Below are 72,089 nucleotides of genomic sequence, written 5' to 3' on the forward strand. Positions count from 1 at the left end.
CGGAGGCAGAGCAGGGAGGACCGGGGGAAAACAAACAAGGATCAGTTTTGCGAGTCAGCAACAACAGTATACTACATGCAAACAAGAACGGCTGGAAGCGTAGTTTACTGCCTGTGACAGAGACTACGATCTGGCAGCTTGGAGCTGGTAGAGCTCACAATATAGGGATGTCTTGATTTCAGGATGTGAAGCAGCTGGTGATGTCCTGCACTGTCTCCAACACACCTGTGTCCACTCAGGCAATCACACACACACACACACACACACACACACACACACACACACAGGGAGTGAGACAGAGAAACACTGGGGGAGGGCAGGGTCAACCAGTAGATGCACATCCAGGCCATCTGAATCTTCTTGCTCAAACTTGATCAATGCGTGTATGACCTGCCCTGCGTTCCAATACTCATACTACCATACTATTTAGTAGGGAAAAAAATAATTAGTATGTCCCAATACATACTAAACTACATACTTTGTAAGGGCAGCTGCAGTACATACTAAAAGTAAAAAGTATAAGTATGCGATTTGGAACGCAGGACTGGACTGGCAGATCTGTGGTGGCTTCATCAGTGGCACAGTCCAGAAGAGCTAGTATGAAGTCGTGGTCTTGGTCTAGCACGTTGACAGGTCCCTCCAGCTGTTCTTTTTGGCCTCTGAAAAGGCATCACAATTGTGTTGTCCTTTAAGAAGGACCCACATTTGGACTGCCTTGGAAACGTGACAAGGTAGGTGATGGTGGTGGTTACAGTATATCCAGTGCACATAAACTACAAAGGACTAAGTGTAGAATTATGTGTTGCTTAGGATTTACAGTAGTTTAGGTTCATACACACTGTAATATGCTAAATACCAAGGAGATACACATGTCAACTTCACAGTGAGCAAGAAGGCACAGAAAACATTACAAATCACATCTTAGAGGGAAGTAATCAAGTTAAATTAATAAATTTAGCTCCAGGCAGCAATCGGGTGGCCAGAAAAGCAAGGACATTTGGAAAAAGATAGCATTCTGGTCATCGGAGGGCAGTTTTAGTCAGAGGAAGAGGGAGAAGTCAAGGATACAAATGAGTAAGGAGACAATACAGGAAGAAAAAAGGGGAAAGTGATAATGAATTGAGGACAGAGGAATATGAAGCTGCAGGGGACACACACAAAAAAAAAACAAGAAACCAGAGACAGTGAAAAAAAAGAAGTGATGTAGGCAAGGACTATAGGAAAAAAAGGAGAGAGACAAGAAAGGAAAAAAAGCCTGGAGTGAAGGAAAAAAACAAGACACAGGTGATTCCTTAATGAGAAAAAATGAAGGAAGAATGAAGGTAAGGGAAGGAGAAGGGAGAACATGAAGGAAGGAAAAAAGGAGTTACTGCTGTAGGCTACAAACATTTTTCCTGTCTGTTCCTGATGAAGGGCTTTGTTTGACAGTGTGTGTGTTTGAATCCATGAGATAGTCTTCTCAAATTTATGCACAACAATTTTGCAGCTATCAACAGAAATTATAGATCATATTTGAAATAAAGCATGAACATGCTTGTGGGTATTGTTGATTAAATTTTGACTTATGATTTATAAGTTCTATTACTCAAGTATAGAATACACTTTCTGGAGAAGATGTACGCTACTGGATAAGATGCAGTAGTTGTAGAACTAGCAGCAGCAACAGTGGTAGTAGTTAGACAGTAGTGATAGCAGTAGTAGAAATAATTTATTTAGTAGAGGTAGTAGATGTAGTAGCAGTACCAGTAAATTAGTAGTAGAAGTGATCCAGTAGTAGCAGTGGCAGCAGTAGTGGGTGTAGAAAACAGATCAGTAGAAATATTAGCAGCGGTAGAGTAATAGCATCAGTCACCCTTACAAAATATTGAATTTTCCTAAAATGACCCAAAATTTACCAAAAGATTCACAAAATTACAAATTTCTGTATATTTTTTCCGTATATTTTTGTATACAGACTATGTTCTAAGCAAATTATTAATTATTTATTAGTTACTTATTATTATCAGCAATAACACATTACAGGTTCAACAAAACAGGTCAACTTTCAAATTGTCTCCTGAAATGGCAGACATGGAGGGGAGGCTGCAGCCCAAGATTAAAAGAGCGTGGATTTGATGACTTACAGTACGTACCTACCCTTGGCAGCCAGTATAAGCTGGCATGTTCAGCCAATACACCCAAGATAAAGCTGCTTCAAAAATTTGGCAAGCTGAAATTGGCGAACCAATTTTCCATGCCGCTATGTCCATAGAAATATTTTGCATCCTATCAGCAAAGATCAGGCTTGACAACCAGGAGTCCAAAAATGCATGTGTGTGCAACAGACAAACTGCTTGCAATCACTGATGTCTTGGGCATGTGGGTAGAATGGCTGCTTCTTATTTACAACTCTGGCCCAGAGGTCACGGTGGATGAGAGATGTAATAAATGAAGGTGATGTTTAGTACCTCTGCCAGTGAAGTTGGACAGGGGTCATGTTTTCGCCCCATTCAGTTTGTCTGTTTTATTGTTTGTTAGAAGATATCTCAAAGTTAAGAAATTTGGTGTAAGTGTTGCTCATAGGGCACAGAAGAAGTGATTAGTTTTTCATACTGCTTGGTGAAGCTGGGGCATGGCCTCTCAGAAAAAGGCATTTAATTTCCGATTTCACAAAGCATCCTAAAACTTTGTGGAAACATTCCTCATGGGGCAAAGAAAGACACAATTCACTTTTCACACTTACTGGCCAAAGGGGGTGTGGCAGTAGTTGTGATTTACTTTTGGTGAATATCCAGCATGTGGAATTGTCATATCTTGGTGTTTGCATAGTCCTGGCTATAATAGGTGCTTTCTAGTTCTTGATTTTGTGATTCATTGTGTCAGCATATTTTTTGGGTCATATATTGTGACAAATTGATTTGGAAAAAAAAAAAAAAAAATTGTGTATCTACAGGTCACTGTACTTTCTGCCAGTACATGCCCAGCAAACCATGACAATGAAGAATAAAACCAGGTTATGCAAGTTATGCATGGAATACGTCTATATTAGCAAGTCTGCCACGGGTCATACTTGGAACAGTGTGTAAGGAGTAGTATTAATAGTAGTATTTGCAATAGTGGGAGTAATAGCAGCATTATAACTGGCAGTAGTAGTTTAAATGGCAGTAGTAGTTAAAATGTGCTCTTCAGCACAGCATCCACTTGTCCCATGGCAGCCGATGGCTGGTTATTAGAGCCTACCAAAGGTCTGCTAGGGGGTGGGAGTGGGCCATATCTGTCCTTCATGTATTACTGTGTGTTTACTGTGTCTACTTTGAAACAAAGAGACCCCCCATTTCCAGTCAGTGTTTGTTTCCATGAGGTCTTTATCTGGGGATTCTGTGCTGCCACTGAGCACTGCCCAAATATGCGACAGTCAACTGTGTTTATAGAGTTAAGAGTTTGAACTGACCTGTATACAACAGCAAAATAGCATTCAGCATCCCTTGCTGGGCACTTGCTCGATGAGTGCTTTGAATTCTTATCCCACTCTCCGCAGAGCTTGGCTCTGGTTGAGGAAGACTGATGTGGAGCCTGTACATTACGTCGTGTTGTTTTCTGCCTGTAGCTATTTTTCTTGGATTTATGGTACACCACTGCATTCACATGGGAAGGTGAATCGGCTGAGCATAAAACAGGTTGCTTGTTTTTTTCATTTCCTCATGCTAGTCATTTCCTCATGCAAGTAACCATAATTGCAATGTTCTGCCATCTTGCGCACATTATTAATAAAGTTCTTCGTACTCTTGGTCTTCCTGCCATTTTTGATAAACATTGCCAGTTCATAACATTACATTATGTACTCCAAGCATACCACATAATACTAAAGCTACGCTGCAGCAGCCTGGGTTCGAACCCAGCCCAGGCCCTTTGCTGCATGTCATTCCCTCTGTCTGTCCTGTCCTTCTCCACTAAGACTGTCTAATAACATAGATATGCTCAAAATATCTTCAGGAAGAAAAGCTGTCTTAATATCCTTATAAGTCTTCTGCTGCGCTGTCATCAAAGGCAGAGAACTCAAGATGTGGCCTTGTCTCCCATAGTGTAAGTCAGACAATTTACCTGGTACCTCCCCATCTTTTCTTTTCAGACCTGACATTGTCATGAAGCATCTGATCAAAGTGTCAGATCCTTTTTATATATGCTTTGTTCAGGTTTATTGATGTGCTACAAGTGTTATTTCAGGAGGGGATTTGCTATGGAAATGAACAGATAGTCTGAAATACAATGTTCTCAATTAGCCCAGAGGAGCAAAGATCAACTAATGAGAAAATTATTACCATATAAGTTGCTGGCCAGTTGTTTTGTTTTAAGAAGGCTGACATGGAGCTGAACATTACACACTGTGTTTTACTGTATATGAGCTCACAAACTTAACAGGTATTTGACTAACATGAGGGTGAGGAGATGGTGACAACAGTCATTTTTTATTAATTTCATTTTTTTTTTGTATTATCTCTTCCTTTAATTTTATTTGTGTAGTTTCAACAAAGCAACCTGATTTGTCAAAGCTGTACTTGATTGACAGGTGGTAGTATGCCTGCCTATCAACTTATGACCTATTAACTGAATTTAATTAAACATCCAGAGCGCCAAAATAACACACTAAAAAAAGTATTGTGTAAATTGAATTATGATGCCCTTATACTTGTTATAGAATCACAAAAAACATGTAGCATATCTAATGGGTCATAATTACCTCAAATAATCTTTACATTTGTCCACTTTGAGGTTTTTAAGATTTGGTTGATCTTTATGGAGGATTTACTGTTTGAAAATGATAAATGCTGGTAATGTCATGGAGGCCCCACTGTACTAAAAACTGAATATAATATGTAACCAAACTGAAAAGATCCAATGCTTTTTATAGTATCTCAGTAAAGATGCAGCATCCTTTCATGGGTCAAAACATTGTTTTTGGTCAAATGACTTGGCATATCTTTGCTTTATATGACATTACGAAGTAACACAACTTCTTACTTAAACAACTAATTACTTTTATATGCAATAATTGGTAAAACTGGTTATATGTTGACTTAATATCATGTGATTGAACTTAGATGAAAAACATATGAATCATGGGAGCTGAACATGTGATGTCATCAATCACAGACCCTTGTGTCTGTTTAGCTTTTTTATTAATCTTATTTGTTATGATACCCTGATGAATATAAATAAGTAATTGTATAAATATGACCAATAAAGTATAGTCTAAGTGTGCAGCCTGTGAATGTGATTGCTTGCTTATGCAATCCCATCAATGTGTAGGGGGGAAAAAAATAAGGCTCTCTCTGAGGTATATGAATGTGTGCAGTGAAAAAGTAGCTGTAGTATCAAAAGCACAATAACAGTGCTGTACACATACAGTTTATTGCTATTATTTCAAGGCACAGACACTATGATTTATGGTAATGTGAATGCCATATTATACAGGCTAGCATGCACTGATGATGTGCTAGATGGATAATGATGGGGTGGAAATGCACATTATGGATGAATGCTGCTTTGTACGCTGCAGGTGTCTCTGAGGAGAGAGAGTGTGTGTGTGTGTGTGTGTGTGTGTGTGTGTGTGTGTGTGAGTGACTTTGTGTTTGAGTGTTTATGTGTGATTAGGTGTTTGTTTGAGCGTGTGTGTGTGTGTGCGTGTGTGTGTGTGTGTGTGTGTGTGTGTGTGTGTGTGTGTGTGTGTGTGTGCGTGTGTGTGTGTGTGTGTGCGTGTCTGTGGTTGATCAAGTGCTTGCATACATGCGCATACATATTTGCGTGATTTTGCACTTGACTGTGTATGAGTGGTGTGTGTGTGTGTGTGTGTATGTGTGTATTTAGTTGTCAATAGTCTGATGATCCCAACATCCTTGTCTCTTGGTAAATGAGCTGTGAAGATGAATGTTGCTGCTCTTGAAATGCTGCGATGAAGATGATGATCATGATGATGATGCTGATGATGCTGATGATAGGCCCTGCTGTGTGTGTGTGTGTGTGTGTGTGTGTGTGTGTGTGCGTGTGTGTGTGTGTGTGTGTGTGGTTTGGTGGTATCAGATGAAAGAATGGTGGATGGTGAAGGGAGGTGTTGGAATGCTGGGAACACAGGGGTTAGGGTTCGAGTGGAACAAGGCTTCACTGTACCTCATAAAGGAATGTCTGATGTGAAGATTTCCCTGCTTATAGCGCCATCACAGCCCCACACACTCAGTCATTTAATAAACTCCATCTAGATATTCTGATTGGATCTCATGTGTCCTTGTGCTTCAATAATGGAGGAGGAAATTGAGTTATTTCATGAACTGATGAGAGGAAAGCTCTGTGTAATTGATGAGTTTCACCAAACAAATATGAAATTGGTTGCAGTCCTTGCTCCGATTCACTGTTTAATTAAAAACACAGAGCATCATTCATCAAATATTACAGTATTAAACTTGTGTGGAAAGCATGTTTAATAGATAGATACAAAGTGGGTGGTGGGAGGTGGGGGGGTTCAGCTGCAAATTAGACTTTGAATCATTAAGCTGCAGGCACTGAGTCTGTTGCCATGTCACAAGCTCAATTCAGCTCATTTCAATTCAAATACTTACTTTTCAGCGTTTACAAAAACATAAATCACATAGAGATGAGCATGAGTTAAGGCCAGCAAGAGAGTCGATGTGCTGATACAGTGCAACAGGTCTAAGAAAATAACAGTCTGTACAAGAGACCAAACTTGTTACCTGGGCCTTCTGAGTGAATGAGTGAGTTAGTGACATTGATAATTAGGCTCCATACTAAATTTGTAGTGGGAAGATGTTGTTAAAAAGTAAATTAGTCTCTGAACAACTAATTATGCCAGCTCCATGCTTGCCTTACTTTACAGTGAACATATGACAGAGCAAGGTCATAACATAACTCTGTGCTACTTTACTTGCATCACTTAAGTGATCTTATTAGTAAAAGGGATAGTTCACATCTTGAAAACGTTTATATTGTTTCACTTCCCCACAGCTGTTATGCAGAAATTAGGGATGGGAAGATTGACTGTTTCATATCGATACGGGGACATGCGCGGGCGAGATGCAAGTGCATCATTAGAGCAGCGGCAAATACGTACATACAATAAATGCATTTGGGACGAAATGAAGATGTATCGGTTTTTGCGTCTTGGTATGTATAAAATCCCATTCAATTAATTATTTTGATGTTCTATGCGTTTATTTAGAAACATGACCCATCCAGTAATTTGATATTATTGACTAGTATTCCTACGTTACCTTAGGTTACGGAGAGGTTGAAGACTGCTGCTAAGCAGCATGGGTTAAGGGCCGTGTTACAGCAAACTCATGCGAATAACTAACTAACATAACTGGTATACCTAACAGATAAAATTGAAACATAACTGCAAGCCCCAGATCACATGACCTAAATGGTGAACAGACGACCAGCTGACCAACATGTCCTCCTACAGAGCTGCTGTCACTAGCACGGCTGAAACTGTAGCTTACCCTTGAAAAATAAATTCTAGGTTATAGGTGCAAGAGGCTGCATCATTACTCATGCAAATTAAAGTATGTAATTGCAGTGGGGATAAATGGGCCTGTGTTTCTTTCATTGTTGAATTTTGGCTCTTTAAAGCAGCTCCCAGAGGACCTCAGCTCCAATTGCTCTCTCAGGAGAGGACCAGGGCATTGGCCCTCCTCACTACAAGGTTGTCAAAAGCCCTATTCAGAGTTTTACATGTAATCTTACCCTCATCCAAATCTGCCATGTCATAAATTTGTACACACTGCCCACACTTCTCTTTTCCCCCCTGAAAAACAAGTACTGTCCAAATCGACATCTTTTTGACTGTTGGAGAGCATTGGCAATTCCTTTGGGAAAGTCTTTGAAAGTGACTTTCTCCACTCTGAGTGTAGCTTTCCTCAGCTGCTGCCATGCTATATTATTGTCCAAGCACATCAACGTCAGTTGTGGAAGTTACATTTAATGCATGGTAGATTTTTGGTGCAATGACACTATACCCTCCCATCCCTGGACTAATTATACTCCTGTGTGAATTGTCTGTTTGAAGTTTGAAGTTTGAAGTTTGAAGTTTATTTCGGCCAAAAGTAGCAACAAAAATACAGAATGCATACTAGCACATTAAATGAAATTTGACTATCCCATAAGATAAATATACTTGTATAATTCCTAACAAATGAAAGGCCGAAATAGGAATAGGCGGAAGCCAAAGGCTTATTTTAGCCTATCCTTTATCCTATCAAACCAGACTAAATACACACATAATGGCAAAGAGAAAAAAAAAAACAAAAAAACAAAGCAAGGAATAAACAGAGGAAAGGTACAAAGGCATTTACACAGAATTTGGGAAGAGTCCCAACCCTACACAGAATATTTAAGCAGCAACTTGCGTTTTAAGTTACATTTAAATTTCTGTAAGGAGCTACATAGTTTCAGGTCATCGCTAAGGATATTCCACAGTTTAACTCCCAGAATAGAAACACTTCTGCTTTTAATATTCGTCCTAGCCTTACCTACAGTATAAATACAAGATCCTCTTAAATTATAGTTGTCTGTCCTCTTAAATTATAATTGTCTGTCAATATAACAGACAACCCACTTGTATTTTTTTGTGACATTGTCAAGAAAACAGTTTCAACAGGACTTAAACTGGTAAGAAAAGCAGAACAGTGTTGGGCACATAAATAAATATCCACTGCAGAAAAAACAAAATACTAAAATTATTTTGTACATGGTGATTTTATCCTCAAATGTGAAAAACCTAAACCCCATGCCCCACTAGAGCCATTAGGAATGGAGGGAATGCTTCCTTTGAAGTCAGTCAATGCATCCCATGAAAGAATCCAAGCTAATAAATAAATAAATAAATAAATAAATAAATAAATAAATAAAAAATAAAAAATAAAAAATAAAACAAAACAAACAAACAAAAAACTGATGTGTTCAGTTGTCACTGCCTGTAATGCATGATCATTCTCATGTCAGTGTTTTTTGTTGAATTTTAGTTCATACTAAAAAAGGCAAATTTTTGCACATTGCTGCGACACAGGGCCCGCTGTGGAGCTCACACACACATTTGCCAGAGACTACAGAGAGAGACAAAGCCGAACTACAATCACTGACTGCTGTTAAACAGGGAAAAAGGGTGTAGTATAGTCTTTTGCCCACCGGGGGCAGTGCTGAGTATTCGCCAAACAGAGTAAAATATATGGTGGTCAGTGGTCTAAATGCTATAAAATAATCACTATATGATAATATTTATCAGTAACTGAACTCTTACTGCCATTTTTTCACAGCCCAGTGTTTATTATGAAGACATAATTATAAGCTGACGTCAAATCAATGCATTTAATCTGATCATTGTCACTATTGAACAGTTAAAAACACAGAAAATAACAATATATATTTATATGTGTATAATTTAGAGAGCTGATTTCCAGGAAAAGGCCCCTGTTCATTTGACTCTGTTTAGCCCAGTTATAGGACTCTCTATCGCCCCCTTGAGGTGGATTCACATAGTCTTGTGGATGGAATATCTACGGTATTGAAAGTTAGGTTATGAAAAGATTTGGTTAAATGTGAATTTTTTTTAGAAAAAAATTAAAACTTCATTCACAGTAGCAATCTCATTCATATGAGATGGGAATTGAACGTGGGCTGTCAGAGTTGTAGGGAAAATGCTTTAACGATCTGTTGTGTGTCTGTCTGTGTGTCTGCGTGTGTGTGTGGTATTTTAAATTCATGGGTTAGGGAAGAGGCAGGATGACATATAATTGGAGAGTAATGGGTTACAGGCAACAGCATTACATAAATAAATTATTAAATACAAACTAAACTGAACTGTGACCAATTACAGTTCCATTTATTCAGACATTTATATTCCATTCATACAGCCTCCTCCTCAGCTTTGTGTTCATGCCACAGTCCAGTCACAGTGACACCAGACATCCAGGGTCAGGGGGCGGGCTTTTGGAAAAGCACCCTGTCATGCCACAGGCAGTCACTCAATAGTTCTGCCAATGCTTAACATTTCATCAGAATTTTTACAAAGGACATGCCAATTATTGAGAGCCACGGGCCTCCCCTGGCAGGCCTGGCGGCACTACTACCTGCTGTCCTCCTACTTTCTCCTCTCCCCTCCTTTCCTGCCTTCCATTTATTCTCCCCTCCACCCACCTCCCCGTTTCATATTCTTCTTGTCTCTTTTTTGTTTCCACAATTTTTTTTTAGCATTTCTGTTTTACTCAACGGTGATGTGGAAAGAGACAGGAGCAGAGGGAGAGGGGCGGACATGCAGCAAAGGGTCTAGGCCAAATTTGAATCCAGTCTGCTGCGGTCTGGACTCAGCCTTGGCGCATGGTGAGCGCTGTACATGGTGGGCTGCCAGGGCCCGCCTCATTAATAGTCTTCAATACTACCACTATCCTCTCTCCTTTTCTCTGTCTGCCCAATAAGTTTTATAAAGAAGCAGTGGTTGTTTTCCTGACGTTCTCTGAACACTGACTTCATCAGATAAAGGAAAGCGATACCACAGAGAACTCAACAAGGCTATGAAACGGTAGCTGAAGTGTGTGCATGTGTGTGTGTGTGTGTGTGTCTAAATATGACACTACCACTCAGTCAAGAGCTGTCTAGTGTGGGCATGAAGCTGATCCAAAGTCTAGACAACGCCTTACATCAGCAGTCAGACATCTGAATAGCAAGAGCACAAATACACACACAGCATCCAAGGATCAGTGGCCAAGACTGCTATGCATAATGTATGTCAGTAAAATCGGGCTGTCACTCCCAACCGCACACCCTGATTTATCAAGTGATGTGCATCCACTGTCACTGTGGAGTGTGTGACGCTGCTTTCCAAACTTTTTTTTTCCAGGGGAGCCACTTCTTAAAAATGACAAACCCTATTTATGCTACTTATGTTATGCTACTTTATTTTGCTGTAGTAAAATTATGATTTCTACACATATAGCATGGGCATATGTTTTTTTTTGTTGTTGTTGTTGTTGTTGTTGTTTTTACCAGTATAAACGGCAATACATTTACATCACGTTCAGTTTTACTGGAAACAAAAACAATCAGAACAATAAATTCTAAGTAAGTGTTTGTTTTCTCTTTTTCAGTTATAATGTAATCAATAATGTCAGACAGGTCACGTTTTCAGTGGGTGCTGTCTGAGTTTTATGTTACTACGAAACCAGAATCCCTTAAAATAGCATTAATCATACCTTAATCTTCCCCTGAAAACAGACCAAACCCCTTAATCTGAATAAAATATGAATATAAATTTAAATATTAATATCCATCAGTAAATCAATTAATTGTGTCCCTGAAAACCCATAAAACATCACCTTAATTACCTCCTTATTAATGAGAAAAATGATATTAGGGAACTTTTAATAGGTTTGGGGCCCTTCAAAACCATATAAACCATGCAAAAAAATAGACATTAAAAGACATTAAAATATGAATATCCATTCATTAAGCCATTACGCATTAATTTTACGTATGCAAGCGTGTGGGTTCACTTCTACAAAAATAACTAACTAATCAACTAAATAAATAATCAATAAATAAAAATGATATCCAGTACAGCTTTATTTTGGACTACCAATAAATACCAAAAAAAACTGAATGTAAATGAATATGTGAAAAGTCATTTTCAGTGCCCAAAGCAGTGATTTTAAAATATTTTTTGAAAAATAAATGGAAGTTCAGTTAGCCTTTACAACATTAACAATCCACAGTGAAGGCTCAGTGGCTTACTGCCTCCTGTACAATGGGACAGTGACACCCACTGTCTAAGGACAAACAGGGACTGGACCAGCTGAGGACCACTGATCCAAAACTGTAAATGTGTTTAATCATCAGGTCCTTAAGCTACCTGCAATCTGTCATTCAATAGCTTTAATCTATTTAAGGTCAAGTCAGTAAAAGTGTTCATTTGATGTTTAGTATGCCCTGCTTTCAGTAGAGCTACATCCTTTAATTTTGTGTTTTAATTTTAATTTTGTGGTTGTTTTTCTTTGCACTGATATTGTTTCCTTATTTCAAATGCTCTCAATTTCAAACATAACTCTTGAACCCTTTTGACTTTCTGCCTTTGAACGTTGCAGTTTGTGTTTATTAGTGGTCTGATGGCGCCATCTGGTGGACAGTTGTGAATGACTACTGAGACTATTGAAAAGGTGAACTGGAGCCTTGCTCTTGGATGTATTCCTTGTTGAATATACCTCCCCATTAAAAATTAAGATGAAATGAAAATAGATCATGAATTAGTCTTTAGAAATGGCTCACTTGTCAGATATGAACAGTGGTCATTTTTTCCAGATGCTGGCTAGACACTGCGACTCCGAGGTGGACTACTGGAGAATTACAATGTGAAATTATCCTGCAGAAACATTTTATGTTCATTAAATATGGATAGTTTTAATTTTTTAGGGGCTATGCTGGCTGGGACACTGCAGTAACATTCCTTAGTTCTTGTAACCTAAGACAGAGAGATGGGAAGTAATATGAGGTGGTACACTTGTCTCATTTCTTCCTTTCCAATGTTGAGATCTGCTTCTGTGGTATAAGAGGAATCTCTAAATCACTGCTACAGTTTCAAAGGGCTTTATACGTCCACAGCTTATAGAAAAAAATGACAACCATGATCTATACCATTATAGTGGACAGCTCCAACAATACACTGAGGTCAAAAAGGAGAACATCTTGTGGTTGACCACAGACAGAGAGGGACGCCCTTCCAGGCCGGCCACAACTGTAATGGCTGCAGAGTGGGCAATACTGTATACCAAGTTGTGAGGGAGTTGGCCCCTTGGTCAGCTGACCCAGTAAGTAATGAAAAAAACAGACTCAAGTCACAAGATAACTTGGTCAGTAATCTATGCTAAACACTACACTGAAGGACAGTAGGACACTAGCAAGTATGAGACAATGAGATTTTTAATTTTTAACCAGTAAATTAAATTACATGTGGGTTGTACAGGTATATTTTATATGTGAATATGATTCAAAAATAAAACACTGTTCTTGGGTGGGTGGAAGGTAATGAGAGACTGTCAGCACATAAAAATCACTGCACACCTGCAATCATGATGCAGAGGATGAATACGTGGTTGCTCATCTGAAATAATTTCAATAAACCTGGCTACATTGGGTTAATATTTCATTTTTAAAATATAGGAAGTGAAGGTCAATGTATTGAAAACCCACTGACAGCTTTTTATTACTTATAGATGAATGTTTTTCATGTAAATAATGTGGATTTATTTATATTCATATTTTCCCCTCATACAAAAACAGTTTCATGTACATAGCAGCCATTTCAGGTAACCAACTACTTCAACCATTGGCACATCATCTACTAAAATTTACAGATCACTGAGGGATTGTAAAAACAGTGTCATCACACAGTTAGACCAGCAGGCAAGATAACTTACTGGTTGAGTGAAAAGAACGATATATCCACTGCTATGAAGTCCTTTCTCTAACTTCACTACCAATCAATCTCTTTTTCCACTTTTTCCACCAATCAAAAGCTTCTCTGGTATCAATACAGTTTTCCATGAATTTTCTCCACTCAACATAAGCATCAGGTTTTGATTTTGTTGTCATCTGTGTCTCTCTCATCTGCTAGCACAGAATGGGCAGAATTGTGTATTACGTCACTTCCATGCTCATAGCGTGCTCATACGTGCACATACATGAAGACCACATGGTGTTGTGCAGGGACTATCACTATTAGTGGCCACAACCATATCATTAATGGTTGTATTTAATGGTCAGTCTTCTTACTTTGGAAAATGCCGGGCGCACTCGATATACTGTGTGCCAGTGTTAGCGTGAAGCTTACTGTCACTCAACACTGAGTTCTTTATTGACAAGATAAATGGTAGCAGACAAAAGATTAGGGCCTCCAGCATAAGCCATGCTCTCTCTAAAACCACTCTTTACTTTCTCTGCAAGACCCTGTTTTCCACATGAACGTTTCCTCTAGTCCTGTAGATGTAATACCCTCAAAGCTCCCAGGAACAATCCACCCTCATGTTTTTTATTATAAATGTATCCCTCAACTACTCTCATGCCCCTGACAAGTAGACCAGTATTATGTTCCTTTTAAAGAAACATGGCCTCCATCCACAGCTAGTTCAAACTTTTAGACTCACCTCAAAGCTACCGTTTTATTGTCAAAGTCTTTGAAAAACTGGTCACTGAACAACTTTTTGAAGTGGTTTGATATATTTAGGCCCAACTTCAGTGGAAAACACAGTACTGAAACTGCACTTTAGAGGTAACAAATGACATCTGAGAGTGAATATTCTGTTTTATTGCCACTTTATTTGCCTCTCTAATATGTCGGGTGCTCCACCCCGAGGGTCAATTGTTGATCCAGTTTTGTTTTCTTTTCATTGCTTTCCCCCCGGGGCATATTATTAATTGCTTTGGTTGTATCACTTATCTCTGTTATGTGGATTACACACACTTTGATATTGGTTTCCTTGCACTGGCTTTCAGTTCATCTACTGTTCAAAATACTGCTAAAAATTATGAAAATGTCCTAAATGTCCTTAAAGTATGGGTAGCTTCCACAGGTAATCCAACAAGGGCTTCTTTCTTTCCCCACTGTAGAGTCAGGGTGAATGTGCTTTTACTACTCTGGAACCCAAAATTTAGGACAGCATTCTCTAAAATGTAGCTGAATTTGAGAATCTTTAGTCTACATAGAGGGAGGCCTATCGGTTGATATCAACAAGTGCCTCTCATTGAAGAGGCATCATCAGTACAGCAATCTATACATCTAAAGGACAGGGGACACTCATTTGAGGACAACAATGTACACATTCTGGACAGAGAGGACAGACTGTTTGCAAGAGAATGAAGGAGGGCATGTACATCAATGCAGAACATCCATCTCTGAACAGAGGAGGGGGGCTGAGACACCACCTATCACCGTCCTGACAGCATTTCCATTAAGACCTATTTATGTGACTTGAAGGATGAACCAATGAAGCCTCTTGGTTGAGAGATGAAATGTCTTCAAGATCAACAAAAAGTACAATTGCCTTTGACTCAAAATATATTGATATAGTGTGACCTGGATACTGGAAAATCTCCACAGACATATTTGATGTATCACAGTGAATGCACGTGAGTGGACCCAAACAAAGAAACAACAAGCAGGCACCAGGAACTTGAAGAAAATAACTATTCATTATTAACAGTGGGAAACACATAGCCATAAATATACAGGGGGACTGACCAGGGAGAGGAGATACAGCTGGTGAGGAGGCAGAGACAAAAAATGGAGGGAAAACATGAGGGGCAAAGGGTAGGACAAAGAGCAGAAGGGGTGGAGACCAAAGGAACCCAACTAACAAGGCACAGGTGAAAACAATAATGAGAGTAACACAACAGGTGGGCAGCACAAAGCAACTGGTAGACATGAGGGACACACTTGACAGGGACCGAACTCAAACTACAAATAGTCCATCCCTGCGTTCCAATACTCATACTATCATACTATTTAGTAGGGAAAAAAAAGATTTAGTGTGTCCCAATACATAGTATGTCAGATGCAGTATGCCAAGAGTACCAGGATGTTCTACTACATCCGGTCAGATTTCGCAGTATGGATTTCAGCATGCTGCTCTGGCCATTCTGACCCACAATCCTTTGTGCAGCGGACGTTACGTCGCACTGACTGAGTTGCGTGTACAGGCCACGCCCACATAAGGACGACAACAAAACGCACATATCGCACAAAACTCGCTCAGTGACAGCAGAAGCGACAGGAAGACAGAAGATAATAAATATGACAGAGGACAGTGCAGTATGAAACAGCAGTGGCATTTTGACAACAACATTCAAATTTGCCGCTACGGACGGCGGTGGAAGTGAGCGAGAGGGCTGGACTTCAGGGATGATGTATGTAGTGTGTCCCAATAGTATGCATATGCATGCATATTTCATACTAAACTACATACTTTGTAAGGGCAGCTGCAGTACATACTAAAAGTAAAAAGTATAAGTATGGGATTTGGAACGCAGGGCATGTCTAGGAAAACACAAGAGTCCATGATTTCAACAAAACTCATCATCCCCATAAAAGCTCATTTCACACTATTGTCCAAGAGTGGGCCGATCTAATCAGAGTATGCCCTCCAGTTTTTCACCTCTCTAAGCTTATCAAACTATAGTAACAGCGTTCCGATTTAGTGTTGTTCCTGGAAATAACTCCACCATTCTATCGCCATCTGAAGAGATGAAGGCAAGCAGTACTTTTATCTGGTGGCTGGAGTTGTGTCCTCTTTGGCTAGCGATGATGCCAGTCATGAACTTTTTTCACAAGCCTCCAAAGAGGACATTCTCAGCAAGTGGGCGGTACAGCAGTGTTAGCTCTGAAAACATTTGCAAACATATTGTTGGGGTGCTGCCAAGGCCAGTTATTTCAGTTTCAACAAGCAGGATATTTTCACTGGACGGCTGGCTGGCCTTAGCAGGGTCCTTATCATTACAAAGGGAGCTAAAGCCCACCTCTCTGGCATACCAGGTAATATGTTAGATATACAAAGTCTAAAGCACATAGTAAAATAAAATTACTGACATAGAACACAGTGAGGTTCTACCGACTTCCTTTATTGTCTGAGCGTCTGGCACATGGTTTATCAAACAAGCACACTTGTACAATCAAATGTGGAAACAGTGCATCTATCCAAAGCCGCTGAGTTGATCAGAAATAATAACTTACAATTAAAATAGCTGAGGTGATAATTAATGAAACACTACTCTTTCAAACTGTCTTTTGTCAAAGAACATTTGAGTGCTAAAATGCAATTTAAAAATGTAGTTGGGCAAATTAGTTTGAGAATGGTAACTGTAAAAAAAAAAAAAAAAAAAAAAGACAATATATACCATCACAAATATCATAATTCCACGCAACAAAGCCTTCACTGTCACATTTTGAAACCAAACAATCACTAACCAAGCTGTACAATCCAGTCATGGCAATATCTGCAGTTTTTCTCAGTTCACCTGGATGTTTTTATATGTAACCATTTGTGCTAGGCAGAGCTCATTACCTTTAGCCCATCAAAGCTGTTAAAGCATTGTATATTAAAAAAATACATGGAGGTCAATGGGAAAATAATAATTTCTTAAATCCTGAAAAATGTACTTTTTCATGATATGTGATGTTCACTGACAACAGCTATACAAAATACTGCATTTCAACCTTTGATGATTTTACTGCCCATAGAGACACACATGTATACAATCATGAGACTCATCTCCAGAGTTTTGTTCCTATATAAGACATCCACCATTAAAAAAGACACTATTACAAAATAATAAGTTCAACATATGATGGAACATCATGAAAGGTAAGGTCAGGTACATTTTCACACCTAACTGATCTATTTCAGACTAGACAGAATTTCATGGGCCAATCATAGATGACAAATTAAGAAGAGATTAAAGTAAGAAAATAATAAGAGAGTAAGGTAATACAATCATTTTCCATCTCCACAGAAGCAATGTCAAAATCACATTCATTAACTGATGCAGATATTCAAACAGCAGTTACTTCACAAATGACCTACAACAGCCTCTTGCCACTATCACTCAACAAAGGACCAGAGGTGAACCAGGACTCAGTGACTGTCCATGTGTAAGCCCAGGCTCCATTGGGGTTTCCTTTAGCCCAGACAGGTCTGTCTACTTCCAGCCTCCTAAACTGTTTTGATCCACAGGAGACTTGTGTGCTCAACATATGAAGGGTACTGTCACAAGCTTTCATCTTCACAAGTGAAGATTTACAGGATCCTTCATGGTGAAGAAATGTGATTTTTCAATGTGATACAGTTTTGGTGACTGTAACACGGAGGAAGAACTAATTGTTACAGTGGCTGATTGAAAGTTATCTGACATGTTGAAACAGAGACCTCAGCAAAAATGGCAGTGGCTTAAGAAACTGCAGGTGTCAGGATAGGTTTCTAAGGTACATAAATTAATAGACGCTGTTCACAAAGCTCTGTTACTGGTCATTCTTTTTCAGTCAAGCCCTTTAGGGTGCAATACAGCAGATGGAAAGGATTTCAAAGCAAAACTGAACTCTGGCACAGTGTTGGGTTTTACAGTTACCTGAATGTGAGTGCACGTGATAGAATATCCACATTAGTTGCTCTTTCTTCCTCCGGGCTTGTTATCCACAATACTGTATTTCTGTCTCTCCATTCATTTCCACCACATGGCAAAACAGATCCCATAATAACACTTTTAGCACATAAACAAACATGAACAAAGCAGATTATGCCAATACAAAAAACAAAATTTTGAAGAGTGAAGAAATTAAACATCTTCTCTTGTTATTGTGCTATTTGAATTAGAAAGTAAATCCAGCATGCAGCGTCTGCAGGAAACCTATGTAAATTGTAATTACACCAAAAAAAAAAAATGGCAACCGGGACTTTTTTGTATTGGCATGATCTGCTTTGTTCATGTTTGTTTATGTGCTAAAACTGTTATTTTGGGAGCTGTCTTGCCACACTATGGAGGTGAATGGAGAGATAGAAATAGAGGTTTGTGAAATTCCCCACCATGTGGACTCACATCACATCTAGGAAACTATACAACCCAACAACTGACCAAAGTTCAGTTTTGCTTTAACAGTGACAATTACCTGTATAACCGATCAAACACATGGTGCTGCCGACATTTTAATGTAATGCACAATGACAACTTTTGGGCTAAATGTGATTGCATTCGAGTCAGTACCTCACAGAATGCTCTACATACCACTTAAGACACGCCACAGCACTTTACATGCCCTGCCATTGGCAAACAGCCATCGCAGGTTAAATGGACACGCAAACATGAAAGGAACATCCTGCCATTTGGAATTTTGGTCTGCCATTTTTCTTACACAAATCTTAGTCAGATTTGCTTGCATTTTTGAATAAGTAATTTTTTGAGCAGCTGAAGGATAAACAGTCTTGTATGCATGGGTACGGTATGATACTGAAACAGCAAGGGTTGGACATTCAGTTATGCTGGTGAGACGCATATTGCTGAGGCTCCAAGACCAATTTATTGAATTAACAACCTAGCCTCTTCAAATACTTGAACAAGAGACAATCACTCAACGCCATGATTGGGAAAACTCAGAAAACAGCTCAAAACACCAAGGGTTAGTGAAAAATATTCACTCTTGGCACTGTAAGGTGCTTTGAATAAAAAACAAAACAAAACAAAACAAAAAAAATACCAATGGTCTTATGTTACACAGAAATCTTCTTCAGTTTTTACACTGAAGGAAGAGAAATTAACATACAAATTCAGAATGTGGCAGTATTCCTTAAATGCTCAATGGACTAGAGTTAAGAAGTGCAGCCAAACTGAGACGATTCAAACAGGTTGTGTTGCCCTAAAATCTAAATTAATCTGTGATCTACTTTGGAAGATCATCTCTTTTTGTAACTACCACACTTCAGCAGGACTAGAAATACTATTGAAATATATAACTAACTGCTGAAATAACTTCCAAATAGATGTTTTTTCATTCTCATGGGAAGAAACTATTATTTTCTTCTGTACTCTTTACCATTGCATTTCCTCACTGTGCTGTTGTCATGTTTCATATTACTCAGCAAATAAACTTGACTAAACTGCTACTGATTAAATGTTTGAAGCCAAGAGACCCCTTCGTCCAGAGTCGACTGTTTCTGAAAATGCATCAGACTGTTCTACCAAAGAGAAATTTTAACTTGATTTGGCCCAGGTCTGTTTAGTCTGTTGAACTGCATGTCAATCAAAGTAGTAGTTCTGCACAAAGACGGCATGGATGCCTCTGAATACAGGAGAGAAATTGTAGATGAGAGCCCTCTCTTCCTCCAAAGGACTGGAAAAATGGTGGTGATTCTTCATGGCTGGAGGAGGGGAAGGATGAAAGGAAGAAAAGAGGCAGAAAAAAATGACAGAGTGAGGAAAAGAGGGAGAAAGAGGTCAGAGGCAGAGGAGGAAAGGGTTTAGTGAGGGAAGGCAAAGACAGAGGGAGTGAGTACAAGAGACGTGGAAATTGACAGAATGGGTTTGGGGAAGGAGAGAGTGAGGGAGGGCAGAAATAAACATGCGAAAGGGAGAGAAAACGGGTGGGAGAGAGGCAGACAGGAAGAGACACACATTACACAAGAGATAGATATCACTCATTGTGATGAAACTTTTGGCAATGCTTTTTACTTTCTCAAACACACACATGCACAGTCGCACCACCTTCAGCTAACACACACATACACTAACACACACACACACACACACACACACACACACACACGTATTACTATATTAGTTGCTCAGTGCTCCCCTGAGCTGGTAGTACACAACACTGTATTTATCTCTCCATTCACCTCCATAGTTTGGAGAAATAGGTCCCAAAGTAACACTTTTTGCACCTAAATGAAGATAAAGCAGATTATGCCAATATCGAAACACCAAGTCTTGGTTAAATGATTTTTTTCTTGTTATTTTTGTATTTGAATTGTAAAGTAGATCCGGCAGGTAGCTTCTCCAGAAAACTTCCACACGGGAGTTGTTGTTTTTAATATTGTCACAATCCACTTGGTTTGCATTTGTTTATGCACTAATAAGGTTCTTTTGGGAGCTGTTTTGCGATGGAAGTGAATGGAATGATAGAAATAGAGAATTGTGGATTAGCGGCCCAGAGGAACACAGAGCAGCTAATGAGGAGATTTCACCACCATGAGGACTCATATAACACCCAGGGAACTATTCATTTACTTTATTTTGACAGCCATTTTAAAAAATGCAGTTGTGCTTGAAGAGTTGTCAAGGATAGCACAACAAAGTTAAAAACCTATTTCCAGTGTGGTCCTTGATGTTGAGAGTCCAGCAGTGGCAAGATGTTGGCAGCATGCGACACATAGTGCAATAACTATTCCTTCAATCAATATAAATCACTTTGGTCAGCAACAGCACAATAGTTACCTTAATACCTAGAGATACATTTCCACAACACAGGAGTGGTGTAGCACAAGAGCATATGAATATTACATGTCAAAAAAATAACTATACAATCTAACACTCAAATAGAAAATTCAAATTTGCTTAAATTAAACCCAATCCTAATTATAATCTCAACCTAACCATAAACTAGCCCCTTAAAGCCACAAGGTGCGGCCAGAATATACACATGACCATACACATGCACATTACCCTCAGAGATGAAGAAGCTGGCAGTGTAGAAGGAGGCCCTGACAGCAGAGCTGGAGTGAACCATGCCTGGTTTGTCGATCCATTCAAAGGGGCTTTTCTCGGGATGCCACTGCACAGCGTAGAATGGGTACCGGTAAGCTGGAGGAGAGCAAACACACACTCAGTAGACAAAAACACTAAATACTCATCATCAGTGTTACCATCACAATCATTTGAATCCTTGTGGTCTTCATCATCAGAATTATCAGCATTATTTGCATCAGACTAATCATTATTGTTGCCAGAGTCTCATTATTTGTAAAGTACAATAAATGCAGAAAGAACTGGTGAAAACGGTGTAAAGTCATGTTGACAAAATCTTGACCTCTACAGAAAAAAAATCATCAATCAAACAAAAATGTGACAAAAATGGCCTTATGTTTGCCAAGGTGTTAGGTTGAAATTGATCCTTCAAAATTAAGTGCTCTGTGTTTTTAATTTTGTGTTTGTTTTCACAGATAAGGAGTCACTTTTTAAATTCTGCCTGTAAATACAGGCCATATGCTCCTAAATGGTTTCCTGGCGCCATCTGGTGCACAATACTAGAAGTGATAAATTCATATCGTGTTGTAAAGTGCCTTTCACACTGTGTGAGGTCCTGTTGTCCTGCAAATACCATGAATTGTACCAATTTTACAAGATGATTCATAAATCAAAGTAGCCAATATCACTCAAGGCCTGCCTACACTGTAAAGAACAGTACCTTCCATTGTGGAGATGAATTCCTTCTTCCCATCATTGTTGGTGGACAGAATCTTATAAAATCTCTTTAGTTTGGCATTGCGGCTGTAGTTCTGTTGATTCAAAGACACAGGCTTTATGATTATAACGTAAAGCGATGTCAGAACCCCCACCCCAAAAAAGACATTCCCAATCAACATGCTGTTAATATGCCATTGAGCAAGGCCCTTGACTGTCAACTGCTCTATTGGCTACATTATGGGGCATATAACAGTTTATGGCCACTGTAAGCAAAAATGGAACCAAACAACCATAGGTTTACAAACTTAGGGTAGTGAATAAACGCACATTTTGAAATATTCCTGTGCTTTTAAGAAAGTTTAAGTGTTTCTGATCATCTTACTAAGACTTAAAATCGGTCATCTTATTACAAATCTAATGCATATATCCACACATACACTTCATACACTTTTTTTCACTGTCCCCCATAGCCACAGAAGATGACAGGTGAAGGCACGATGCTGCTCCATTCCCACTGTCACACACATTCACCTCCAAATGCTGTGCCTTTCCAAATGCTGTGCACATAATACATAACTGCCTCTCAGAATTGAATGAGGGCTTGGAGTTTACACTGTGAAATGAGGTTCAGCGAGTGGGCATGCTCTACAACTTTGTCCACTCTTTACGTTAATTCAAGGTAGGGGAAAACTGTTTAAATGGAGTGCAGTCTGTGGGCCAGGAGCAATACACATGGAATAGCTGAGTAAACAAACAACAATAGACTTGGAAAAAAGCTGTGGTTGTAGCTGCACTAGTTTATTTCGAAAGCTCCCTTGACTCAGAAATAGCACCAAGCATGCAATATGAACTGGGCCAGTGCCCATGGATTTAAGAGTTGTTCTTTTTTTTTTTTTTTTTTTTTTTTAATTATGCAGTTGAAATGACAACAGCAGGGAGGCAGCAGATCCACGCCTGCGAAAAGTTTTCTGGCATGCATGAGCGAATACTTCCTTGATTATTTAAGCTAAATTGGCTTGTGAGCATATCTACGCTTTCTCCCAGCATATTAAGCCTTGCGGGCTGACGGGGACTCATTTAACTCCAAGTATTTGTTTATGCATTTTAAAGTACATTGGGAATTTTCAGCTCTCACACCACAATTCATCACAACGGTTATCTGGTAGAGCAAGGTTAATTTCAACTGGCTGACAATCTAAAACAAATGCGCCTTTCTCTCATAAGCTCGTAGTCTTCCTTTCCACTTCAAGGAGACAAGGCTAGTGTGTATGTTAAGTGTATGACATGGACATAAAGCTACTGGTTCATTGATAACAGTAGCTTGATGAAACCATGTGCGAATCAAAGCCTGAACATATAAAGTTAGTACCTAAACTGTCAGAGTAAAGACTTGAACAGACAGTAAGCAACATCACAAATGTGCCATTCAATTTCAGCTGGAAGGCTGGGCTGTGAGGGGAACTTCGCCACCTGATCTTAAGGTGATCTCACCTCTGAGAGAAGGAGCAAAGGAGAAGAGAGGAGAAAACAGGAGGTGAAAAAGAGAGAGTACCTGCAAAGAGAGACTCCAGCTGTGGAAGTTGGAGGTGATATTTTCCTCGGCCAGAGACTGGAGCAAATCCTTGGGAAAACTTCGGAACAAACGACTGGACTGGGCCGCTGGAGGATGGACAATAGGTGCATATGAATACATACACAATACATTTGTAGTGAGAAAGCAGTGATGGAACATTTGGACAGTCTTTGGCAACTTGTAAAGTCAGAAATTTCGGAGTTTACCACTGGAAAACTGCATTCAGAATGATCACTGCTAATTAATCTTTTGCTAAAACATATATTCATATTATATAAGAATTTACTTGCTTAAAGTTTTTGTAATGCTCAAATGTTGGACTATATTTTCTGTAAGCACCCATACTATGTTCACAGGAAGTGCAGCAGGTTCAGTAACTCATGAACTCAGTAATGAGCAGAAGTTAGTTCCTCTTTTTTCTGTATAAAAACATAGACAGGATTTGAGATAAGCACTCCTTTGGCCTTTTTCTCTTTTTTGTCTTTTTTTAAGTAACAACCTTTTTCTCTCAAGACTCTCCTTCAGTCATCAACACTGATTAAGTCTAAAAGTAAATGCTTGGAGCTCCAGTCAGAGTGGGGGTCTGTCAGGAACAGGGCTTTGGTATGCAGGTGAACAGCTAGAAGACTAGACAGTGAGGTCAACCCCTGGCGCATCTAGAAAATAAAAAGGCACAAGAGGGAAATCTCAACCGTTCAGCTACATGCCGACCTGACGATCAGGTGGGAAAGGAGAGTTGACCCCACAGTGAATCGACCTCTAGTGCTGTTCACACTTAAAAGGGAGCGTCGCTCTTTGGATCAGGCGCACTGCTCCGTCAAGGCCTGACATTTCTGGTACAGAGAAGTCAGTTGTGAGAGCACTACCTACTCATATCAGAAGACAGAAAAATAAAGAGTCTCATAGGAGCCGACTTTTCACAGTGGCATATCTGCATGTCTCAACGCACCCAAGTTTACGAGTTGTGATGGATCACGTTAACACATGTGAGCAACTTGAAAACAATCTACCAGATGAGTGGTGAATAATATTCTTGTCTTTTCTCGATCATAAAGTGTGTAAAACCATTGTGTGAACTGTCCTATCAGTACAGGACATAATAGTAGAAACACCTCTCAATAAAATGCAGTCTATCTATCTATCTATCTATTTATCTATCTATTAGATTGAACAGTTGGACCTGATAAAGTGGCCTAGGAGTGTACATCAATGTTACCACCCAAACACAATCATTTGGAAAATACAAGTTGATGACATGACATTTTTCTGACTTTTCAAGGTGATGCAACCTGTCCAAATGCAGCATTAGATGCAGTGTAGAGAAGAGTAGAGAATAAGCTAGAAGAGGAAGGAGGAACGTACAGAGAAGAAATAGGGTAGGAAGGTTAGATGAATGCTAAGTACATTATAGTTCACTACAGTTAGTGTACTATAATACAGTAAGTTCAGATTGCTATGTTGTCATTATTTTTAGCACTTAGCAATGTTCATTCATTAAATCCATATGAGTCAGCTGCGCTACATAATTTACCAGGCAGTTTTTTTTTTTCAGTGTGCCATCTGTATATAATACTGACAATATGCCATCCCACTGATTTGCATAGGAGCCAATCACCTTGCACTGCAATGAAGCCATGACCGATGTTGCTGCAGGCCAGCTTGGGATACAGCATTGAGGCAGCAAAGCAATCTCTTTTGATTTCTCAAGAAGGATTCCTATAATGGGGATCCCACAAGCTCATATGAAAAACAATATTTTTCCTTTTTGGGCTTAATCTTCACAATAGAAATAGCTCAACATACATTTGGCAATTGGTTTACAAGTCATGGTTTTACCTGAGTGTCATTACACAAATGAAATGAGGATTCAGTTACTTAATTTATTTTATAAACTTCACATTTTAAGAATTTTCTTCCCTCTTTCAGCCTACAACAAGGAGTTTAGAGTTCAGGGTTGCCTTCAGATGGACAGATGCTTGCTGTCATGGAGATTTAAATGCAATTCCAACCACAAGGCCACCCTGCTGTACCTTCATTCTTTGGTCGACTAATTAGTTAGGGCCACAGCCTTGATGATAATGAGAGAAATAGAGTGCTGAAAACAAGAACAGAGAATGAGGAAGAAGAGGAATACCTGGTGTGAGTGTGAGAGGTAAAGCCACAGCCTTGGTATCAGTGAGAGTGAGCAGGTTCTTGTTGGCTGTGAGGACAGAGAGCTGCTGGAAGCCCTGGCAAGTTCCCCAGATAGGGAAGTAGTCACCAGCATCGTTGGCCTGGAGAGGGGAGCGAGGGTTCACATTCAGAGGATTTAGATAAGTAAGGTGTAATGCCATTTTAATCCTTAAATTTGGCTCTCTACTGGTGTTTTTGACAAAACATCAATGCTGTATTCCAGTGTTGTCACTACATTTGCCTGCTTTGTTCACACTTACTAGGTTATCATTAAAACATTTTGTAAAGATGATTCACATTCAGTTACGGCTCTAAAATGGCACTTGGATGAATGCAATCAAATTTAACAATTTTGTGTTGAACATTTGAAAGACCACACAAAGAATCCACACACTTTTCAACAACAAAAATACCCCCTGGTGCAAGCTGAAAGTCAGATCGGTTCATCTTTCCCTACTGGCCAAAAGCTTGTGCAACGGGGCTCCTAAAATTCACCACTCTCCCATCATCCACCTTGTACTCAATAATTTCTTCCACAACAGGGGGAAAGATCCTTCTCACTAGGGCACTGGCAAAATGTTATTTACTTCACAAAGATCATGGATGATCTTGTATAAGGCACAAAGTGACAAGTGCTGTACAAAGTCTGTCTCAAACACTTTGATAACATCTTCTTCAGTGACAAACTTTAGTACATCTAACCATCATGCAGACATTTAGGCTTTACCTCATCATAGCTGGGATCTATTGATACAAACTGATGCAGACAGGAGAGGAGGGGGAGGCAGACAACTTGTAACTGAATGAAGGCTCTTACCCTCAGTGCCAAGTTGTAAAAGATCTTGGCAGTTCGACTAAACTGAGACTTTTGCAGGTCTACATCTCCTCCTGGAAGAAGCAACCTGAGGAGACATTTAAGCATTTTAGAGACATTCTTTGATTACCAGCATAAAAGACAACTAACAGCAAAGAAATACAAGGGTCAAAGCCATAGACTGCAGATATAGCAAATATCTCTCTGTCCTTAGAGGATTCATTCAGTCTTTTCCATGAATCTGCCAAGTTATTATAAATTTAGCCACTATTTCTCCAGTGGACCTCCATGATGGCACCAGATGTTGTTGCAAGATTTGTGGTACAACTCCAAAGAGTAAAGTAATAGGTACAAAAAGCCAGGCAAAAAAAATGATTTTCTTTCTTTCTTTTTTTTTTTTGTAATAAAACAAGAGCAAGATCAGGTGCAAGTAGAGGCACAGTCTCTGTGCACTGCTGTGCTCTGACAGCTAAAAACTACCACCAACAGAGTTAAAAAAGAGAGCAGCGCAGAAAAAACAGAACCACAGTAAACTCACCCATTTATGGAGTAAAATATGTTGACATATTCTTCTTCTGTGCGATTGATTCTGGTGGAAAAAAAGAAGAAGAAAAAGAAAAGAATGTAAGAGAGATAAGCTGGTTATATACAGAGATTACATACAAATATCCAAGACCCTGAACCCGTTGCTGCTCAATCATTAAAAATGACTCACATGAATATCTACTAACAGGGTAACTGGTGAAAAAATACCCACTCACTGAAAGAGTATAGACCCTGACAAATTTTTGTGATGTTATGGGGCCCCTAAGACATGGTTTGTTTCATTGTCTCTTCAGTCTTTAAAATTTGGGGGATTCTGTCAGTATATAGCTATATGTAGCTGTGCTGTTGAAAATTAAATATGAAAAATTACATCATCCCAGACGCAGATATCTAAATTTCTCAAGAGCTGCCTGGTGCTCCCCTGGACTGGTAAGCCACAATAATGTCTTTCTATCCATTCAGCAATTTTTTTTTTCTGTATAATTACAAGTCACATCTTGGTGTAAGGCTACAATGTGGAATTCTCCTGCAGATGCTACCTGCTGGCTCTACTTTCCAATTCAAATAGGAACATAACAAGAAAACAGATGTTCAGTTTCCTCAGAAAACACAGACCTGGACATGTTGTCCTTTTATGTTGGCAGATTTGACTTTATTTGCATTTGTTTATGTGCTAAAGTGTTGTTTTGGGAGCCGTTTTGCTGTACTTTGGACATGAATGGAGAGACACAAATACAGTACTGTGGATTAACAGCTCTGGGGGGCATGGAGAAACTAATAAGGACATTTCATCACCACATGGACTCATATTCTGTCCTTTAAACTGAACTGGAAATATATATGCACGGATGTGTATAGAAAATATCGTAGCCATGTAAGTTCCATGTAAGTATGTAAGTTCTTTTCCATGTATTGTATGGCAAAAAGATGTAGCCTAGATTTTTTTTTAAGTTACTGAAATGTGTAGAGCTTGTCTAGGTGGATTGGCACAGTGAGATATAAAACATAGCACAGCCAATCCAACATGAACTGACTCGACCATATGACATCAAACTGCCTATGTTAAGATAGGTGACCATTTTCACAGTATACTTATGTAGTTAACATGCTTTGACTCTTTCCACTTCTCCACTGCCACACTTCACTTCACAACAAACTGCTGCCGCTGCTAGCTGCTGGCAACAGAGCACATCATAGACCCAGAGCTGCCAGATCCTCAATATCCCCCATCTCTTCATCTCTCTTTCAAAAAAAGACAAAACTTAGGCCTTTGCTCTGTGTCCAGAGCAAAGGCCTGGATCCCATAATTCATCAACATGAAGGCAAAGATACTGACTTGAGAAATATGCCTCGGGGCTTGTACATATCAATATTTATATAACAGTTGGGAAAGGTGAGGAAGGAGGCATGTTCTGTTACTACTGAGACTGACGGACCTTCATTTGCATGGAAGTCGCCCACATTGTACCACACTGAGCGCCATGACTCATGTTACTGTTAGTCAGATGGAGATCACAGTTTGAAACAAGATATGGCAAGGAAAAGTGTTTTTATATTTTTTATTTATTTTAATTTAAGGAGTCAGCAAAGAGAAGTGTCACTGAGAGAAGACACTGGAATATAAAGCTGGTAAGATAAAGGCTTACAAATGTCAAGTGTAATATGTTTGAATCTGTAGCAACTAATGCCCTCCAAGCAAAGATGTACACACATAAAAAAGAGATGAGAGAGAGATGAGAAAGAGGATTTAAAGGACCATACCAGTGATTTTGAATGTTTGGCCCATTTACTACAATTTCCACTATTTTATATTGTAACAAAAACCATGCTGCAAATCATGCAAGGGTGCTAAAGATTTCATAAGATAAAGGCAAAATCTCCCAATTTTCAAATTAGAATTTTTGGTTGAAACACCCACCTTATAATGCTGTGTTTGTGGCTAACAATGTCATTGCCATTCATAGACCACAGAAGTCATAATTGGCTGTGTAAAACAAAAGTTTCCAGGGGACTATTTTCCAGCAGAGGGAGCGTTTCACTCCACCCAATTTCAAGTACAGATTTTGTCCGCTATTCTTACTGTATAAGCATCAGAAACAGCACTGACGCAAAATGGCACATTATTTGTGGAGCCATCAACAGTGAACAGTCAGCGAAGAACAGTAATCAGGGATATCTATAAATTACAGAACATTGTCCTCTTTTCTAAAAAGTCACTTTTTTACTTCAGTAAAATCCCTGCAAACACAGACTACTTCTACTTGAGTTAAAAGACAACCCTCACTGAAATAAATAGGAAGTGGTCTTACATAAACAAAGATGCCAACAAGTAGAGCATTACTGGGCATCAGTGTGGGTCCAGGGACAGCCGAGCTCCCTGCTCTAGACGAGTGTCCAGCATCAGTAATTACACGTCCATGTTATGGGAGCACTGCCAGCTAACGAGGGAGACATCGGCTGATAATACTGCTGTGAGGGAACCAGGTATGCTACAGGCCACTATTTCACCCTGTTTATGGAAATACTGCACCAAACAGCACAGTGTATTGTATGTGTAGTGCGTATAGTGTATGTTTATTATGCCGCTCAACACGACTGGGATAATGAATCTAAGATGCCCGACCTGTGCCAAAAACGTACCACCTACCATTTGTTTAACACATAAAAATAAAATTTAACATATATGCCTTATTACAAACCAAGTGATGGCTTTTGGATGATCTTGATTTTTAGGCTTTCAGAGTAAAGAGTCAAGAGTCATATGCAATGATGCTCTAAAAGCCAGAAATATCATCATATATTATGTGTGTCAGTTGAGTAAAATTGTGATTTGAACATTGTTTCTTAGTAGTTCGCCACTTTGGAGATGTAATTTCTCATACTCTGCAAAATGTGCATAAGGATGTTTACATACAGGTGCGCATATTCTCCCATGAAGCGAGAATGTGCGCAGTCTGTTTTTACAGAATCCAATTTTTGTGTGGGAACTGGTGCACGCCTGTTTCAGGCCCCATTTTGTGTGTACACAACGGTTTTATATGAGGCCTTATATGAACCCTTAATATGATGTTTAGTTCACATTACCTGATAGGCACAACTCTGGCCCCGGCTCCCTCCAAGTATTTGACGTAGGATGCAGCGATGTAGGAGGAGCCACGGGCAAACTGGTCACCTGGGAGGTTTTCCTGGGCCAACACACCTAGGAAACAGGGAGAAGTCACAGATTTATAGGTACTATATATGCAGAAATATGATTTATGCACACACAAGTTACCATTACAAAACAGAGAGATGGAACTCTTGGGACGAATTAATGAAGACAATGAATAGCCCAGCACACTCAAGCCCTAAATAGGTCCAATCCAATCCAATTATCACACTGAGCATGGTTTTGAACACTGGCTCTAAGTTCTGGTTCTGAGAGCGGAGAATAACCACACACTTCTTTTTGACCGAAACAGTTCTGGTTCTTGAACCGCTGCTGTTCAGGGTTCTTGGAACCACTGACTCCAGCATTCCTGTAGCTGAAGTGAGCCCCAGTCTGCTGGTTTGATGCCCCCCACATCTATCTATCATCAAATCCACCATTCTGGGTCATGGATATGCATATGTTGAAGGAGGCTGCAAGGCACAAGAGGATGACGTTGAGGAAGACTTGACACATTTGATACATTTACTGCAGTTACATGCAGCTTAATAATCGGGTTATTTGCCTCTGGCTTTCTGCAAACCAGAAAGCCAATTTCCATAATCAGGGTAAGACATTAAGACAAACTGACATAAGGCAGCGAGATTTCTCCTGGAGAAACCGATTATTGTACCATATATACCCTTATGTTGATGTCTGAAAGGCTTTTTAGGTGCGAGAGGAGAGAACATATAAGGAAACTGACATGATTAACACAATAACTACATACTGTAGAGTACTGAGAGTAAAAACTCGCAGTTCTACGGTCGTTGAAGGATGTTTATTAATAACTCTATTTATGTCAACATTATAAGTAAATGAAACACATTCGCTGCCACCTTGGGGAAATCCCCACAAGAGGCTGGCTGATGACTGCTCTCAGCTGACTGCGAAGATGAAGCACCACAGGGGTGGGTGGGTGTCAGGTAACACTTGTGAACACATTACCCAATTTCCTGCCATTAACAGGTTACGCACAATAATCTGATTTCTTGTGTGCATGTAAACATAGTAACTAAAAGCCTGAATCAAAGTGCTGAATCACCGACAAGGGCCAACAGAGCCTGACACCACAAAAACTCCAGGCAATCATCAGCCACAGATGCTCAACAGTCACCTTTCAACTGCAGCACCTAACGCAGGCGAGCTTGTGCATGTCATGGGCAGTTTTCATTATCATCTCCATTTGTTGATCACACCTTGGTAGGGCTATGTTGGGGCTAGTCTCCAGGTGCTTAGGGCTGGACATCAGGGCTCTGGGGGCAGAGGATAATGTTCGACAACAAATTGACAACGTCTGCCGAAATGAGGATGTAGTGAAATATATAGTAGAAGACCTAGCAGCGGTGGGGATCTAATGCACAACTGGACAGAACAATGTGATGGGACATCACCCCACAGTCAGCGGAGAGACCACCCGGGACAACATGCTCATGTCACCAGAGGCAGATTCAGTCGGTAAGTTTCTGAACAGCCTCTGCAGTAGGTTGTTGGCATGCAGTTTATTTCACATGATACCTCAAGTTGAACATCCCACTCACTGACTACTTCCCACACCTGTGACGGGTGATGTTAACACTGAAGCAGCGTTATGGGTGGGATTTCGGGCAGTGCTGCAGGGCTTTCGGCACAACAGTAGAAATGCAAATAGTTTTTGCTCTCACAGCCTGAGGCCACAGGCCATTAACACATCTGTCTTAAGGATAACCCTAGCTGCCAATGGTGCAATAGTGGAAAAGCAGCTACTGACAGCCCAACAAGGGCCCAGCAAGGGTCAGTGGCTGGTGATCAGCTGTGTGCCAGGGGCTTTATAACTTTAGGCTCCCAGGACAAGTGGTAAGTGGTGTCAAACTGATGCAAGCTGCATAACAATAGGGTTTTTGAAGGGAAAACACATACATTAACATTTTTCGAAATGTAATGTACTTTTTTGTGTGTTATTGTCTTATAATAACCAGCAAATAGATGTCTGTTATTTATTTGACAGCACATCACTAGTTACTATTCAAGACATATGTGCAACGTGATAAGTTTTTGAGGACAGATGAGTTACTGAAAGCTTTGCCTCCAGCATGAATGCAAAGTGTTTGAAATGAAACTGTTCTTTCTACCTCCATGTACTACTAGTCTATTCTTGTGTCATGCCTGCAACAAAAATTTGAAACTGCTGGCCTTATGATGGGAGACAAACCTGTTGTAAAGACCATCACATCTTCATCGTTGACCATTCATTCACCCAACTCACTCTTAAGTATGTTTATGTTTAAAATGTATTTTCAAAGAATTGCAACTGCATGCTCACATGCATTTGAGGGTCATTTTTGTGCACTTTGAGCTTATTGTGTGATGCGTGAAACATAGTTTGTGCAGCATGAGGGTGACAAAAATGATTATGTAAAATGCTCAGTGAGATGCTCATTCACATGTCTCATGATTATAATTAAGTATTTGTGACTGCCTCTCTCTCACACTGGCAGGATCACAGGAGACAAATAAGCATACAGCATAAGCATACATACAGCAGCATTATGCAATAACTGCTGACACATACAACCCATATACACAACATACAGTAGGTGACATACCACAAAGATACGGACACACGCACACACACGCGCGTCTACGACACACACACACACACACACACACACACACACACACACACACACACACACACACACACACACACACACACACACACTCCTTTTCTCGAACATTCTCCACAAGAATTAGTCAGGCTAAGTGCCATTAATCAGGGGATAATAGACCAAAATGACTCCCCACGTCTCCGCGGAGCCTACAGATCAAAACCAGCTGATGTGGTTGGTTCTTACCGATGACAGGCCGGTAATTGAGCTGCTGGACGCTCCCCGCAGCCCCGGCCAGAGGCGGACCGCACAGGCAGGCGGTCAGCACCGCAAACACTGCTGCAGCCGGCAGACACATCCAACACCCCGTGCAAGAGATAAGGAGCCTGCAAATGACAGATCTGGCGCAGATGGAGTATTAACCTGAAAAAATAACTGCGATCAGCCCCGATTTGTCCGGGGTTAGGAAAAGAAAAGAAAAACTGAAAAAAAGCTTATAGAAAAATATCTTTAAAAAGAGATAGGCTATTTAAGATGGTTCCTTGAGGATGATGAGGATGATGATGATGTGACTGAAGGGTGATTCTCCCAGGATGCGCTCCTCTCCTGTGCCACTGTCCTCTCCTCTCCTCCTGCCTCCGAGCTCGGTGTAGGCTTATGTAGCACCAAGTCAGTCACGTGTGGAAACATCAGAGGCTACTCCCCTTCACAGAAATAGATCAGCTAGAACAGACTCCTCCCTGCCACAGAAATGTGGTGATAGTGAGAAGGTTCACATTCCGTTCATGCTACTTAGGCTCTCTGTCACAAATGTGTAATAGCGATGCATGTGCATGTGTTTTCTTATCAACGATTGACATTAATGGGTAAATTTTAACATTGTGTCATAATATGAAAAGTTAAAAACAAAAATGACCAGAGTCTTCGCTATTGATAAGATACATTCTTTCTGGAAGCAAAACTGAATTTTGGCAGAGTATGGGGTTGTGCAGTCACTTGAATGTGATATGAGTCCACTTGGTGGTTAAATATCCTCTGTTCTCCCCCGGACTGCTAATCTACAATACTGCATTTGTCTTTCTCCATTCACTTCCATGGTGTGAGAAGACAGCTCCAAAAACAGTCGTTTTACTACATAAAAAAACATGTAAAAAGCAGATTAGGGGAGAGTGGGGTAAATAGTGCCAATTTTTACTTAAAGTGCCTTTAAAGCAAGGGGATTACAGTAATGCCTCCAACTAAAATATGCACATATAGTTTAAGATGTTGTGCATCCCCGGGAACAATCACTTTGGATCTTATATAAACTGTTTGAGAAATATAGCTTTTGAAAAAAAAGTGGTTTTGTGGCACAACTTGCCCCTGGTGCGGGGTAAATTGTGCCATTAGAGAGAATATACTGGGGTAAATTGTGCCATTGATAATTGAAGTAAAACAGATCATTTTAATCTCACAAATGATAATGCTATATAAAAGCAAAGCAAATTCAATACAAAATTATTTATTTAACATTTATTTATTATTTTAACAAGATCACAGGCCACTTTTCTATAACAAGGCCTAGCGCCACATGAACACATACCCAGAACAAAATAAAAAGTCCAAAATGAGCACCTAAAAATCATCTTCATCTGAATCTGAATAGTTTTAGTGATCAAAGGTAAGAAGACAATGTACAAATAACAATAAAATACAATAAAGTAATATATAGTATATAATCACAAGTTGTGCCACTGGCACAAATTACCCCAAGGCCCTTTGGCACAAATTACCCCAAGCCCACCATTTTGAAAAAAATGCATCCCCCAGCTGTTTTGAGCTAACATCATGCTAACTGTATAGACTCATGGTGTAGCTTACTAAAGTACTAAAACCCGTGTGAACTGTTTTCAAAGTTTTCTATAATTGTTCAAACACAGCAATCAAAAAACCTTGATCATAGAAATTTTACTTTGGAGGGCAAAAAAATGTTTTTTGAACTTAAATGTGCTTACCTCTCAAGCCATGTGTCTCCCTTCTTTGCAGGATGAGTGAAATGGATGCCTCTTCAAAAATATGTGGCCACATGACCAACTTCTTCTATGGTTTTCTAGATAACAGGGGTGGCACTACTTGCCCCTTGGCACAAATTACCCCACTCTCCCCTATGCCAGTATAAAACACAGCAATTTCCAGTACCCCTTCTTTTTTCCCCAGGAAATTAAATGTCTCTTTTCTTGGTATTTCACTGTTTGACTTAGAGAGTAGCTGTGGCAGGTAGCATCTATCAGCCTTGTGCCTTGTGCCAAATTTTAAAGGGTCAGTGAAACAATCTGTGGACCCATCACAGCTACAATACATTGTTTAAAGCATCAACTGTGCACATGATCACAAACTGGACTGGACTGGACTGCAAATTCAAATGCAATACACAGGCAGATGTAAGCCTGTGGAATTCCTTGTGCAGTAATCTTGCTATAGAAATGCAAAAACAGTGACTTCTGCTCTTACGATGTTTCAGATTGTGATCACAGCAACATCAGTCATTGTGCCCAGTGTGGATCCCATGGAAATCAGAGGGACATCACTCTCAGGGATAGCAGTGCATTAGAGTAATGTTAACACAGCCTGTCTTTTCCTTTCTTTTGAGTTGTCTTGTGGATGTAGTTAATACAAGCTGGTCTATCTGCAGCCTGCAGGTTAATATCAAACACACCGTTACAGATTCCATTAGTGTAAAACACATCCACATCAGTACAAGATATGTCAGCACCACTGAAGTCAAGGTTACGGAAAATTATGGGAGGGGGAGTGTTTTGTAGGAATACGCCAGATAGGTGGTAAATTCCATTATCCATTACAAATGACGTTTTTCTCCATTCACCTCAATAGCGGACCAAAACAGCTCCAAAAATAACACTCTTAAACGAACATAAACTAAGCAGATTATGCCAAAAAAAAAAAAAAAAGAACTCCCAGTGCACTTTTTTTTTTTTTTTTTTTTTTTTTTGTGGAATCACATTTCTGAAGTCATTTGGTAAATAACTATCACGTCATTTCTTCCTAGTGCAAGGTTACTATGCACAGGTTTCCTGAAGATGCTACCTGCCGGATTAAGTTCCCAATTCAAATAAGAAAATAACCAGAAATTAGTTGTGTAATTTCCATAGAAATTGTTACCCTCACTTCTCTCTCTTTATAACAACATAATCTGCTTTGTTCACATTCATTAATGTGCTAAAAGTGTTAATTTGGGAGTTGTTTTGCTATGGAAGTGAAGAGACACAAATCCAGTGTTGTGGATTATCAGCTCAGGGGAGCACAGAGCAACTAATGAGGAGATTTCACCACCATGAGGACTCATCACATCCAGGTAACTATACAACCCGGCAGTCTACCAGTGTTTAATTTTGATTTACGTATACACAATTTATTTTTTCTTCTGTTTTTGTTACTCAATTTCTTTATGTTTAGTGTGTTAGGACTTGTGATAATGTGCTTTCAGTCAAATAAACTTTATAGATCTTCATCCCAGACTTTTGTTTCCATATGTTTTTGTTTTAACTGGTTTGTTTTAGTTTAATCTGTTTCTAATTGTGCCTTTTTATATTGTAATTTATTTTATATATTCATTTACTCATTTATGTTTTGCTTGTGTGTGTTTGTGTGGCACTTTGGAAAAGGTGCTATATAAATAAAGCTTTACTCACTTGCTTATAATAGCTGCCACTGGCAAACACAATGTTATAACTGTCCTTATAGTTCAGTGTCTCTTGTATTATTCAATGTATCATATAGTTAAGGACAGCTTGACTGCTTGGAGCTGGCTTCACATAACAGAGAACAGATAATACAGGAGCCAGATGTACTCTCTCTATCTTGTTAGTTAGGTCTGCTGCATTAGATACACGCCCAGTCAACATTCACACACTAGTATAACACATTCTAGGAACAAGGCGTGGACAGTGGTCGGCCTGTCCATGTCCAGGTAACTGGCCAATTATACTCGGTCCAACCTCTGTACGGGGGCAGGCCCAGCCCAAGAAGATAAATGTGCATGATTTCCTAATATCGGGGGCATTTTTTCTGACAGAGATCCTGCGAGAGCTCTGTCACTCTGAGCCCAGCGCTGCCTTGCTTTATATGAGACCAAATAAATATTATATCTGAGAGCTGCAGATGGACTCCGGTTTGTTCATGGGCTTTCAACAAAAGAATCGGGTGCGAACAACAACACATGACCAAACTGACTTTAAAGGTGAAGTCATGCTCACCCCAAATAGATGATAATGTGGTGCATATTGTCATTTGTTGTCAACCAAGTAGCACTCAAAGAAATGATAATGAGGTACGCAATACTGAAAGAAATGGGTGGAGTGGCCATCTCGACTTTTCACATGTCCCCAATAGTGGGCTACTGAGGCGTAATAGGCACATTCACACTTAAAGAAGATCAGAGTTAGCTCACAGTAGACCTGCTTGTGTTGCAGAGTTGGTGTGCTTCTTATCTCCCACAACTAATTTTTCAATTTCCAATTTCTTTTTTCTCTGTCTCCCTTGCACATTTTGCATAAATGATAGTGTAGCGTGGCTCCTCTGATGATGTTGACTCCCTCTGGTCTGGTCGATATACATCTCACAGACCATCGGGGGTAAACCTGCAGATCCAACCCGAGATTCTTTACTGGTGTGTGAACAGTTTTGACTTGTAGTATCTCAAATTGTGTGTTAACTGGGTTCCTGTTATGAGGACTTGAGTTAAAGATATTAGCTGCCAGTGCTTTCTCAATGAGCGCATGGTACAGTCAGTGATAAATGAAGGGATCTGTGAGTAAAGGTTTCCAGAAAAGGTTCAACAAATCTGGATCATGTTTAGGGACGTGTCTGTCTTCTGGTAGATGGCGTCCTAGTTTGGGATGCTAAATTACGCTAATAGGCCCAGTTATAAGCAGTGAAAGCAATCAAGAGAAACTGTAATCTGTTTCCTCACCCGTTTATCATAGTTCATCCCAGCCGGTCACTCAATTCTTTTCCTGCATCCTTTGTTCTTTCACTCATTCTTCCCTCCCTCCCACCACTATGTACATAGTGTGCATTGCATGGAGTGGGTGTTTTACACATGCGCATCCATTGCAAGTACGACAGAGCTTTCGTTTCTTACAGAGAGAGAGAGAGAGAGAGAGAGAGATTTTTCAAAATTCTTTATTACAAAGATGTGTACTACCTTACATCTTTAAAAACACAAACAACAAAACATAAAAATAAATAAATAAATAAATAAAAAGGAGATAGAGGATTAACCTCTTACTCAAAACAGTTTGCAAAGACTAAACCATTATTGAAGACTGAGCACAAGGCTCCATTAAAGCACCAGACATTTTCAAAAGCATCAACATTGTTTAGGGACTTGTAAAAATTGAAATCCATTTGTATTTTTGATTTTAACGGCCTTACAAAAACAACTACAGGATCATAGTCACAATTATTTTCTATTTTGTTTTTCCTAGTAACACTATTAGACTTTTTTTTGGCTGCCCTGGTGTCAGCTTTGTTCCCCTTTCTCTTGCTGACTTTTTTTTTTGTTGGCTTTGTTTGGCTGTTTAAAGAGACATTCATCAACATCCATCAAGGAATTTCCATCATCAACAATTTCGCCAAAAATATCAGCTCCGACGTCGGTGTTAACTCTGCGTATCTTGCGAGCTGTCATTCATGTCTGTATCAACTGAAGCGGTGGTTATCATCATTCTCATTTAACAGTATCAAATTGTTTTCTTTCTGAGCATCACCACCCTCATCAGTGCTCCGGACGTCCTTTTCTCCTTCTGACTGATTAACATCAGAAGCATTTGCATTATCCTCCGCGGTTTTGTTTGTTTCAGCAACAGTGGGACTGCTTGTGTTTTGCGCAGTGGATTCATGTGTTTTATCAGTAGCAGGAAGACTGTCTGTGTTAATCGCAGCCGATTTGTTTACTTTGTCAGTAGATGAACTGTTTGTGCTATTCGCAGCCAAATCAGGCGTTCGCTCAGACGCAATATAACTTTGTGTGCGGCGCCGCCCGCAGCCGAAGCATCATTTTCATCGGGTGGGACAGGGGGGGTTGTGTTACCCGCAGCTGACCCAGACGTTGTGGGAGGATCTGGCTGCCTTTTAGGACATGCTCTCAGTAAATGCCCGACGTTCCCACAAGCAAAACATTTCATTGATTTGGTAGTGACATAAATAGCATAATTAAAGTTGTCAAGCATCACAAGTCATGTCAATTTAGGGTTGATTCAGGATCATGTAGACAGAGCGCCTAAAAGGAACAACGTGTTTCAGTAGTGAAGCAGTAGTTGTGACAGAAATTTTCTTGATCTGTGAGACCAATTTTCCATGTCTTGAAAGACAATCAGTGAGAACATCATCTGGAATGAACGGGGACATTAGACAGAATAACTTTCCTGGCTGGTGTCGAATGTGGCAGAACAGAGAAATATTCCCCATCAATAGTTACACCACTCTCAATCATATAATGGGCCATACACTCCGTTTTAAAAAAAAACAATACAACCACATTATTCATGCATGATGCAGAGACAATATTCTCATGGCCAATTAATTCTCCAACAGCTAAACTGCATTTCTCAACACTGGCTCTTCTAGGCACTTTAACAGCATGTTGCCTCCTGAGGAACTCAAAATCCACACCTGAGGCCTGTATCACAAAGCAAGCTGATTGGCCAGGGGGCGGTGCATTATATAGGATTCAAGTTCAGGATAGGTTAAGGCTGAGGTTCAGGAAAACTTAAGGCTCTGGAGCAGAACCTTAAGTTATCTCGCTAAAGCCTGAATCCTGCTTTGTGATACAGGCCTCTGGGCCGGCCATGTTTCCACAGTGTGGAAACAGATGCCCAGGTAAATCACAACAAACAAACCACTACAACACCAAAGATACTCAAGAACAACCAAACAAACACCCTACGTGTAAAACAGCATAAAGATAGAAAAAAGTTTGAAAATAGAGAAAAAGAGCACAATCAAACTTGGCACAGCGGCCTAGTTACCACTCACTCAGAAGCACTCCGGCTCCATCCACTCACTCCACACATGCGCTCAGAGAGAGAGAGAGTGAGAGAGAAAGAGAGAGAGAGAGAGAGAGAGAGAGAGAGAGAGAGAGAGAGAGAGAGAGAGAGAGAGAGAGAGAGTAGTCAGAATGGAGACAAGAAAGTGTGTGTATGTATCCTTGTGTGTGAGAGAACCTAAGTTATACTAAAGAAGCTGTGTATGTGTGCGTGGTGTGTGTGCGTGCATGCGTGTGTGTGTGTTAGGGTGTACGGAAGAATGAAAGTGGAAGTGTGTAAGCGAGACAGTGCAGGTGAAAACTAATGAGTATGAGGTAGTGTGTTTAGAGAGAATGACACTGCAGGAAAGGGTAGATGTTTTGGAGAGGGTAAGTGTGTGTGTGTGTGTGTGTGTGTGTACGTGTGCGTGTGTGTGTGTTAAACTGATGAAGTCAGCAGTTTGAAATGCAGGTACAGCTCATGGATCAGTGGCTTTAGTGGTTGTATTGCAGAGGGGAGCCTTGTACTGAACCTCTGTTGAACTGCCACAAGAGGTCCCACTTCTCTGCAAAACCATACCAGTTTAAGAACCTGTTTGTCTCTCTCTCTCTCTCTCTCTCTCTCTCTCTCTCTCTCCCTTTCTCTTTCTTTCTGTAGGTGTGTGTGTGTGTTTGTGTGTCACATTCACGTTGCTCACCAAGGATCATAAATGTAGAGGATTGGGCCAGGGCTGGATCAATACATCAGTTTACCTTTTATTACTAACTGGATGTCAGCCTGTGACATCGTCCACCAATTACATGATGGCAGCTCCTCCCTGACCACAGCAAGTCCAAGTCGATATGCTGGCTTACCGTCACTTTAATACAACCCTTTGATGATATTTCCTCACAAGAGTGCGCATATGTTCTGATTGTTTTGTTAACTTCTTGTGGCTGAACAGAGAAATAACTTCAGTGTGATGTGGGGAGATTTTACTGTGCAGCTTCAAGGGTTTTCATTTATTAAAAACTTCAATTTAACATGCCTTGTGCTATTCTTAATTTTTTTTTTTTTCATTCCTACTGGATTCAATTGAGTTTTCCTGTCATGCAACGGTCTAAATGCCATTTCAAAGGCTTTCCCACCCTGACTAGGCTGAAAACCACTGAAGTACAGAGTAAAGAAAATATCCTCTTTAAGCAGTCTCAGTTTTCAACCTGTACTGATTGAATGTCATTGGTGACTTTGGTTTCAAGAATATATCAACAAGCATATTGTATATTTACCTCTTTTTGATCAAAACAGTTCTGGTTCTTGAATCTGTTCTGTTTGGGATTCATGGAGCCAAGGTGCTAACTAGTGAACCGGCCCAGGTGCACCAGTTTGGAGCAGAGCCATTGTGACGGAGACGTCTGCGGGTCACTGGCCACTGATGCCAGCGTTGCTGTGGCTGAATTCAACCCCAGTTTGCTGGTTTGCTGGTTTATGACTCAGCATGCTATCCAGGAGTTCATAATACTCATACTACGCTGGTTTCCTCAACTCTTTTGCAATTTTGAGACAGAATTTACTTTGTCTAGTACTACCTTTCACATTTTCCTGAAATTCAGGATATGTCCAAATTGAAAGCAATAATTCTGCATCTTCAGCACACGACTCTTCGATTTCTCTATCATCTCATCTTTCCATGCAGAATAATAGAAGGAAAGATGGGATCCTTGACGACAGTGCCTACTCTTGTTGTCGTCAAGGTTCCCACTTCAAGTGGGCACATTGATCAGAGCAGTTCAAAACTAGATTTGCAAACTGGAACAGAACCAGTTCCTTGTTGGTTGAAAAGGGCAACGTGGCACACTGTGCAGCAGCAACACCTTACATTCAGTGTGTGACAACAGTCAAAGACATGGAAAAGGCAACAATACTCTAATTACTCCTGTGTTCACAAAAGCTACATTGCTTTCCTCCTCATCATCACAGTTGTTTGAATGAAATAGTAATGGTGTGTATTTGAGAGCAGTAAAAGTGTTGGTGCAGTGCACTCAAGAACAAAGAAGAGTATGCGGGCCTTGTGTTCGTGCGCGTGTGTGTGTCTTCTACTATGACTGCAGTCCGAAAGCCCACAGCTGGAGGCACTAAAAAGGAGCATCGCTGCATTTTCGCATTCAAATCTGCTCTCTGTACGGTTCAGGACAGTTCAGTTTGCATTAGCAAACACTCACTGTTGTCCACTATCAGCAGAAATGGAGGAGATGCATTTGTCCCATCCCTCTCTCATTTGATGTCACAGATAACACCGCAGATATGGAGTGAGAGAAGATGAAGAAAGTGAGGGTGACAGCCAAGCTACAGGAGGTGATCTTCCTGATCATATGGACACAAACTGTGGTTTCTGAATGCTTTCACCTTCATCTCCAACAACTCAGGTTCAATTCCTAACTCATGCTGAGAGCCAAGGCCTGGCATTTAGCAAATTTTTTTCTCATTTAACCATGACCGAAACCTCACTCTGACCTGAACCAAAGGTGTTTGACTTGCTTAAAAGTAACCATTAGCTAATCTTTTGGAAAATGGCAGGTTCAGTTGGTGCTGTTTGTGCAGTGGAGGAAGGAAATGGAAAACACTATTTGAGTGTCAGAGTTCAGGCTCATTTAATGCAGTTTTTATGAGACTGTGTTCGGGATTTGTCTTGGTGACGCTGCTGCAGGAACGCAGACAACTCAACCGGCAAAATAACATGGTCAGACATGGTCAACAGGACCCCACATTAGATTCAGCATTCATTTTCTGTATTCATGGCCGTAAGTAGGCTATTTATGTGCAGGTCTAGCTCTGCACACTGTGTGAAAAGAGAGAGTAAGGATAGAGAGTGTAAAGCGTAAGAAAGAGACAGACATTAAATGTAATTAAGGTTAAATGAGGCACATACTTATTATGCGAATTCACTTGATTTTTTTCAAAATAATGGGGGAAAAGGCAATGAGCAAATTAGCAGAAAATGACCTCCAAAATAAGCAAGACACCAGCAGAAAGAAAGACCTGAAAAATACAAGAAAATAAAAAAAAATTATAATTAGCAAAACATTAAAATTACAGGAAAATTATCAGGAAAACAATAACAACAACAAAAATACAAAATTACTATAACAATCACTGGAAAATTGGCAACCGATCAGTTAAGAAAACGTAAGAAAACTTGATTTTCAATTATTATAATTATATATAAATATTAAATTACAAGAAAAAATCCATAAAAAAACTCACCCTTAAAAAGAAAGAAAGAAAGAAAGGAAAAGCAAAAGAGGTGAGGTACAGTAGCCAGACGTTTGGTAGAACAGACTTTATGCTGACAGAATAAAGTTATTTTCACTGTGCATTTATGTGTTTATACTGAACATAATGCATAGACTGTTTCATGAAATATCTTTACTGCTGTATGTCTGTACAGGGATGTTATTATAAATATATTGATTCTCTCTTTTTTATTGTGAATGAATGTGATTAGATAACGAACTGAGGAATACACACTAGTGGGTGTGGTGTGTGGTAAACTAGGGAAAGAAAAAAAACATCTTTTTTTCTATTGCAATATCGCAATGCACTTCGGCAACACTGGTTTCCATCATGGTCATGGCAAAAGGTCATTTCTGAATGAGAAAGCAACGGAGAGAGCAAGGAGGAGGCAGAGAAAACCTGTATAGATATGAGGCAACCATGTGAAGCATAGTGACTTGAACTACGAGACACATACAATGAATGGACGGTGTGTGTGTGTGTGTGTGTGTGGAGGCGGCGGCGAGGGGGGGGGGGGTGCAATAGCAGTGGGAGGGAGACGAGGAAAACAGAGAGAGGACAGTCAGAGAGGCTGTTCCCACCTGGCATTTACATCCGTCCTGAGACTTCGAAGGAGAACTGCGGGGAGAGAAGAAGTGGCTGAGTAGCTACTGATAGTGAAAGGACAGAGAGAGAGAGAGAGAGAGAGAGAGAGAGAGAGAGAGAGAGAGAGAGAGAGAGAGAGAATCAAGTTCACAAAACATTAATTGTCACATTTCAGGCAACTGCCCAACATAAAGAAGAGGGGATGGACACTTGACATGGTGAGACACAAATAGAGAGATATAGACTAACAGAGAGAGAGAGAGAGAGAGAGAGAGAGAGAGAGAGAGAGAGAGAGAGCATCGGTGCCGCAGAGGGACCGACTGTCACACCGACTGTCAGCGGGGTCGTTACCGGAGAGAGAAGCGTCGCCACGCCGCGGTTACCGTCCGACACCCCGGAGGGAAACACAGTGGAGGAAGAAAGAAGAAGAAAAAGAAAAGGAAAAGGAAAAGAAACCGGGAGCTATTTCAGCGAGGCTAAACTGTCGCTTCCGTGTCACCACCTTCACCGGACAGGATCTTCTGCCCTCATCCTATCACCATCATCCTCATCATCATCACCCCTCATTATCATCACCATCTAAACCTGTTCTTCCTCTTCTTCAACATCATGCCCGGCTGGCGGAGAAACCTCACTTTCTGCCTGCAGCGGATGCACGAGGAAGGTAGGAGAAGGCTAAACAAATTGTGTGTGTTTGCACGCGCGCGTGTTTGGCCGTTTGTTTTATTTTGTGCTGAAATGTGCGCGTGGGAGCTCTTGGCGTCACTTTGGCTCTTTATTGCTCCTGGTTGCTTTTCATGTGTGGGGAGTTGCGCGTGTGGATTACGCACGCGCGCGCATGTGTTTGTGTATTCGCCAGTCCGGTAACCTTGTGTGTGTGCGCGTGTGTGTCGTTTGATTGAGAAGCACCTGCAGGTTTCACTCTATCTGTGAGAGCGCGCGCGTGCGTAGCTTTGTGTGCGTGCGCGCGCGCGCGCGCGCGTGTGGACACGTTTGGTATGTTGTTGGTGCTGCGCGCAGTGCGCACACGTGTCACCACGGGTTTGTTCCACCGTTTCAGCAGAGAATGCGCGAGGCTACTGATGCTGGCAGGTCAGGATGTGTGTGCGTGTGCGTGCGTGTGTTTATGTGTGTGTGTGTGTGTGTGTGTGTGTGTGTGTGTGAGAGAGAGAGAGAGAGAGAGAGAGAGAGAGCGTATGTGAATGAATGCAATGGGAAAGAGAGAGAATGTGTTGACAATGGTGTGTGTGACTGATTTTGTGTGGGTGAGCACGAGAGACAGAGAGAGAGAGACTGTGTGTGTGTGTGTGTGTGTGTGTGTGTGTTCTCCAGAATTAGACTGTGCCATAGAGCCCGGGGCAGAGCTCTGAAATGCCAGCCTTCTGTTTTACTTGTGATTGAACTGAAAACCACCTGACTGTACACCACTGCCAACTGTAACCTTTTACCAAAACAGCTGTGTGTGTGTGTTTGACTGCATGTGTGTATGTTTGTCTGCATGTGTGTGTGTCAGTGTGAGAAACCATCTGAGTGTGCAGCGGTGCAAACTGTAACCTTTAACTGAAAGCTGTGTGTGTGTGTAAGCATACATAACCGATGTCTGTAATGTACATGCTCAGTCTCTGTGTGTGTGTGTGTGTGTGTGTGTGTGTGTGTGTGTGTGTGTGTGGTGCATGTGTGGGCAACGCCTGCAGGTAAACCTGTGCGTATGTTTATCCCCTGACTGAAAAGCACCTGCAGGCTCACTTTTTCAATGGATGTGACCGAGAGAGTGTTAAAGTGTGAATGCATGCATGGATGATGGATACCCTTGAGTGTGTATGTGTCCTGTTTGTGTTCAAATGTGTGTGGATGTGCAAGGGTGTGTTAATGTGTGTGGCAGAGCGGGAATAGTGTTTGTTTGTTTGTTTGCGTGTGAAAGAAAGATGGGGCGAGACAAAGCGGGAATAATGTTTGTTCATGATGTGTGTGTATGTGTTGGAGAGGAAGTGAGAGAGAGGTGCAAGACATGCATAGAGCAAGAATGGCGTTTGCTTACGTGTGTGTGTTTGTGTGTGTGTGAGAGAGAGAGAGAGAGAGAGAGAGATGTGGCATGTATTTTTGTATGCTGGTTCTGATGCTACTATCCAATGATCTTATGGGCAAGATCTGATACTGGACGAGTTGTTTTTGGCCATATTTCATTCTTACATTATGATGAAAAAACAGAAATACAGTTGGTAATTATAATTCATGCACTGCTTGTCGTGTATTGGTGAAACAGCACATGTGGTGTGTCATATTAAGGTTTAAATATCCATATGTGTTCCCAGTGGCTGCTAATCATCAGTGATCTTCCAGTTAGCTTTTGTATTATTTTTTGTATTAAAGGTAACAGTATTGTGGCAACGCTTGTTTAGCTACATTACTCTTACAGTTGCATCCTAAGTGGTTATTGGGGCTGTAGTCTGTTAGTCGACTGGTCAATTTATTGGTCGATACGTTCTTGGTCGACCAAAATCTGATTGGTCGATTATTTGCTGTGTTAATTTTATCAGGAGTAAAGCACTAAGTGCTAATGGGGGTGTTTTCAGAACAGCCTGTTTCACAGGTAACAGTCTGTCTTCAGAACACCCCCCTTGTTTTCACAATTTTGGATTAGCCCAACCCACTGGCGGAGACAGATAGGTAGGCCGGTATGTTCTGTATTGAAGAAAAAATTAGGTCTGGTTTTCCAGATATTTGCTTAATTAAGAACATTTAATGAACATTTAGTTGTCTACCATGTCAATGACGTCGTCAGTGTGGCAGCATTTCACCAAAATAGATGGAAAAAAAGTCGAATGCAAACTTTGCAAACAACAGTTTGTGTATCACAGCTCAATGACCAACATGGCATATCACCTAAAACGGTAAGCTAACATGTCTGCGTTAGGTTGCTCCGTCAGTTTTGAGTGTAAACATATCAGAATTGGTATATTTCAAAGTTTTAGTCTAATAATCGTTTTTTAACTGCAGGCGCACACACCCGCGGTGGCAGCTCGGCATAGTACTGTTTTCGGAAATCATAGGCTATGATATTGCGTAGGTGGACGTGATGCAACGCTGTCAGAGCCAACCGACTCGAGTGTGTCATTCAGCGCAAAATAATTAGGTCAAAAGCGATTTAATATACTGCAAATACTAGTTGTTTATGTTTATCTATAATTCATTTAGGCGGACAAGGCTACCGGGTAGGCTACTGCCCAGTTCAAGTTCAAGTTCATTCAATTCAAGTTCTCAGTATAAATCAAATATGTAGAATTTATACAGCTGTTAGTTCTGGTCAAGTGATTTGATGGGACAAGAGGCATTCCATGAGTGCTGATAGGACAACTGTACTCAGATGTTTTACTATTACGTATCACTCCACTTTACAAGTGCTCTTTAATGTTAATTAAATCTGCATTGTAACAAACTTTGCAAAAATAACATTCCAAAATAACATTGGCTTTCAGTTATGAATAGTGGTCAGAAGAGGACTATGGAGAGGAGAGAAACTTCACATTGACCTTACATCAGCTGAGCTGGACAAATGTGAGAAACAGAAAAGTTCAGGTAACACTGTAAAGCAAACAAATGTAAAAGAAACAATTGTGCTGTTAAGCAACAATAGACCATTTTGACATGAAATAGCAGGTAAACCCAGGTTTTACTAATGACATTCATGAATTTTCAGTTCCATTTAGGTCTAGCAGAGCCAGCCAGGCTCACTGGAGAGACTCGGCTACACTACAGGACATGAACACGAGGTTAATTAGTGTCATTAGCAACACCTGTGTTTACCCTGCTATTTCATGTCAGAATGGCTGCTGTGACAAAGGTCTATTCAGTCACTTGAATTCTGAGCGAGCTATCACAATCTTTTGTCCCCTATTATCATTACTTTATAAATGGTGTTCTCTTGCCTGTCATGTTTTAGCTGTGCAGACGTGCCTTGTTCTATCAGATATCCACATACTGCAGGTCAGCAAACGTCCAAGTACAACTGTGCTCGGACGTGTACTCGGACACTGGCAGCGTGGTTTTTAAGTAAACTTTCCTCACACATTCTCAGTCTTTAGGTACTTTGTTTATAAGTAGCTGCTGTAAATGTAGTGTTTGCTGACTAAACCTTGACGTCAAGCATCAAAGTGTCAAAATCATACTAGCTAAACCTATATGACCGATAGTAAAACAGTCATCAGTCGTCTAGGACATAGCTATGGTAGCATGTTACCATATGGCTATGGTTTACTAACAAGCTGGCTCTGTTATGCTTTTCAGTACACCAATTCATTTCAGTTCAACATCTCTGAAATATCAATTTTGTAGTCAAGACTGTAGGAAACGAGACAAACCACTGCAGCTTTGTTTTGCTAAGCAAATGTTAGCTATTCAGCCTCACTGGCTGACTGCCTGCTGCTGGGAACAGTGTTTGTCTACAGGCAGGGGAGGGAGCATCGCCTTGTTAAACACTTGCTAAACTTGTTAAATCATGAGGCAGAGCAACTTCTGGAGCTGCATGCAAGGCAAAAACTGAGAAACTGGAAAAAACAAAGACTGACCTTCTTGCCACATATGAATAAGCCTTTGCTACAGGCTACCTCCATACAGACATACATACGTAACATGACTCTGCTTTTCTATCATTCTTCTCTTTAGATAGATAGACAGATACAGTAGATAGATAGATAGATAGATAGTTAAAAATGAAAAATTCTAAAGTTATGTGTGTTTGTGTGCATTTGACTGTGTTGAAAAGTGTTGCTTCGCCGAGTACAGATATTTGTGTGTGTGTGTGTGTGTGTGTGTGTGTGTGTGTGTGTGTGTGTGTGTGTGTGTGTGTGTGTGTAGACTTGCACCAGAAATGACCACCATGTAATAAATTTATAAGTATCACAGCCACTTTGGAGTTGTTTGAACAGTTGTTCGCAACAACATCTCACTCCTGTACTGAAGGGCTGAAGGACAGATTATGGATAAGCATGTGTGTGTGTGTGTGTGTGTGTGTAAAACATTCATCCATCATGTAGACAATGGAAGAAAATGAAAGAAGAAAAATAATAATGCCCTCCATGATCTGCATGGAAATGGGGGGGGCGAGAGCAAGGGCGAGAAGGCAAAAAAGAGAGAGAGACCAGAGAGGGAAAGCTAGAAAAGAGACAGATAAAGACAGAGGAGAGTGTGAAGGAGAAAGATAGAAGGCCCCGTTTCTAGTCCTTATCACATGAGGGAGGAGATCCCATTAATCAGTAGACGAGAAGATCAAATAACTCCATAATGTGCTGGTTGGTGTGGGTGAGTGTGTGTGTGTGAGTGTGTAAGGGCATGAGAGTAAAAGAGAAAGTCTGTGATTGTGTGTGTGAGATACATTGTGAGTGTGTGAGTGCGCCTCAGCCCAAAAACCTTTTTAATATGGCTTAGTGCTGTTATCGCTGATGAAAGGAGCTAGAGGAGAAGGACCAGAGATGAGAGGAGAGAGAGGTGCACAGGGCTGGCAGAGCAGAGCGTTAAAGCTGCTACGTGTTGCATTTGAACATCAATAAATCATGAACATATTACTTTTGAGGCACTGATGTCATTGCTGTAAACAAACAAGGCCGTCAGGGAGAAGCCTGTGAGCCTCTGCTGGCGTCCGCACTGTGTTTTACTCGACTCGACTGCTTTACGGCACAAAACAAGAAGAGGGCGCCGCTCTTCCAGGACAAACAGAGCTGAAGCTTTCAGAGATTCTGACAGTGACAGACGGTGGAGGGAGTGAAAAAAGTAACACAGTCACCGCCCTCAGATAGAAACTGAATGGGTAGAACTGGCGTGGTTCACCTCGACAAGGCATCAACTGTAGTGTTCACTGTAATTTTTTTCTCTGTCATGGTGTGTGCAGCTCGCAGCAGCAGCGAAGGGGGAAGTTTAACTTAGAAAAAAAAAAATCAAAATCAAGAGCCACAACGTTATTCTCATAATTCTTTTTTTCATTTTCTTGTGAAAACAGAACATGTTTTTTAGTTGTGCATCAGTCCTCCCGACATAAACAAATGCTTCTGCCAACGCCGTGACACCAGTTGAACATTTACAGCTGAACCACCCGGAAATACTCTGAACCACCCGGAAATACTCTGAACCACCTGGAAATACTCTGTACCACCTGGAAATACTCTGAACCACCCGAAAATACTCTGAACCACCCGGAAATACTCGGAACCACTCGGAAATACTCGGAACCACCCAGGAAACTCTGAACCACCTGGAAATACTCGGAACCACTCGGAAATACTCTGAACCACTTGGAAATACTCTGAACCACCCAGGAAACTCTGAACCACACGGGAATACTCTGAACCACCCGGAAATACTCTGAACCACCCGGAAATACTCTGAACCACTTGCAAAGTCTAACGCTAACCTACATGGATGCCTGCAAGAAAATAGAAAAACATTATTTTTTTTTTCATGGTCCAACACAAATATTTTAGGTGATAAAATTAAGTGATCCTTTGTTAGTATTATGCAAGGGTTGCACTATAAACAAACTGTCTGTCAAATCAAGATTAATTACTAGCAATACTGCCACTAGCATCTGTGTCACTTGAATGTAACACTTGAATCTATTTACATTTTGATGTAATCCTCTAGTACAGCACCCTGCTGTATGGGGTCACCAGTGTGCAGGCGGTGTTACCATCACTATAGAGCCTTATGTCTCCAGAGATACAGTGCCATGCCCTCAGTTGGCAGGATGGACTACAGTCAGTGATCATTTCTTGCTGTAATCTAAAATAACAGAATTCAGCGGCTGAGTGGAGGTACCTCATCATGACCCTTAAGGTTTGGTTAGGGGGTGAGGAGGCAATGGAAGTGAATGGAGTCATCTCAGTGTAAACTATGCAATTTACTGTATAGGATTTGAGACTTAATCGTATTTGTAGTCTTGTATATCGGTAAATTGTAATCTTGTTAATGGCTCTTGTGGACCCCAGGAAGAAAAGCTGTTACCTTGGCAATAAGCACAATAAACAAAAAATATAGTGTCCTCACAAGTGTAGCAGTGCCAACATGTGCATACCCGTGTGTGTGTGTCTGTGTGTGTGTGTGTGTGTGTGTGTGCATGTGCATGTGTGATGCGTGTAGAAGGCATGTAGCCGTAGGTTAGCAGTGGGCGAGAACGGTAACGCTGCTTCAGTCATAATAGGATCTGACGATGACTCATGCACAGCAAAAACAACAAACGCTACTCTCTTCCCTCCTCTCATCCTCCTCTCTTCTTTTCCTATTTCCTTCTCTGCTTTCAACCCTTCTCCTCTCTTCTGTCATTTCCACTCTCCTCTTCTTTAATTCCCTTCTCCTATCTGCTCTCCCTTCCCCTCTCTTTTCCTATCTTTTCTTCCCATCATTCCCTTTTACTTCTTATCGCTGTTTGCCTGCAGTTGCTTTATTTTGCTTTTCTTTTATCTTCTCTTTTCATCTTCCCCTCTTCTGTCTTCACTCATCTCTTTTCTCTCCTATGTCTTCACCTCCCTTCCCTTGCTACTATCTTCCCTTAGTTCCTTGTTTTGCTTGTTGCTTCTCGTTTCCACTCCCTTTCCTTTAATCCCCATCTTTTGTCTTGTTCCACTCTTTTCCTCACTTCTCCCCCCTCCTTTTCTCTTTCACCCTTTTCTTCCTTCACTTAGGGCTCTATTTATGAGCCAGAATTAACGGGGCATTAGGTACTAACCACGCTTAGTGCTGGTGAGTTATAAACCAGTGAGTTCTCGCCAGTTTGGGATTTTCCTGGTCTAAACTGAATTCGCCTGTGTCGAGATGGGTAGAGTGGCACAGGTTTGGTGCCATCTTGATGTTCGATAGTGCCTTCACCAACCAAAAGCAGGTCTGAGAAAGGGCGATATGCGCTGTGCTATTTTCAAGGCATTATTTGACGGTGTTAGTCTAAATTAACCAAGCAAAAGAAACAATTTGACTAAGGCAATAAGACCAGTAAAGCTGCTGTTATTGCATCTGTAAGCATACTTAGTTAAATAAAAAGTTGATTCTTTCCAGTGTCTGTCCTCCAGAGCAGCCTTCTCTTTTGGTTGATCTAATTTCTGTAGCTATCAGAAAACATCAGGACTGGTCTGTTGCTCTATCCAGATCGAGGAGTGATGGCGTGTTTTCAAAACACCACGTAATTATGCACACGTTGTCTAATGTGGAAACCTTGATAAATCTAGGTAAACCTGATCAACTCTTACAGAAGTACACAGACGTCTTTGTTTCAAACTGGCTATAATTCGAAATTTGCATGGAAAACAGCATCATTCGTCACTCCTCATCCTCAGCGCCAGGTCAAAAAGTCAAGTTACCAAGAGCAGCTATTTGCGTCCTCTCCTTTCCAACAGTTCTCCCAGCAGTAGCACCTGAAGTCAGCGGTTTTATTTCCAACATGTTAAGGCCTATAGCTGTGGTAAACGTGTGATAATGCAGAATCATGGCTGTAATTGTTTTGGTGAAATCTGATTGTGGTGATGCAGGAAACAAGAGTGCAGTTGTGTATGTTTTTAAGTCCATTTCAATGCCCACATTCCTCCCTGGAAACGGAAATAACAGTTTTCAATCAGCATTGTTATAGCATTGTAGTCAGTTCATTACGCTGTCATGTCAACATGTAAATCATGTGTAAGGACTATTGCTCTTCTCACATTTGTCACACAGCTGAAGTGACTGAATCCAAATGCACACTCAAAACAGGCAGGTATGGTGAAAACAACCTGATCTCATCAAGCTGCGCACAAATAACACAACTTTACACTTTCACATTAAATGCAGTGTGTACACCAAAGTCCAGTTCTGCCTGCAGGTGATAGGCCAGTTCTTCATTAACCTCTGTGGAGAGGAGATGCATCCAAATACCACACAACACCGTGAATGGTTATGATGACAGCAGCAAGGCTTCACAACATGTTATCTCGTTAGCTAATCATTAGCTTGTTAGCTAACAGTTAGAAATCGCATAAAGAGAATAAGTTGCAGCCAATAAACAGAATGATGGAATTATTTTACAGAGTTTATCATAACTGCACTGTTGAAAACATGCCATCAGGATCATAATGCCTAGAAAACACAGTGTCCCGGTTGAAACCATATCCAGAAACATAAATTCACCTAAAAAAGGGACATACTGGTGACATATTTGTGCAGTATATATTCATGTTTGGGTGTTATATAGTCACATTGTTCTATTCTGATGTCTTCCATTAGAAAATGCCAGAGTACATCTTGTAGCAGGGAGTGCACTGTTCTCAAAGGGAATGAGAGAAGCTGATTTGATTGGCCTTTGCTGAAGTTCACCCAAACTCCACCTTTTAATAAAGTGTTCCTCCTACTGGTGGCATTCACTCCCGTGCCAACCCCCTCTCCCCAGATAATGTCAGGATAGCACCTACTGCCAAGATATGGCCAAAAAATTGCAAAAATAAGCTGGCCACACCCCAGAGAGGATATTGCTGAGTTTTAAGGCCTAATGCTTCCCCTGACGCTTCGCCATGAAAATAGGGCTGTCAGTCTCATTCAGGCATAATAACTTTTCCTCCCACAGAGGATGCTGAACATCTTCCAAAATTTGCTGGCCATCTTATGCATTTTACCTGCCAGATTAATTTTTGGTATAAAGAGGAGGCTCCAACTGATGACGTCTATCCCCTCCCAAGGTGTTGTCAGAGTAGACAAACCTATCCAGTGGTATAGTTGTAAATAAAAAAAAAAAAAACAGGGTGAATCTGCTCCCCTTTGGCTCACTTGGTAAAGCATGGATGGAGTGTTTCCTTAACTAGCCCCTATTGGCAGCTGGAGATATGCATATGGAGATATGCGCATGCATCAAAATGGTTGCAATTTGGTTAGGTTTAGGCTCCAAAAAATCCTTGGTTAAGGTTAGGGTAAGGTTGAGGTTAAAGTTAGAGGACCTTTGTCGTCATGGTAACAGTAATAAACATGCAGAAACGAGCGAATCAAAACACCCACAAAACAAACACCGGACTTACTTTGTGCAGGAATTGAATTTTGGCCTCCATGTTGAAAGGGTGGCTAAACCACCACCCAACCATCTCCCAACTTGGGTTTTATCGCTTATTAACTGTAGGCCAAAATGCGATCCTTATACAAGAGCCCTGTGAGGTCATTTTTCTTCGGAGGACAGTCTTGTTCAATGAAGAAAACAAACAGTAGAAAACTCAAGCAATCTACTTTCATCTCTGTGGTGGCGACTGCTTCTCTGGTGTGATACAGGAAGTGCAGAAGTTTCTGGATCTTTCTGGACGTTGACAAAAATGTAGTTATGAACAGTAATTTGAGCAAAACTATTATACATGTGAATTCAATAATCATAAACTTTGCTTCGAAAAGCAACTCTTATAAAGTGATGTTAATCTTCTTTGAGATGAATAAGATGGTTATTTTTAAGTGTTAGCCGGGGGGAATTCCACCTCAACCGGAGGAGGCTAACAGTTAGCATGCGGAGCATCCAGCCAGTATCCAGCACTCAGTAACAAGGAGAGGAAGAGAGCACCACTACTGTCCAACAGAACAGCTCGGAGAGTAGTTGGTTTTTCAGAATGGGTGAACTATTCCTTTAAAGACAAGTCAATCAGCTCCTGCATCCTGATTTTTTTTTTTTTTTTATTAATAGGCAGTATAGACATCACTTAGTGAGTCAGAATCAATTACAGTATGTTTGAAGCTGAGCCACTTTGCAGACCCACATATATAGTAACCTGTGTGCTTGGCTGATGAAACTCTGCCACTTACCTGCTGTTTTTCTCTCTGCCTCATTATTGATTGAAGCCTGCTGCCCGAGTCTGGGGTTAACTGCTTTTCTGAGGCATTTGGTGTGTGATTCAGCTGCGGAACCTGTCACAGAAAAAAAAAAACAAACTGAACAAATAACTACAATTTTGTTGATTTGTTTTCTGTATGAGTTTCATGATCCTTGGACCCTTGAAACCTATTAGAGACATATTGTTGAATCTTACAAATACATTGGCAACGGCAAGTTTTCTTTTCTTTATTCCCGGGAAAACATACTTTTTGCAGAGGTATGCGCTTTTCATCCGCCAACAGAGATTAGGCCCATCCCTCTGGACGAGAGATTTATGAGTCTCCGAAATGTAATTTTTTTCTCAGTGCGTGACCCAGACGGGCAGATTTTAAAAGCGGCGTAAAGCATTGTTCCATGACGAAAGGCTGCTCGTCGAGGGGCCTGGTTTTATCGGTCCCTCTCCATTCGCTTTCCACATTTCAGGCCCTCGGATGGTACAGACTGCAAGCCTGCAGGAGTCCCTGGTTTCTCGTATCACCAAGGTCATCAACTTATCAATCTCACAACCTCATCTCCTCTCTTCTCCTCTCCTCTGATCTCTTGTCTGCTGTCCTTTTTCCCGTTCTCCTTTTTACCTCTCCTCACATCATCTCCTCCCTCTATTTATCCTCATTTCTTATCTTTTCATGTCATTGTTGCTCTAAATCTCTATTTCTGCTCTCTTTCTCTCCCATTCCTTTGTCCTGATGGAAAAACTAAAACACACACACACACACACACACACACACAGCAACAGTGTGCATCCATGTATCTTTCAGTCCAGCTGTCTCCTTTGTCATTACCTGCTAGCAGAGTCAATCATTTGTCTTTAGCAGGTTGCTTCAAGTGCCTTTTCATTTACCCCCACCGTGCTCCACATTCTGATTGCTGCGTACCCTGTGATATATCCTCCACTGCCCTGCTGTGGCATTTGTCTCTGATTTGTTAGTATTTTTGAGACTTCTCTATTTAAAAAAAAAAATCTGTGGGAAGAATAAATGGAGTTTTCACAATTTCCTGAAAATAGTTAATGGCATTTACATGTCTGTATAGAGGGAAAAAGGTTTTTGTATATATTTTATCATGTGAAAATGATCATGTGGTTTTCAGAAAATTATGTGGTTAGCTACCGGTGATGACCCTTCACACCATTAACAGTTGCAGTGATTCTCCTCCTCTTAATGCTTTGGCTGGCAACCTTTTTTTTATGGCTCAGCAGCGAGGGAGAATGATTTTAAATGGGAGCGCTTTGATAGCTCGGCCACCGATTTGGATCGGCCATTCCAAATGACTCAGCTGGTGGTCTCCAAATTGGCCAATTGGGAAAACTGATTTATGATTATGGATATTTGCGGGCACCCCACATCATGTCTCATGTTTCATTGAAAACAAATTGGAATTGAACAATCATGAGAGAGAAAAAAAAAAAACACATTGGTATCAAAAATCCAGATCACAGCATCCCTAATTCCAAATGTATTGGGTAAAGCTGCGCACAGAAAAGCCAAACATGTATTTAATATGCGACAGTGCTAGCTTTTTGTTCGCACAACAGTGATTTGGGTTTGAAAGCGGCAGGAAAAATCAGTGCATCCAATCCCGGGAGAAGAAGAAGTTTCACACACTATGACAGGGATGATGATGTGAAAACAGTCTGGGTCGGTCTTCATCAGTTCAGTCCAAGTTGAAAAGCTGTTTGATAAATAAACTCCTGGTGCAGAAGAATTCTGTATGAGGACCTGCTTTAAAATTGTTGATATCCTGCTGTGGCCGCTCCACTGTTCTGCGCTACCCTCTGTTAAAACCTCTGCGCTATTCTCCAAAATCTTGCTGCAACCAGTCACCACTTCCAAGCTGGAGCTCAGCATTACCACAGAAAATAAGGTGTGTGTGTGTGTGTGTGTGTGTGTGTGTGTGTGTGTGTGTGTGTGTGTGCAGTGGGGGTTGTGAAGGAGGGGGAGGGAAATAGAGTGAGAGAGTAAAGAGGCAAGTAAGGGACAGGGAGAAATGGAAAAGGGAATGAGCTTGAGAGAGAGAGAGAGAGAAAGTAGTGGTGCAGGAGTGAGTGTGTGAGAGAAACAGGAAAAAAAGATAATTGAATTTTAAAATGCCCTTTTATTGATCCACTAGCCGAACGATACAGCGGCATTTCAATGCGTCGAAGCGCAGAATTACATCAGCCTTCTTTCCCCCCTGATAGAGACAAGAAAACAACAACATCAAAAGCCATGGAATAGAAAAGACACACTGAGGGGAACAGAGGAAGAGGGAAAGATGGCAAAAGTGAGGGGTGGAAGCAAATGTTCGAGGAAGCGGAATGCCGCCATCGGCCAGAAAGATGCTCATGAGCAAGGCATTCAGCGCCTCAACCTCTAGCGTAGTTGCTCAGTGGCCACCAGTAGAGGACTGTGGGTGTACTGGCCAGCGTCCAGCAGGAATATATTACTGAATATATAACTGTGTGACTGGGAGACAGTGGCAGCAATAAAAACAGGCTTATGTACTCGGAAAGCCTTCCCCAGATAAATAAAGCTTTAAGAGAAGAATTGCATCAGATTTTATTTCCCCTTGATAAAGACAAGAAAAAGAAAAAACATCCGGAGCGCCAAAAGAAAACATGACACGAGAGAGACGGAGACATAGAGGGAAAGATATTTACTATGTTTCTATCAGAGTGTCAAACAAACTTTTGAAATGTCACATGGAGTTAGATATGATTTTGGAACATTTACATCAGCTCAGGTTCAGCAAAATTGAACTTTGGAAGAATATTGGGTTGTGTAATTACCAGTCGTGGTGGTGAAATATCCTCATTAGTTGCTCTGTGCTCCCGTTAATCTACAATACTGTATCTCTATCTCACCATTCACTTCTATAGTGTGACAGAAACAACCCCCAAAATAACACCTTTAACACATGAACGAACACAAAGTGGATTATGCCACTATAAAAAACAAGTCCTGACACCCATTTTTAAAAGAAATCAAAGAGCTCTTTTATTGTTATTTTGCTGTTTGAATGGGAAAATAGTTTCGACAGGTAATGCCTGCAGGAAACTTAGGAACCTTTCATCAGGAAAGGAACGACCTGATTGTATTACGTACCAAAAAAAAAAAAAAAAAGAAGGATTTGTTGTTTTTCTTATATTGGCATAATCTCCTTTGCTCACATTCATTTATGTTTTGGGAGCTGTTTTGCTGCACCATGCAAGGGAATAGAGAGATAGAAATACAGTATTGTGGGTTGTCAGCTCAGGGCAGCACAGAGCAACTAATGAGGAGATTTCATCAACATATGGACACATCCAGGTATTTATACATTCTACTAATATTCTACCAGTATTCTAAATTTTGCTTCAAGAAAGTACATTTGTATCCTGAATGTTAAAAAAAAAGTCAAATTAAAACGGAAAGTCCTTCAATAATTGATTAGTATTGGGCAAAATGTACTGTATTTGTTTTTAGCTATGTAACACTGACCATATTTCATGCTCTAAACTGAAGATGAAAAAGTGCACTTTTCTAATACTGTAAGTACAGTTTCTAATGCATCAACTACTTGGTCACACAGCTCAAATCAAGACTTTCCATGGGAGAGACAGCTGGTTCAGCATCACATTTCTGAATATCCAAAACGACTTCTGAACTGTTGTGCAACAAAACTGAATCATTCACATTAAATACATTTCGATCGTATTTTATGGGCAAACACGTTTTCATTATGATACATTATATTTTGATGTTGCTACTCAGCTTTCATAGTACAGTACATCATAATTTGCATAAATTACCCAGCTATTGAGAGAGAGAGGAAATTCAGCAGTGGGGAAAGAAGAAATGCGGTAGTCGAGAGCCACTGAGATCCAGAGAGAGGGAACGGGAGGACAAATGGCCCAGCACTCTGGGGGTTGGGGATGTTTTTTAAGGTGTGTGTTCATTCTGTTCAGTCTCTTGTAACACTGTAGCTAGCCAGGCCACATGGCGCGACTTTTGTGTCCCTTAAATGTCCTTAAATGAAGTTCAAACTGGGTCATGTTCCATTTCAATTACAATTTAAAACAGTGGCTGCAAAGTAGCTCTTACAATGTCTGTGTGTATGTGTGTGCTCGTTATGCATGTATGTGCGTGTGAACATGCATGTGTGTCACGGTTGCTGTCTTTGGAGGAGTGAGTGTGAGAGGATGTGTGTGTGTGTGTGTGCAGCCCCTTCTGCTCTGCTGTTAGCTGGCTGACCTACAGACAGACACGGCAGCTCCACGGAGAGTTGTGCCTTATGGCCTACTCTGCAACACTGTGTGTATGTGAACGTTTGTGTATCGGTGTGTGCTTGACAGTGTGACAGTTTGTGAGACAGAAAGAGAGACAGAGTGAATGTGTGTATGTTGGTGCATGCGCCATGTGTGCTACAGTAGTTCTGTGTGCAAAACTCTGTGTAAGAGTCCGTCTGCATTTGTGTGTATGAAATGCTTTGTGTGTGACCCAGTCAGCAAGAGCCCATTCTGTGCAACTTCTGCTTTTTCTTTCTTTCCGTTTCAACCCTGATACAGCTTCCGGTACTTTATATTCAGCACTCGTTCCACAATAAAACTGTACCTTTTTCCTATACATCTCTTTGTGGAATGAAAACACATTTCATTACACAGTAAACTATTTTCTGTGTGACATTTGGCATTGCCATCTGCTTGTCTAAATAGAATCAGACCATGCCCAGTTAGTCTTTTCAGTTGGTTTCTCCGGCACAAATGCCCTTTGACAAGACAATATTGGAGCCACTTATATTGACAATACACAGCATTTTTTCGTTTTTGGAATAAACTCCCTACGGGTACACCTCAACCACTGAATACTCTTTACAAGAGTTTATGTGAGTTTAGTATAGTGAGTTTTAATATAGTGTCCCCATGTAGATTACACTGTTACTCTCATGTTGAATTTATTTCAAGTTTAAAGGACCACAGCTGTGATTCTGCATGTTTACAACATCATGTTTCTGTTAATCTTTTCCCAAAGCAACCAGTCATATTTTAGAACTCATTCCACTATGAAATGAATTATACTGGTGTACGATTTCACTATCTATAATCAATATCTCTCTATTTTCAAATTTGAATTTTTGGTTGAGACATCCACTTTATAATTTTCTGCTTCCGCGGCTACCAAAGTCGTCACTATTCATAGACCCCAGAACTGATCTGTGACGGAACTGAACGGTGATGGAATACCAGTGTGAAGAAAGTTTGACGTCAGTTCATTTTCATATCGTGGTGGAATGAATGGAAACCAACGGCTGGGTAAAAGGTAAGCAAAATGATTTGTGAGCTCTAAGATATGACTGCTTTAGGAGAAGATTAGCAGAATGATGAAGTTAAATATAGATATTATGTTAAACATGCAAAATCACTGGTATGATCCTTTAAAATTCAAGGTTGGAAGTTTCTGTGATATAGCCGCAAAAATCTAAAGATTTACAGGTTTAGTCTCTGCACCAGCCTGCACATCCTAGTCTATAATTGGTAATGTTTTACTCTTATATAGCCATGAAGTGGAATGAATTGCCACTTAACATTAAAAATACCCAGAATCTATTGGCCTTTAGGGACAGAATTAAAAGAGTAATTGCTGCAAAACGTTCTTCTTTTAAGGCGCTGGCTTATGTAACCCATCTGTTCCCTGCTCTTGGATAATTCTCCTTAATTTTCTGCAAATTATGCATTCATGAAAAATACACCGTATGAGCACAACTAACCATCTGATTGTATGGAGTGCATTTGATGCCTGCCATCGCTTTGCATAGAATGTAAGAAACAACTTAAGGTCACACTCCTAATCGTGTGTGCGGGTAGTTTCATTTTCATGTTTCAGCAGGTTGATCAAGTGCACTTGTTCGATCAAACGGCTGTAAAACGAGGCTTCTATTACAGATGCTGGCTTGTTATAGGCTTAACTGGTTATGCAGATTTTAGGCAGCTCCTTAATTAGGTTTCAGTTAATTGCGCACCCACATGCAGTTCACAAGTCAATTAGAGGCTGAACTGATCATGGGCTATGAAAAGCAGTAGCAAATACACACACACATTGACATGCACATACTCACTTATCAACATTTGCACGCAAAATCACACACACACACACACACACACACACACACACACACACACACAGTCACACAGTCGTACGCCCCTTGCATCTCTCACTCCCTGCCTCTCCACCACTCGTGCTGCCAAACTAATAATTTCCAGTGTCAAATTTGAATTGGGGTTATGTATTTTTTTGGGGGGGGGGAACTAGCACAGCGAATATGCAAATAGGCTATACTTTGATTCTTTTGAGAGAGTAATCTACAAAACCACAGCTGTAAAAAATAATGACCACTTTAGGTTTTTGGTTTCTGGGGTTGATGACACTGTACTCTGTCTTATTGCAGTATACTTTCATGTGCATAAACCAACTGAACATAATTCAATAATGTTTCCTGAGTTAAAGTTGCCAAACATAGCATCTTGAAACATTAATATATCATTGTCATAACAGTTGACAGGTCTTGATGTTATTGGAAATAAATGAGACCATGCTCAAGACAACTGAGTCGGTCTCATGCCAGAAATATTAATAGTGCTACCGTTTATACCACTTATATGTATTATTTATTTATTCATTGTTTTTTTGTGTGTGTGTGTGCATGTGTGTGTGTGTGTGTGTGTGTGTGTGTGTGTGTGTGTGTGTGTGTGTGTGTGGTGGTGGTGGGGGGGGGGGGGGGGGAGTTGTGATATGCATCTGTCCTTAGTTTTAATATTATATGGATAAAAAAATGGTTTACCAACGAAATTAATTATTTATTAGCAGATTATTCAACAAATAATGTAAAGCACATTCTTCCAATTCAGCTAAGTCATTGCCTGGTAGACCAAAGTTGAAAGTATTTGTGTCTGTATTTGTCTGTTGTTTGAAATACAAAATAATATTAATGACAAAGGAGAAAAAAATGTCATGTTTTATTATCATGGAGTCTGAGGGAAAAAAACCTCTGACTTAAACTTATGAACTGATGCCCATGAAATTTTCAGGACCTGGGACGAGGAACGATCCATTAGATTTTGGTGGTGATTTGGGATTTCTGCCACAAAACGATTTTACTGTGTAGCGATAACTATTAAACTCATAATGATAATAACATAAATCCAAATCCTAAGAACATGCTTCCAGGGCCATTAAGTCATTTTTTAAATTAAAATTTAAGTGATAGGAATGATGTCTTTGGGTGTAACAGCAGATTGGAGAAATGGACAGTGTTAGCAGGAGTTCATGCTTCATGTAGCATCTATTTTTTTCAAAACCTCTTTAGCACAACGCTGGTTTGCCCTGTAGAGCATGTGGGTTGATTTAGGGCGACAAAAGTGAGTTAGAAACTCTCTCCCCTCCCTCAACAAATGCCATCAAGTTGCCCTTAAGCAAGGCAGAAGGTAGCTGGAAGACCCCAGGCTCGAGTGTGTATGTCACTTTAGGGATGTGTAGCAGCCTGTTGTCAAAGAGGAACATGTTCGGTGAAATTTCCTAAGATCAGTGAAATTAAAAAAAATATAACAGTTGACTGTCAGGTAACCTTAATTTAAAAAGGATGTGAACTATATCACAACATAAATAGCAACTAACCCTGTCTTGAACTCTACATAATCCCCCAGATCAGTTAACATTAAGATAGTGCGCTCAAATGTGCATGTAGAGGCACATATGTTACCTTTGTGAGTGTGTGTGTGTGTGTGTATGTGTGTGTACGGTGTATTTTATCTGCTGTGGGCCTGATGTTATCTTGCAGTACAGTTGCTGTTGTTCTGCTTGGCTAAGTCTGTGATGTACAATGAGAGGAAGAAGACAAGTGGGGACAGCGTTGTTGTTCACACCCCCTCCGGGCAATATAGTCTGCTCTGCTTGGCTAGATCTAGATCTACGATGGGAGTTCAGAGTGTGGGGAAGGAGGGGATGTTCGTACTTCCTGCAGGTGATAGCCTGATCCGTCTGGCTGGGTCTGCAACGTGAAGTTAGTGTAGGAAGATAGATGGTGTCCACACTCCCCCCGGCCAGGCTGGTCTCATGCAATTTTATGAAATGAGTACCATGCCTTCAATTAGAAATAACGCATGAAAAGTGAAACAAATTACCAACCAGGAAAGGATTAGGTGGGGGAAACATGGCTTGAAACTGCAGTTTGACACTGTACTAGCACATTGGAAAGTAGCCAAAGTGTTGGAGTTCAGTGGGCTAGATGGATGGATGGATATATTTATCTTCAACCCGGCCAACTGGGCTCAATTACAAACACATGACAACAAACTGGGAGGGCAGCATGAATTTTCAAAAACGGTCTTTAGTCTTATTTGACCATCACCAAAACTTTAACCTGATCAAGTTTTCCTTGTTGTTTCAGGGTGTTGTAGTGAGAAACACCATAGAAAGCATTCTTCACCATATCTGAGTATGGCTTCAACAGATATTACGAGTAATGTTATTCAGTTTCAAGCAAAAGTGAATGTTGGTGTAGTGTTGAGTTGTATAGTTCCCTGGGTGTTACACGAGTCCACATGGTGGTGAAATAGCCTCATTAGTTGCTCCTTACTCCTTGGGGCTGATAATACACAACACTGGATTTCTAACTCTCCATTCACCTCTATAACAAAACAGCTCCCAAAATAACACTTTTAACACATAAACTAATGCAAAGAGCTGATTATGCCAATATAAAAAACAAGTCCCAGCTCCCATTTTTTATGTGTAATTATTATTGTCTGTGAAAGTACTATGAGGTAATTTCTTCCTGGCATAAGGTAACAATGCAGAAGTTTCCTGCCCATGACACCTGCTGGATCTACTTTCCCATTTATATTCATGGAAATAACAAGAAAAGAGCTGTTTAATTTACTCAAAATACTGGAATTTCTTCTATTTTATACTGGTGTATACTGTGGTTTTGTTTGTGTTCATGTATGTGCTAAAAGTTATTTTGGGACTTTTTTGCATTCTGTGGAAGTGAAAGGAGAGACAGAAATCCAGTATTGTAGATTAGCAGCCCAGGGGAGCACAGATCAGCTAATGAGGATATTTCACCACCATGAGGACTATAGTGCCCTGGTAACTATACACACCAAAACTCTACTCAGTTTTGCTTTAAAGCACCAAACCAATGATTTTGCAAGTTTAGCCTAATATCTACAAAGTATATATACTTAATGTTTCTGCAAATCTTTTTCTGCTAAATAGTATGTTAGAACGCCTAAAAGTAGCAGAACTGTTGTGTTTTCAATTACTTGAAATTCTGTCTCTGCTGGAAAATAGTTCCCAGGGAAATGTTTGCTTTACACAGCCAGTTATCAGTTTTGTGGTTTATGAATGGTACTGACTTTGTTAGCCATGGAAACAGAACATAATAAAGGTGGCAAATTCGAAAATTGAGGGATTTTGATAAGATGTTGTGAAATCTTTAGTGCTCCTGCATGATTTGCAGAATGGTTTGTTGCAATGTAAAAGGTGGGTAAATTGTAGCAAACTGGCCAAACATTCAAAATCACTGGTACGGTCCTTTAAGTACTCAGTTTATACTCAGTTTAAGTATTGGTAGCAGTATCAGTGTCAGTGTCAATCAAATTGTTCACGCTTGTCCACATAAGCTGTTGAATGTAGCTAGCAGGCTAACTTCAGCTAGCAGAAACATGACTGTAGTTAGCTGAAATACTCCTGTATGTTAATCTTTTCTACATCAACCAGCGAGAAATTACTCTTTTCATGGAGGTAATGTAATCGTACTGTCTGTCCGTCTGTCCGTCTGTTACCATGATATTCTCAAAAGGCTCTGAATGGATTTACATGTAACTTTGTAGGGAGATCGGTCCAGAGCCAAGGAGGAATTAATACATTTTTCATGAGGACTTTAGAACTTGGGAAAGTTGAGAAAACTCCTCCACATTTTGCCTGTGAGATGCCATTGTGGGAGCAATTTTCAACTTTGTGTATTCTGTCCTTTCAGTGTGGGCAAAAAGACAGAGACTGCACCAATCAAAGTATTCTTGGGATCTGTCATCTCAGGAACGCTCAAGGAATCAAGCCTGTATGTTTTAATTCACAAAACTCAAAAAAGTAGCGATAGAGCATCTGTAGTTCACATCGGAATTTTAGGACAGACTTTCTTCAACCTCCTATTCTCCTAACACATGCTAAAGGAAAGTAACTTCAAGGTTAAAGCCTTTGCCAGGGCACAGAATTTATGGAACAAGTCTGGATGGACAGTCTAACTTGTCTCTGTCATCAAGCCAGCTTGTTCTCACGCAGGATCATGTGGATGGGGAGATGTGTAGCCACTCAGCTCTAAGTGGTCGAGTCACACAGACTGAGAAATGGCTTTGAGTCAAGAGGATAGGGGATGGGTGATTTTCGATAAGCATGGAAAGTATCTCAACTTGACCACAGTAACAAGAAGAAGAAGGAGAGAGGACGCCATGACTGTCATGCAGGATAAAGGCTGAGTTTTCCCGTTTCTTTCTTCGACTTTGGCTAAGCATTGAAATTGTTTGTTAGCATGTTGGCAACACTGTGGATTCAGCTGTTTTTTGAGATTATGTCAGTGTGTTCAGTATTAACAGTTTTATTAAATTTCAAAGATGATGGGCGATGTTGATGAAAATTGCGTCTGGCAGTTTCTAGGAATTAATTCTCAAATGCGCCATGCTCATCTATTTGTATGAGGACTAGCTACATAAACGTTTAGTTTCTCTTTCGGTTTTGGTGCCTAATCTGTAAAAAATGTAGCTACAATTTGTTGTCCATTTTATTGGTGCAGTTGATTGCACAGTAGCTCTTTCTCTATTTTTAATCAAATTTTTTATGATTGTGAAGAAGCACCTGATTTGCCTCGAATAAATGTAATCATTCCCCATAGTGTCTAGTGGCTGATGGCAATGAGTGACGATTGATGGCTCCAGTGGAAACTGTGCACGACTTGAGAGTTGCTGCAGACACGTCTCAACCAGATCTGAGAGATTTAAAAAAAAAAAAAAAAAAAAAAAAAAAGGACATCTCTGATCTGCACAGCCCCTTGGGTCACTGACAAACTGGGATCTTCAGCTTCAAAGTTTGCCTCGTGTATCTAATGCTTGACGTTCAAAACTTACTTTAAAATGCAAATAGCAGAGCAGATGTGCAATTAATATTGCTAAGACACATCTATCATATTCAAAAGTATTCTTTCCTTACTGCTGTCTGATTGACTTAATTTAGTCTATAATGAAGGAATTAGTGCAGGGATAGAAAAGGGAAATGGACCAATGTTCACACTCCTTCAAGTGATGGCCCGATACGCTTGGCTAGGACTGCGATGTGATATCTGAGTGGAGGGGGAGTAGGAGAAGCACTGATTTTCACACTCCCTCCAGGTGATAGTCTGACACACACATGGCTATGTCTACAATGTGGAATTAGTGTAAGAAAAAGAATAGTAATACATTGATGTTCACACTTCCTCCAGCCTGTGTTAGACTGCAGTTAAGTGTCAGTGTGTGTGTGTGTGTGTGTGAGAGAGAGAGAGAGAGAGAGTGTGTGTGCACTTGCATGAGAGAGAATTACTTTATGAAAGTGTCTGTGAGTGTGACTGTGTGTGCAGCTGCCAGGTTTGGCCTGTCATCAGCCTGTCAGCTCTTCTTTCCACAGCTCACATCTTTCTCTAAAAGATCATTTTTCTGTCATATCCGCCGGGGCCAGCACAATGAGGACAGAATACCCAAAACCACGGTCGCTCCTCTTCATATTAAACCTTTGAAGAAGCACCTAAGTGGATTTCTGCGCCACCAAGGAACAAAGTTGAATTTCCCAATAGGTCACGCAAACTTGGGCGTATCTTTAAACACATGTGACATTTACAGTTTCCAGGCATTTTGCTGATGAGCCGACTCTTTGACAGGATAGATTTCTATTGGTGGACACATATTGACTGTGCTGGGCAGCAAATCTGTAACTTTTTGATTATAGGACAGCCTCTCTAACCACAAGAACATCTTATAAACAGTTTCTTTTCTTTTTCAACATCTAAAAGGGATATTTCTCCATCCTACATTTACCTAGTGTTTGATTTTAGTCATGTTCATTTCTCAAATTATGGGGGAAAATGTGCTAGGAGATGATGTTAAAAAAAAACAAAAAAAACAAACAAACAAACCTTTGTTTTATTATTGCATTTATTAATTCCAGAATAATGATAATGCATACAAATATAGTTTTTTTTTTTTTTTTTTTTTTTTTTTTTTATTGAACATGCATCTCTGTATTTTCCACCTCTGTCACTGCTAACCTTCCTGTGCTCTGTTTTGCCATTTTTTGCCTCCTGTCTGTCCGCAGTGTTTCTGTTGTGTGAAATAATCAAGCAAAATATTAGGATCAGAATCAGAATCAGAAAGCTGTATTTATTTCCGGGGGGTAATTATTAAGCGCAGCATAGTAAAAGCACAACAACACCAGACAGCCAAACAACAATCAATCGCTCCACAAATAATGGCACTGCTGTCGCAATATGTGGAACAGACTGTTTGCAGTCTCCAAAGGCTTTACAGGCCCGCAGTTACAGAAAACAAAACCAAAGTGACACCTGAACCCTCATAGTGGGAAGGAATAAAACTCAACAAGGATCGCAGAGGTGACGAGTATGCATTATGTCACATTCAGTCAGTCATCCTATCAGATCAGATCAAGTTTAATCAAAACAAACTATAAATGTACCCAAAATAACATCCTAAAGTTATTTCAAAATGCTTTTATTTGGCCTATGCCCATCACTTTAAGTAAAAAGGAAAGCATAGTTTGATAGCCTACAGTCAGCAAGTGTGGGAAAGCCCACTTTTTTCTGCAATTGTGGAAAACAAACATTACAAAACTACCACCATTTTTTAACAACTATGTTAACACATAAACGTACTGTACCATCTATACCATAATATCTGATATCTGACGAGAAAATAGCCAATACTACTAATAAAAAACAACAATATTGTTCTGAGTGAACTGCAAGCATTGCTGTACTGGAATCTGTAAAAACAAAGAACTGGCATAATATGAGGTCCAGCTGCACACGTGGCAGAGACCTCTTTAAACTCTCTGTCTCTCTTCACCTGTGCTCTGGTTCCTGTCTTTCTGTCCATCTGTCTCTCTGTCTTGATCCCTCTGTCTGTCATTGTCTTGCTCTCTCCATCTGTCTGAATCACTTTCATCTCTCTTGCCGCCCCGTCTCTCTCGTTTTCACTTCCTTTGGCCTGTCTTCCGAATTTCCTGAAAAATCTGGAGATGTCCCCACTTTTGTCCTCTCTCAATCTTCTCTCAGACTCAGATTCAAGATATAAAAGGATTTGTAGGATCAGGTCAAGTTTTGTTTTAAGACATGCCAGATTATCTTTATTTTTATTTCATTAAAAGCTCTTTCTAGGTCTAGACCACTGGAAATGTACAGTTCAAGTTTATTTTGAGCTCCAAATCACTGCTTACCATCTCAAAGGGCTTCACAGGCCCGCAGTGTATAGGAAACAAAACAGGACAAGACCCTCCTCGCTCTGAATTGAGCCTGAATGAGAAAGAAAAAAACAGTAACATGACATGTTTGCAATAAATGAACACCACTGTTGTATCATGCTAATCTCAAATCGGACTGCCTGGGTGAAAATCTGCTGTTTGACCCATCTGTGCCCCTGCCTCCCTCCTAGCTTGGGCTACAGCGATTACAAACGTTCTTGTGATATGTTATAAACAAACATAATCCAATTATAAAATTCGTTCCCCTCAAAATGTAATTGAGTATGCAGTTTAGCTGTATGTGAGCATAATTTGTAAGAGCCGTGGCTCCCTGTGAAGGTGTTGTTTCAACCGGGTGTGACAGCAGTTCTCTCCTGGCTCTCTCCTGGAAGCCATGAGAGAACCAGCCTTCATGACAGTTCTCAAATTTGGACAGTGATAAAGCTGTTTGCAGCTGGTGTTGATTTGTTTTTTACAGTTTCAAGGAGTAAAACTTTTTTTTTTTGCGTACTGTTCCCTCGCCACAGTTAAGCAGCTGCTGGTTTTCAACCATGAAAACCTTGAACAACTCATTTTGAAAGTGGAAAGCTCTCCCCTTAAAATTCAAATTAACTTTTTTTTTTTTTATTCCATTGCCCCAAATTAGAGTGGCAGCTGGGGTGCAAGGCCTTTTAGTAGGGTGATCAGCCACTGGGGCTAAATGAACCTAACGACCATCTAACACCTTAAACGATATACTTGCCTGACGCTTGCCCTTGTCTGCTGTGCTGCTGTTGATTCACTCTCATTAATGTCAAGTCAGATCATACCATTATGTCGCCGTGAGGGCATTATTGGAAGAATATTCTATGCTTTTTTTTTTATTATGCCTACTGGTGTTATTTTTAAAATTATATTCTTAGTTATTCTGGCAAAGTATTGTGATTAAGAGTCCAAAGAGGCTGGAGGGCAAAAAGACATTAGTGTGAGTGTAAAAGTGGTAGGTCAAGAGCCCCATTTACTTTATGGAGTAGGTACTGTTCACAACTGTCTTTTACTTACTTTTGTCCTTTGCTCCTCGAGGGAGCAAAGGCCATTGTCAAAGTTTTTCCATCTCACTCGGTTGGGTTGTGTTTCAAGGTCTTTCCAGTTGCTGACATCTCACTTTGGATACCTGTTCGCCAGGGGTTTCTAGGGTTGCCTGTTTTCCTCCTCCCTAGAGCATTCCACCATAGGACTTATCTTGATTTACACAATCCTGTCCTGCTTTCTCCCACAGGTCCACATTTTTGATTTTGTCTTGCCATGTTCAGAATCAATCTGATGCAGCTGTTTAGAATTATTTATAGTTAGGCTATTATTTGTTTGGTTGACCTCAGTGTCTCTGATCCACATAGTAAGACTTGTTTCACATTTGCGTTTAAGATGCATACTTTGGTTTTTGTGGAGATGTTTTGGGGGCTCCAAATCTACCTGAGCATTTCATACATACGTCAGTCGTCTGCATTAGCTCATCCTGTGATGTCCACAGCAGCTCCAAGGCAGGTGAAACCCTCCACCTCCTTAAAGGTTGTGTTATGCATGGAGATGGGGTGGCTGGTCTCTGGATCTCCATCACCTCTGTCTTTCTGAGTATGCGTTTTAAGGCTACTTGAGTTATTTTGTCTTTTCCTGCATGTGGTTGTGTGTATGAGAGAGAACGGCAGTGACATCTGCGAAGTCCAGGTCATTGGTCCCACAGTGTCCACTGAATCCCATTTCTCTTTCCGACCCCACGGAATGCTGTTCAGATGATGGTCTTGCTTATAGAGGTCATATGGAGGCATCATTTTTAAAATGAGACTGTTTCATAACCGGTTAAAACTCCTTGTCATTGCTTTAAATATCACAAAATTCACAGTATATACTGACACATATGGTACAGTTGTGTATTATTTAACAAGGTATCTGATAGACTATTCTGAATCATATTTGAAAGATAATGTCACAATTGAGCTTATAACAGGCCAATTATTATTCACTAATAGTCACTTTTCTTTTCCCCTAATGGACAGCTTTAGTTCTACTGACAGAAGCTTCAGCCCACTGTCAACCCTCATTGTAGGTGTGTGTGTGTGTGTGTGTGTGTGTGTGTGTGTGTGTGTTGGTGTAAGAGAGAGAGGGAGAGAGAGGAGGACGGTGTCTGTGTCTGTGTTTGTAACTGCCTGTATTTGCTTGCTCATGTGTGAGTGAAAGTGTTCATTTGCGCCAGTGGGCAGGCTTGCATTTGTGTGTGTGTGTGTGTGTGTGTGTGTGTGTCTGTGTGTCTGTGTGTGTGTGTGCGCATGCACACATGCGCCCATGTGGGTGCTTGCATTTATGCCTGCTTCCATGCTTGCATTTGTGCCTGCATTTGAATGCTTGCGTTTATGTGCATGCGTGTGTGCGTGTGTGTGTGTGTGTGTGTGTGTGTGTGTGTGTGTGTGCGTGCGTGCATGCGTGCGTGCGTGCGTGTGGTGTCTCTATTCCAGTCTAAGTCTTTGTCTCCCCTCACTGTGTCAGCTTACCTGTTTACTGAAGCATAGGGAGAGATAGCTAGATAGAGAGAGAGAGGGGGGAGAGAGAGAGAGAGCTTGAGAGAAAAAGAGACAGGAAAATCTGTTATTTTCTGTTCATGCTGTTCCGTTTGATAATTGCCACCTAGATTTAGGCACTTGGACAAAGCTGTCCATTTAACATTTACGCAGTGAAGCATCGAAGAGGAACAGATAGAGATAGTACACACATGGAGGAAATGGAATAACAGGAAGGGATGGATAATGAGGGAAGAGGACAGAGGAGAAAGGTCAAACCATCATGATGTAAGGGCACAGTCCATGCTGGATCAAGTAAAATCGTATAAACTCTATAAATAAATGTTCATTTTACTAGTTCCTCTCACTGATTGCTACAACACAATAGTGATTCAGTCAAGGTCAGTTCATGAAAGCTTTTCCATTTGCTGTTCCTAACACTCGCTGCCTGGGAGCTCATTCCTGGAAAAAAAAATCCCCTGGCAGACAGGAAGCGATGCATTTTGTGTTTGTTTGGAATAAAGAGAAGAAGAGCTAGGCAGTTAGTGTGACCAGTGATAACTACCATGGCTGAACAGACATAGGAAAGAGCGCTTACAGAAACCCACACTCCATCATCAGAACATGCAAGGAAAAAGACATTAAAGTGCTGCCCATACTATTCGACTGATTGGAGATTCCTGGGATTTCAAGAATTACCACAGAAATGATTCTGGTTGGACTGCTACAGCCGCAAATACCAACAGCATACAGCGAGGAACCAAAACATTAAATATAAACATCACAAGAGAATATGAATGACAAGGATCACATAAACATAGCGACAACATTCAACATATTAGCTAGTTGTAAGTGTGGGAAGAATGAGAAAAGTGGGGGTTACATGAATGAATTTACTCACAGTTATGCACAGTGGTGCCTTACACACCAAGTTATTTGTTGACTCAGACAGGGATCCTTGAATATGAAATATTTAATTAGTGTAGCCTCTGGGTCCAAATTCGTCATAGGCAAAGTTAAGATATAGTGAGTTTGATTTGGTAAAATCAAAATTCCAGAAATCTGCAACCCTTTTCTTGCAGTTTTTAGGCCTCCGAATGCTAACAGTGCATCTGAGCATATACTGATTATCACTATATATCTCCACTATCCCCCCTTGGAAATTAAGGTATTTCGGATTGCAGAAAATTTCAAATAATTGAAACATGCATTAAAATGCACCAAACCTTTTGGGGAAAAAAATTGTGTTGTGAAGAAATATGTTATTCACATTTTTCCAAACACTTTTGTGGCACAAATAGACTTTAAATCACGTAACAAATATGTTTGCCCGGCTGTGAAATTACAGACACTTTCAGACAAGAGCAGGATCAAAGAAATCATGCAGGAACAAACTGACCAATGAATAATTGACTCATTTACTGGAGAACAAATACCCTACACAGCAAATATGT

The 72,089-nt window shown here is 40.5% G+C and overlaps 1 protein-coding gene across 1 annotated transcript; it reads right to left on the reverse strand.

Annotated features, from left to right (window-relative positions):
* Positions 1–19,546: 19,546 nt before the first annotated feature.
* LOC115359578 (gamma-glutamyl hydrolase) lies at positions 19,547–33,310 on the reverse strand. Its single transcript, XM_030052129.1, has 9 exons — positions 33,105–33,310; positions 30,168–30,282; positions 27,076–27,126; positions 26,541–26,625; positions 25,686–25,824; positions 23,531–23,637; positions 21,980–22,070; positions 21,238–21,375; positions 19,547–19,934 (listed from the first exon to the last, which is right to left on the reverse strand). The coding sequence occupies exons 1-9, from the start codon at positions 33,214–33,216 to the stop codon at positions 19,813–19,815; spliced, it is 960 nt and encodes a 319-aa protein (XP_029907989.1). The 5' UTR covers positions 33,217–33,310; the 3' UTR covers positions 19,547–19,812.
* Positions 33,311–72,089: the final 38,779 nt, after the last annotated feature.

Source organism: Myripristis murdjan, chromosome 5 (genome assembly GCF_902150065.1).
Source record: "Myripristis murdjan chromosome 5, fMyrMur1.1, whole genome shotgun sequence".
Lineage (NCBI taxonomy): Eukaryota > Metazoa > Chordata > Actinopteri > Holocentriformes > Holocentridae > Myripristis > Myripristis murdjan.

Bases quoted from the DNA above. Each gene is read 5' to 3' on its own strand.
- LOC115359578 (XM_030052129.1), bottom strand. From the start codon at position 33,216: ATGTGTCTGCCGGCTGCAGCAGTGTTTGCGGTGCTGACCGCCTGCCTG. The intron at 25,825-26,540 runs GTAAGAGCCTTC...TCCCCTCTCCAG, and splicing joins TTTACAACTTGGCACTGAGG to GCCAACGATGCTGGTGACTA. The intron at 22,071-23,530 runs GTACTCTCTCTT...TTGAATCAACAG, and splicing joins GCTGGAGTCTCTCTTTGCAG to AACTACAGCCGCAATGCCAA.